This window comes from Leptonotus elevatus, chromosome 1 (genome assembly GCF_054856555.1).
Source record: "Leptonotus elevatus isolate MCC_2025b chromosome 1, RoL_Lele_1.0, whole genome shotgun sequence".
Taxonomy (NCBI): Eukaryota; Metazoa; Chordata; class Actinopteri; order Syngnathiformes; family Syngnathidae; genus Leptonotus; species Leptonotus elevatus.
In genome coordinates, this window is record NC_141239.1 from 29,022,044 (window position 1) to 29,090,393 (window position 68,350).

Genomic DNA, 68,350 nt, shown 5'->3' on the forward strand with positions numbered 1-68,350 from the left:
CAGGCACAGCCCACCACCATCAAAACCTCCTTCCAACCGGGAGCTAACAGAGACTCTTACAGCATTTTAGCTAATTGTGCATAAAATTTAACTAATTTTAGGATTTACAAACTAAGTACGAAATAAAAGACAAATAATCTTAAAACAATATTAATAATCTTAGAAATTCTGCTCTTGCATAGTATATCATTTTCATACAAGATCAATAAGACTTTATGGCCTGATATAAGAGTTTAAATCTAGATTAGATAGCTGATTTTTGCAGTGTGAGGGACATCATGGTCCGGGGTCGCTTTGCTAAATCAAGACCTAGGCGCGATGCTATTACTGACTGACAAATTGTTTTCCAAATGATTAATAACCGAGACATTTTGCAATGGGTGACAACCACCCAAAGGACACGTCAACAACCAAATCCACCTTCTGAAGTGGCCCCATCAGAGCCCTGAGCTCAACCCCATTGAGATGACATCACAACATTAATGATGATTGGCTTATTTTTGAATGTCTTGAAACAAACTTATAACACAATACTGTATATTGAGAGAGAGAGCGCAAGGGCAAAAGATAAGGCAAAAATATTGTCCAGATTAACAGTGAGTGTACCGATCACTTGTGTTTACTATAAAGAAATCCCGTTTTTTTCAATAATCATACTCAAAAATGTCCTTTATAAAATGAACGAATGAACGAAGAAACCCCCCCGAAATGAATTGTCTTACGTCAGCCAGGAAGAGTTTTGATTTTAACTTTAATTTTTAAATGAAAACTGTCGATTATATAAAGAAGAAAAACAATTGGTCATTTGTTATATTGTCATATTTTTATTGTTTAATAAAACATTTGCTTCGGGTACCTGGGATGAACGTGCAAAAAAAAAATTGCACCTCAAATTAAGTTATTGTTTCACAAATTGCTCTGCAAGGAAAACAATTTATTTTGGGCCTTGAATCGTCCAAGTCAAATTTAGTATCAAACAAAAAAGTGTGTTGCCTTCTAGTGGCCAACTATGGAATTACACGCAAAATAAACGGGAGGCAGAACATGTTATGAACTGTACAAAATAAATAAATGAGGCTCACTGCACAGTGAACATTTTCGGGTGTTGAGTGAAGAAATAAATTAACAAACGTGTTTTGTGTGACAGGGTCTTCCAGGAAAATTCCGGAAACAGTTTCAACAGTTTGAAAGCATCACTGTAAGTTTTTTTTTTTTTTATGATAAAAGAAAAACCCATGTGTTTATTGAAAAATCCCATTTTTGCTATTTTGAAATGTGGATGTTTTTGTCGACATCAGGATCCTTCCAGAAACCACAAGTCGTACAGAGACCTGATCACCGGTCTCACGCCGCCGCTCATCCCCTTCACACCTCTGCTGCTCAAAGGCACGCGCGCACACATGCATGCACACATCAACACACATCAATTCTAAGCAACTTTTTTTTTTTTTTGTGGCAGATTTGACTTTTCTTCACGAGAGTTGTAAAACTTTTCACGGCCAACTCGTCAACTTTGACAAAATGGTATGCACCGGCCCTCGAGGACCAGGATTCAGGAGGCCTGGGCTACAGTATGCAAATAAAGTTTTCATTGATTGATTGATTGATTGATTGATGCCTTTGCACAGCACAAAGTGGCTGAAATGGTGCGAAGCATCCGCAGATACCGCAGTGGACAATTGGGTAACGTGCCAGCACACACACGCACACACCCACACACACGTGCACAGTACACGCACACAAAAAGCTAACGATGTGCTTGTTCCTTCTGGTAGTCATGGATACGGAGACGTCGCCATCCCATTTGCAGACGAAAGCATATGTGAGGCAGCTGCACGTCATCGACAACCAGAACCTGCTCTTCGACTTGTCCTGCAAACTGGAGCCCAGAGACGCGTAGACGCCATTCCCCATCAAACTCCACCAAAAAAAAATAAAAAAACACGTGAGGAGGACACGTGAGTGGGGACGTGCCAAGAAGACACGTTAAAAGACGATGACGGGCCCACATCCTCATCTTCTTTCTCTTCAGCCAATCAGGACAAGCTTGGCTGCCATCATGTTTCTTTCCTGTCCAACGTTTGCATTTTGGCCCCGCCCACAAACAGCTAATGACAGTCCTCACTTCATTACCTTAGTTCCTTCCTCACTTCTTTTATATACTTCCAGCAAATCTTTAATTGCTTTCCTTACTTCCCTTCTTCCTTTCCTTTCATCCTTACTTCCTTTTTTCACTTGTTTCCTTTCTTCAGTTCCTTTCCTCCATCTTCACCTCTTTTCCCCGCTTCCTTTTGTTCACTTCCTTCCTCACTTTTCTCCATTTCCTGTTTTTCTTACTCCCTTTCCATCACTTCCTTTCTCCTCACATCTTTACTTCATTTTCTTTCCTTTTCTTTCTTCCTTTCACATCCGAATCTCACGTCATCCTTTCCTAAATCCCTTTCTTCACTTCCTAATCTCACTTCTACTTTTTCGCTTTCTTTATTTTCCTTACCTCCTCTCCACTTGAATTCCTCCCTTCTTCAACTCCTTTCCTCGTTTCCTTCCTTGGCTTCCGTGTGACGTGACCGGACGCCTCCACCCAGGAAAAACGTTTCGACTATTTTCCGGCGAAGCACTTTGATGACCCTCAGGGCTGCGAGGTTTTGTTTACTTCTTCTTCTATTGTCGTGTGATGACTTCATCCTTATTATGATTAATATTGCTCTCATGATCATAATTATTATTATTATTATTATTATTACGATTGTTGTTGTTGGTGTTGTTTTTCAGTTGTTGTGCACAACAATCTTTTTGACAAACTGTTTGATCTACTGACAAAGCATAGCAATCTGTTTTCAGATCCAAAGTCCCAAATTGAGGTTGAAGCTGGACTTTTACTTTGAAGGACTAGAAGGCTCGAAGGTTACGACTTCTGGGAATAGGCGAGTCGTCCTCGGATGCTTTTATTAGCAACGTGACAAGATTTCCCCAAAATGACGGGTTCCAGAGAAATTGAGCTTTTGCGTGTGTGGGGGATGGGGCGGGCAGGTCTTTGGGGCCACATTCATCTCAATGTGATCTTAAATGGGCCCCACAGACCGGCTAACAGTATTTGTCAACTAATAAGCTAGAAATGACTTGTGTTTTCATATTTATTTAGTGTTATCTTGTTGAAAATCGTATGAGCAATCTAAAAATGCTTCAGAAATATTCAAACAATATCAGAGTTTTCATTTACACGAAGATCAAAGTGGATCCGATCCATACATTGGATGGATTTGTATAAAAAACACTTACGATCTAGAAATCATTTTAAATTTGCATAAATGTCCACATCCATCTGGAAATGTTGACAAGCTCAATTGATTTATCACATCGTACAAACTCAAGTAGTAACTGTACTCGACAATTTAGTATTTAAAGTTCAGTATCACGTTATCGCCTAAATTTCACCTTTTAATTTGAAAAATGATCCCGATGAAATGTGATTGACATTATGATGTGATAAATTGCACCTTTTAACACAGTCACTTTTTACATGGTAAGTTATCACGTTAGTGCGATACATTTAAATTGTAACTGAACTGGTACGTTTTATGTTTTAATGTCATAAATGATACATTAGAACGGGATTCCGTTCAACTTTTCCCGTTATAACGTTAAACTTATGTCAAAACGTGAAATGGATCACATTAAAACATTCAATTGATCTTGTTGTAGCATGACCTTTTTTCTGGTACGGCAGCAATAGTTTTTCGTATAATGTAATAATTGCTCACCATATCTCCTGGTTTGTCTGGCTACTCGGAGAAGGCCCTTCTCCAATTGGCAGGCAGGTTTCAGTTCTAAATATCCACCAATAAGCTTGAGCAGGCTGAAATTCCAAGGGCTTTTCCGAGTGGAAGAGTCATAAGTACGGTGATGTTTCAACAGCCCTTGCCCTGAAGTCGTGGTGAGAAGAGCAGTAGAATGACTCGCGCACGTCAATTCAACAATCGGAATTGTAATTGATGTGGAATATTGTTGAGGCGTTTGAAGTGCTCATTCCATATTTCTAAGAAAATTCCACGAAGACGGCGACTTGTCACGTTGCTATTTTTATCACTCAGGCGGGGACGTTTGTGTAAATAGCCGCAGTGTAAATAAACAAAATCAACGCAAAATCTATTTTACGTAAAAACGTCCAGCTTGTTTTTGTCGTTGACCTTGTGTCGATTCGACACAGCAGGGAGCTAGCTAGCCACATTAACATAGAGGTCGGCCATGTTGTTTCAAGACAATAGCGGGCTACCTAACAAGCTAGTCCACTAACAAAGGACGTCGGAACATCTCGGAAGAATTTGAGGGAAGTTGACGCTTGACTTTGAAAGTGGGATATTTTTCAAACTGGATTCTTTGTAATGTGATTTTTCTGCACTTTAAAATCTTGTCATGTTCATTCCTGCAGCTGCAAAAATAAAAGCTGACGTGACGCCCACGGCGTCGTACGAGTGTTCTTTACGTCTACATCAGGGGTTTCCAAACTTTTTCATTTGAGGGCCACAAGGATGCAAGGGCCACATATGTTATGACGAGGAATTGTGTTTAGTCCCAATTTTTTTTTACAAATAATTTATTTGTGCTTTTGCATATCTAGAGGAATGCTATAATATATAAACCAATTTATCTGTAAGAGTGGCACCATTTTTTTCGACAACCTCCTTCCTTACTTTGACATCTCCAAACATTTTTTTATTATTATTATTTCAACTGTGTCAAATGCCATTTTTAGCATATGTCGTGGGCCACTAAAAAAATTGATGGTGGGCCGCAAATGGCCCTGGGGCCGTAGTTTGGATACCACCGGTCTACATGGGCACAAATCTAAATACGCAAAAAAAAAAAAAATAGTTCACACACAAGTATATACCGTATCTGTGTATGTATATACATATGTGCACATTGCATTTGTCTTGAGTGAAAGAATACATTATTATGTTTAGGTGATAATGTATGTGGTGCATACAACGTTTGAAATGGGAAACTAAAAATAGACAAGTGAACTGTGTGCATCACATGTTTTTCCATTTAGAACTCATTAGGCTTGGAGCTTATTTTTTATTGGGGGCAAAGTCAGCAGTGTCACCCAATCCCACTAATTAAGCTTCGCTGGCTGTTCGCATGAAGACCAATCAAGTCAAGTCAGCGGTGTTTTGTTTCCTGTCATCGGGACTCTCGTCCAATCAGAACGCTTGGTCCACTGACCCCTCCCAACCTCGTGGACCCCCCCTCGGCCTTTAAAAGTTTTTGCCCGCTGCCGGTCGTCCTCGCTGAGCTCTCCAACGCCACCTCGACCCCCACCCAACTGCCGTCTGACTGCCAACCTTCTTCAAGGTAACGCCGCATTTTAACGCCTCTTTTTCATTTTTTTGTGTCTTGATACATGACCTTTGAGTTTTATGCCTTCTCCTTGCTAACAGCATCCTAAACTTTGTAATGTTTGTAATTGACCGGTGTCATTTGTTCTTCATATTGGTGTGAATAGTCGGGGCGGGGTTAAGTGTCTGATCATGCCAGCTGTCACTTCTCTCCCTCGTCACATGTTCCACAAGCAGCTGACGCTAAAGTTAGCATCAAGGAGGGCAAATCTTGTGCTGGTGTGATGTAATAATATGCAGCGTGGGGGATGTTCTGATATCATGTGTCAGTCTAAAATCTAGTAGTGTCTTTTGAAATTTGTTTTAACCAACTTTTTCAGTTATTACATTCGAGCTCATTGGCTGTCGAGGAATGGGTGGACAAGTATGCCAACACAACATTGGCATTTTTCCACAACACTCTTCACTTTCCATATCAAAACACCCATGTTGGTTAGATATGAGCCCCACTTGGGCTGCCCAGCTGCCACCAGATTAAAACCCTGAATGTCAGAACTTTGAGGCGGATTTGCTGAAAATTTGGAAAACATGATGATGATGATGACGACGACGTGTGCCTGCGGCCCAAAACAGATATGGAGCGAACATTCATCGCAGTGAAGCCGGACGGCGTCCAGCGAGGCCTGTGTGGCGAGATCATCAAGCGCTTCGAGCAGAGAGGCTTCAGACTGGTCGCCAGCAAGTTGATGCAGGTAAGCGGGGCTGCAAATGCATGAAATTCCGCCGCCCTTGAACATTTCATTATCATTGCAACATGTTTGTGTGGCAGGCATCCGAGGACCACATGAAGACTCACTACGCCGACTTGAAGGACACGCCCTTCTATGCTGGACTGTGCAAGTACATGGCGTCCGGCCCTGTCCTCGCCATGGTAACCTACAGAGTCGGCGTCACGTGAGCGGGTGCTCTGTCGTAAATGGCGCCAAAATAATGGCAGTGTCGTGCACAGGTGTGGGAGGGGCGGAGCATCGTCAAGTTGGCACGGATGATGCTTGGAGAAACCAACCCGGCCGAGTCCAAACCCGGAAGCATCCGAGGAGACTTGTGCATCGACATTGGCAGGTGAGTGCTTGGTGGCCATAAAGCACACCATTAGTGAGTAATATCCATACGAACACTGCTAATGATTCACCATCTATATCAGTGACTAGCATATGTGCTAATGACAATGCTATCGACTGGGTGATTAGTATCCATGCTATAAACGCTGCTAATGATTGGTCAGCTGGCGCAGTGACTAGCATCCTTGCTAATGACTCATTCGGATCAATGGGTAGCATCCATGCTAAGGACAATGCTGACTGACTTGCCATTCAGATGAGGCACCAGCATACATTTTTACCACACTAACGGCTCTTTATCCAGATTGGTGACTATTGACTAACGAGTGGTCATAGGGCTGGGTAACTAGCGTCTGTGCTAACGCGGCAAATGACTAGTTATCAGGTTTCGCATTTAGCATTCATGCTAACACTGCTAATGACTGTTTGTCCAGATCGGAGACTAACACCCCTAATGATGGGTCATCTGGCTGAGTGACTATATTCATGCTAACCATACTGCTAATGGGTTGACATCTGGCTCAGTGACTAGCATCCATGCTAATTTATTTTATTTCTGTCCAGGAATGTGATCCACGGCAGCGACACGGTGGAAAACGCCAAGCGTGAGATCGATTTGTGGTTCAAGGCTGTAGAAATGGTCAACTACACCCCCTGTGCGCAGGCCTGGCTCTACGAGTGAAACGCATGCACACCACACTCAATGGTGATGAAAAGCAGTCTTTAATAAAGCCTCATGTAATTGGACTACACTGACTTTTAATGTGTGTGCGCGAGCAAGTGAGAAAACACTGGACATAAATTAACTTAATCATTTTTTGCCAGCAACTTATCGCACACATTTGCAGTTTAACTTCTTTATTTTTTATTTTTGTTTTTTTAACCATTTTTCAAATGTAAAAAAAAGTCCCCCGTGGAAACTTTTAGCTTTCCTTACTCTTCTATGAAAGCAGACTTTTATTTATTTATTTTTTTCATGCAAAACGATATATGTAGGGAAACTGAACAACATTGTCTTTAAATCAAATGCTAGCCATGTAGTCACTGCCAAAACAAAAAGGGCGTCAGGACAGTGAAGACAACCAAAAGCGCAACACGTGAAGTTTTATTTGGGATTCATGTATTGTTATAAAACTGATTAAGTCAAAGTCATCATGATTGACAAAGTTACTTTTCAACTTGGAAAAATAGAGAAGTTTCATTGCGCTGAGTGGCCCACTTTGTTTCACAATGTATTAATGAAGCTAATTTCACCCTTAGCAGTGTTACCTCTACATTACTTTAGCAGCAAATCTTAGCTACCACTCCAGGAGGGAAGGGGAGTGCAGCACGATTACGCAGGGGCACGCCGGGTGAATAGAGAAGACTACCAGAAAGTATTAGTTTTGTGAACCAGTGGTCCATTTTCGCTAGTTTTAAATACCGTCGAGCGCCTAGTACAGTTTGCACGGTGAGGAACGAGAATAGTAATTGCTGCTCTGTTGACACGCACTTGACATGTTATTCATTACCACCCCTTTGAAACACTACTTAACACTGTATTTAAAAAAAATCTCACTATTCCCTCTGATAGTCATATTGTATTTGATCAGAAATCAAAATTACAATATAAAGTGCTCGCTTACAAGATACAGTTTTTTTTTTTTAAACAAGTATGAGAATATAAATAGTTGAAATGGACAAAACTACAAAAGAGGGACCAATATATATTTAACCAGTTGTCAGAAGCATTTCAGAGTTTAGACACCTCCCGCCGATGGTCTGGATCGCGCGGGTGTGGGGGTGCGAGTGTTGGAACGCGGCCATCAAACGAGCAGCTGTGTGGAAGTCGGAAATCCGTGGCATCTACCCCATTCTGAATGCACCAGATTGTGTCGGGGTCGCCTACCGATGGCGTCACACTACAGGATTGGCTGGAGATTATTAGTTTGCAGTTGTTCAATAAAGATATTTGGGAGAAAAAAATCCGGTGGACATCAAAACATTGGAAAGAAAAAATTAAAGATTTCATTAAAATAAAATGTATGTACTAAAATTGTCAAAACGTAAATAAACCTAAGAATATAAAAGCAGGATACTTGAAGATTTAGGAATACAATTATTTAGAATAAAAAAAAATAGATTGTAGCGCTGTCGATCTTGCCAATGACGTCAGTACAGCAGCAGCGTTGGTTTCTTTTTGAGCAGTTCACAAATCACAATACATCACAAAAATAGTTTGAATGATAATAGGACCACATTAGCAATTTAAACTGACAATATTTGTCATATCTCAGGCAATTTGTGTATTTATCATTTAATCAATTTTATTATTTATTCAATATATTTTGCTTTTGTATTCTTAGGTTTATTTACGTTTTTACAATTTCAGCCCGTACATTTTATTTAAACTACCTCTTTAATATTTTCTTTCCAATGTTTGTCGTCAATTGGATCATTTCTAGCCAATCCTGTAGCGTGACGTGCTCGTTAGGCGACCCCGATACGATCTGGCAGGCCGATCACATCTGGTACCGACACCGGTGCACACACTAGGTTCTCCGACTGGGGCCAGTGCATCTGCCAGTGCGTCGGGCAGTAGGAGATGGAAACGTTACTGGCAAGATGCGAAGGGTTGTGGCCTTATGCGGGGATAGAAATGTCATTCACCATTCGTGTACCGTGAATAATTCTCAAGTTGGATAAGTCATTAACTTTTTGGGGGGAAGTTTGCGGTTTAGTGGCGCTAGGTCTGGGGCTTTTCTTAAGGTGGAGGTTGTTTTTACGTTCGCACGATACCTGTTTAATGTGGTATTTTGTAAAGATGGGCTGTAATATCGCATTTCCCACTCGTGTACAAGTCCATTGTGGGTTGTGGGTTGGACACAAAGGTTACTCATCAATAAACAAAAGTTCTGTCATAACAAATCCAACAAGCAGTAGTTGACAAAACGTTGCTGCCCAAAATTGTGGAACAAGCGCACCTGTAGCAGTCAAGTGAACACGTTCACAAGGCTGCGCGCTCACGAGATCACGTGATGAACACAATCGATTGGCCACCGGGTGGCACCATTGCTCGCAATTCGGTTCAAGCAAAATATGGCCTCCAACACTCCTAGATGTACAGTACAGTTGACGTGTTATGCTTTCATTTCACTGTTGATGGTTCAGACAAGTCAAAGATAGATAAAAACAATTCATGAAGTATCGGGAATATATTACGTCAGCAGCACCCCACCTCTCTGACCATTCATTTTGATCATGCAGGAATATACGTCAACAGCCACCACATTCCAATTTCTTCCACCACTTTGACACCCTGTGCACACATACATATAGCCTACTGTACATGCACACATTTGAACAGGTTCTTGTACGCGCACGCAATACACAAGTAAATACACAAACATGCGCGCCAGGTTTGCCGGTTGAATTGCGGCAGTCATTTAAACACAATGATGCTCTTGCACTCGGCTAATTCTCATTGTTGCGACTTCACCGCAATACGCTAACCCACTCACACACAAACCGCAAACACGCGTATGTGTGGGTGTGTGTTTCCTAAAATGACTGAAGCAGGTTTGCGCGCACACAGCGTCGCCAGAACAACGGCACACCTTGATCACCGCACATTCCTCAAAACAAGTTTGATCCTGATTCAGGAGAGTGTGGGGCGGGGTCACCTAGCACGACTCGCCTGTCAATCACATGACCCACAAGTCCGTTCATACACGAACAATAAAATATTTATGGCTTTATGTTTTATAATAAGTCATGTTTGGGTTGCCAGAGGAAGAACAAAGATTCAAACACACAATCATTTTCTCACACACTCACACAAACCGCACAAGACAACATGTTGCAAGGCCCGTTATGTAAAAATACATAATATATATATAATATATATATACACACAAACACCCCCCACCCACACACACACACACATGTATATACATACATACATATATATATATATATATATATATATATTAGGGATGTTAGAAAAAATCGATTTGGCAATATATCGCGATATTACAGCGCGCAATTCTCGAATCGATTCAATATGCAGCTGAATCGATTTTTAAACCAATTTTTTTATGGGAATATTCAACAAAACTTAGGGTTATGATTCAGACATTAAGCATGGAAGAATGTGATATTAATGGAACATTAAGCCTTAATATTTTATTTCAGTGCTGTTCAAACATGAAACAGACTGCAACTTGTTTGTTAAATGCAGTGGCTCAGTTATAAGCCTGAATTTTCAGATAAATAAATACATTTTCATAGAAATCTTACAGTGGCCCTGCGATTGGCTGGCAACCAGTTCAGGGTGTACCCCGCCTACTGCCCGAAGCCAGCTGGGATAGGCTCCAGCAACCCCTGCGACCCTTGTGAGGACAAGCGGTACAGAAAATGGATGGATGGATGGATCTTACAGTGTACATGTACAAGTTTACTGATTAGTATTCTCTAAATTTGAGTTAAAAAAATCGCAATAATCAATTTATAGATTTGTATCGGGATTAATCGGTATCAAATCGAATCGTGATACGAATCGAATCGCCAGGTACTAGGCAATTCACACCCCTAATATATATATATATATATATATATATATACTTTAAATACTTCAAATAACATATATAAACACACACACATATATATATATATATATATATATGTGTGTGTGTGTTTATATATGTTATTTGAAGTATTTAAAGTTGATTTCTTAATGTTTATGTTAATTTTGTTTTTTTTCAAAAGGAACTGGTTGAGTGCAAGGGGGAGAGGCTGGAAGTGTCAATCAACATGACTCGTCAAGCAAAAAAGATTGATGATGTGTTTACGCTTGATTCTGAAACGGCACATCAAACGTGAAAACACATCAAAGTTCTTGTCTAGGTGGTGACCAAGAAAAGTCCAAAGAAAGTTACAACTTGAAAGTAAAAAAGGGAAGAAAAAAAATACTTAAGTAAAATAAGTTCCAAGTGAATCCACTTAAGTGTAATAGGAATGTCCCAAATGAGAAGAATAAAGATAAAGAGAATAACGTTTGAAAATGTACAATGTAAAAAAAAAAAAGTTAGATGAATGTACAGTTTCGCAGCCTCGCTATTTCGCTGATTTTATGGGTGCAATTTTGCATGCATTTTTTTTCTACAGTAATGTACCTATTTTATAAAAACAATTATAAATGTTTGAACATTGAGAATGTTTAAGCAAGAGAGAAACGTGAGAAAATGTAACTGCCTCGGTGAGAAAAGTGTGGTGAGGGGTTTTTAGAGCCTGAAAACATTTATAATAAATGTAAAACATAAAGCTAACTACTTCGCGGATTTCATTTATTGCAGGTTTTTTCTTTCTTTTTTTTACCTAACCCCTGCGGAAAACGACAGAACACTATACAAAAAAGGCCAGAGAAAAGGTGACTGACAGGTTACCTAGAAATTGTCACACCTACATGAAGAATTCATGTAGGTGTGTGCATGCATTTGTAAGTGTGAATATGCACATGAATGTGTACGTGTGTGTGCGTGGGTATGTGAGTGTTTATATGCGCAGGTATGTGCTGTACTGTACTGTGCGTGTGTGTATGTGTGTGTTTATGTACACAGTGCATGTATGTTCAGGTCCCGAAATAAATCTTGGGACATGGACACAATTGTCTTCTTTTTGGCTTCAAACACAACCACAATATATTTGACATGAAAGAAACAAGATCTGAGTCTGTTTCCATCCAAATAAGGTGCACCAATGACAACAGTTTGAACACGGGTCTCCCATTTTTGAAGGGAGCGAAAGAGTGGGACAAATGGCTGCCCAGCTGTTTAATGGCCAGGTGTGTGTTCTTCCTTCATGATCCCATTTACAAGGGAGGAGTTAAAAGGTCTTGAGTTCATTTCAAATGTGTCATTTTGCATTTGGAAATTGTCAATATGAGATCCAAAGAGTGAAGCAAGCCATCGTTAGGCTGAAGCATAAAACAAGTCAAGCAAACAAGCTGCAGACTGTTTGTCTGGACAATCTAGCAAAACTCTAGCCAATCTTGTAGCAAAATGATTAGGTTGACCAAATCAACGCTTTGGAACGCACCTACCAGTGAGCTTGCTCAGCAACACCAAAAGATCCGGAAGAGCACGGACGACGACGGAAAAATTCTCCATGGTAAAGAAAAAAGCCCTTCACAACAGCTGGCTAGATTAAAAAGGGTTTTCAAGTGGTGGCCAAATACAACAAGAAAAGCAAAAGTGAATACAGAGGGTTCACCACAAGATGAGAACATGGCGAGCCCCTTCAAAACAGGAAGGCCAGATTAGAGCTTGCCAAATATTATGGAACAACACCCTATGGACACATCGAAAGGAAGAGGAAAGGAACTGCTCATGATCCCATGTGTGCCATGGACACGAATTTGGGCTGAAATTTGGATTTCTTGATGATGTAACTGGATGATGTGATTGAAATGTCCTTAAAAATCAATCTGAAAGCCTGCAGTTAAAGCACATCTTGAAAGCAGATCCAGAACAATACAATTGTGCTTATTATCCTGCATGTGCCGGGCATGAAGGGGCATGTTTAAGTGAGACATGCTTCAAATTCCAGTGGTGGTCTAAAGCACCTTAGGGTGGGCAGACCCTCTCTCACTCAGAGCAGGATAAAAGGAGGCTTCCGTTCCTTGCGGCCCATCCAGATTCGCCGTCTGCTAGCCATGGCATCTCTCGCTCGCTCTCTTGCCTTCTCAACTGGAAGCCGTATCAGCGCCCGGCGGGCCCCCAGCGTGTATGCTGGGGCCGGGGGCCGAGGGGTCCGCATCTCCAGCGTGGCCGCCCCTGCGTATTTCTCCTCTGCTGGTGCAGCCTTTGATTTGGCGGACGCCCTGGACGTGCCCGTCAACGAGAAGGGGGCCATGCAGAACCTGAATGGTCGCTTGGCGACCTATCTGGAGAAGGTGCGCAAACTGGAGGCGGCCAATGGAGATCTGGAGCTGAAGATCAGCAACTTCCTCGAGGACGCCAGCACGCCGGAGAACCGAGACTGGAGCGCCTACAACGGGCCAATCAGAGACCTTCAGGAGCAGGTTAGCGTGTCACACGCGCAAATTGTGGTCAGCCGCCACCATTTTGATCCACTGAAAAACCAGACGCGACACCGAGGTGGTGGGAAGAAACCAAGTAGAAATACTTTGAAAAATATTTGTACTTTCTTCCACTGACAAAATAGGCCCATTACTTTTATGAATTACCCCAGATGACAACTTTACTTGAGTGAAGAGTGTGAGTGCTTTTGCTATCTCTGACAAATATTTTGTAATCCTTTTTGTAAATATCGTACTTTAGATCCTCGACGCCGCTCGCACCAACGCATCTCTTCAACTGGACATCGATAACGCCAAATTGGCGGCGGACGACTTCAAGCTTAAGTGAGTCCAACATGTCAATCATCTCAATTCCATTCAACGAACCATTTCAGTATTTACACCGCATTTGTTGTTGCTTGAGGTACAACAACGAGTTGGCTATGCGCCAGGCAGTGGACGCCGATCTGGTGGGCCTGAAGCGGATTCTGGATGAGTTGTCGCTGAGTCGTTCCGACTTGGAGATGCAGGTGGAGGGTCTGAAAGAGAAACTGATCCACCTGAAGATGAACCACGAGGAGGTGCGACCAGCCTCAGCAAAGTATTGAAGGCAAAACAGGAAGTCCTTGAAGTCAACATAGGAAGTCTAGTTTGTAGGCAGACGCAAAAAGACCTGACATTCATTTAGGACAGGCTTCCTCACTCCTGGTCCTTGAGGGCCGGAGTCCTGCAGGTTTTTGGATGTTTCCGTCCTCCAACACTGCTGATTCATATAATCAGCTTATCAGCAAGCTCTGCATAAGAATGATAACGATCCTGGTCTTTAGAATCAGCAGTGTTGGAGGACCGAAACATCTAAAACCTGCAGGACTCCCGAGGACCAGGAGTGTGGAAGCCTGATTTAGGGCTACAAAAGAAATCCTTCTGATAGGCATTGAAGTCTACACAGAAAGTCCTTCTAACCGCGTCTGTCGCCCACAGGACCTCGCCGACATGCAGTCGCAGATGAACGGTCAGGTCAACGTGGAGTTGAACGCAGCCCCTCAGCAGGATCTCTCCACCGTCTTGGCTGAAATCCGACAACATTACGAGAATGCCGTCTCCAAGAATCGCACAGACCTGGACAAATGGTTCCAGGCCAAGGTGAGTGTGAAATCTCTTCACTGGCTTGCTCAAAGCCAAAATGTCTACATTTACAAGACATTTACTTGAGGGAAGCCATGGACAAGTGGTTAAGATTGCCACATCAAGGCACAGAACGTGGTCAGCTTCATCAGGGGTGGGCAGGTCGAGCTGGAGAGGGTACATCAATGGACCCTTGACCCCAACCATCCTACTGACTCAAGGCAGTGGTGTCCTTGAGCAAGTCACCGATATCCTGAACGTCTGCTTGAGTGTGTTTGCGTTCACTTTAGATGGCTTAAATGTAGAAGACAAATATGATGAATGCATGTATTGATGACAGCAAAGATAATTCTTCTTCTTCTACTACTAAACCCATCCAACATCCAGACAACTGAGCTCAACAAGGAAGTTACGACAAGCACAGAGACCCTCCAGACGTCCAAAAGTGAGATGACCGAAGTGCGAAGAACTCTCCAGGATCTGCAAATTCAACTGCAGGCGGAGCTCAGTCAGGTGACTTTCAGCAGACTTCGTGTTCATCTCATCTTTTTTGCTTCTAATTTTGCTCCGATTGGTTGTGCTGTCAGAAAGCGGCTTTGGAGGGAACGCTCGCCGAGACACAATCTCGATACGCCGCCATGTTGCTAGGCTATCAAAGACAGGTGGAAGCCTTGGAGGAGCAACTGGCTCAGCTCAGGGCTGAAGTGGAGAAACAGAGGGTCCAGTTTGATGAGCTTCTGGACATCAAGACCCGGCTGGAGCTGGAGATTGCAGAGTACCGCCGCCTGATCGATGGCGAGATGATGAGGTGGGAGGAGCAATGGTCACACAAAGATGCCAAAATACAAAATAAGTTCATTTTCTCACGTGAATCATCTTTGTCATGTGACTTCCGGCAGTTTATCAGAAGCCAGCTGCGTCCACAGTCTGATCACCATTGCCAAGAATACCTCAGACAACGAAGATGACAGCTCTGAATCTGAATGATATGTCACCACTGTGTATCACAATAAAAAAAAAAAGTGACAAACTGATGTGATTTTTTTGGGGGGGCTCAACACAAACATTTATATTGATCGTTTAACATTTATGTAACCTGGAACAACAAATAACCAGATTATTGTAATGATTTCACAGTGGAGCTGATGGGAAAGTTGCTGGTGCTGGTCATTCCAGGCATCTTGACTCATTACTTGTACTTGTTAGACCAGCAAAACCAGTCAAAATTTTGGAGTCAAACAGCTTGGGGGCACCTCACAAGTGAAGTGGAGGTAGTAGCTGTCACCTAGGGCATGAGGTGCGAACATACCAGCGCTTCTGGACGACATCTGGGCGTTTTCTAGGCCTCGAGATACTGCAATCCATCTAGGATGTTGTTCATTCCAGCAGCAGGGTGTGGCCCCGCCCGCCTGCCCCACACCACCATCAATTGTTTAAAAGGCGCTATGCTCCCAGCAGGTCTTCAGTCTCTTTAATCTCTTCAACATGGCCTCAGTCTCCAGCCGCAGCTACATCTCATCGTCCCGCATTAGCAGCTTGGGCGCCGGCGGCATGAGTGCCGGCAGCATGTATGGCAGCGGAGGAAGTTCCGGGGTCCACATCTCCAAAGTCAGTTTTGGAGGTGGCAGCGTGTACGGCGGCGCAGGCGGTTCCGGGGTCCGCATCTCCAATGTCAGCTCGTCAATGGCCGGCATAGGCGGCTTCAACTTGGCCAACGGCATCGACATCTCTGCCAACGAGAAGTTCACCATGCAGAACCTGAACGACAGGCTGGCAAACTATCTGGACAAGGTGCGCAAGCTGGAGGCGGCCAACGTAGACCTGGAGCTGAAGATCAGGAACTTCCTGGCAAGCAAAACCGGTCCGCAGGATCACGACTGGACCGCCTTTTACGTGCGAATCAGAGATCTGCAGGAAGGGGTGAGGTCAACTTAGCACGACAGCTAATGCTTTTTTTCTATAGAGTCAACTCAGAACAAAAATCCTGTATTTTGATAAGGCTGTCTACTCTTTGAATCTTTGTGTTTATTGCCAGTGCATATTTGATCTAACTACAGTGAAACTAAACAATCTCACCACTTAATTTACCATCAGGAGACATATTATCCACTTAAACAAAAAATAAAAAATTCCTAGTATTCTTTATAAAATGTCAGAGCCTTGCTTTGGTATAAAGAAGTCATTGATCAAGAATAACTTCACCCCCCCCCCCCACCCCACACCCCCACGCACACACTTTCAAGACAGCCCTGTTCAAAGCAGGCAGTATAGGGGGTCTTTCCTTTCTCAGCTGGAATTTTATTTTGATGAAAAAACATTTGTCATTGCCTGTCATCACTCAGATCAAAAATGGCGCCCGTGCCAATGCTGCCTTGGTTCTTGCCATCGACAATGCCAAGCTGGCCTCAGACGACTTCCGCATCAAGTGAGTGATGCCTCAAAAGGCCTGAAGAAATTCTGGTCCAAAATGTTGAAAATGCAGAGTCCAGTCTTTTCAGATGACGATGATGTAGATGAGTGACAATCAACCAACATCTGATCCAAAATCTGAGAACGCTATGATGATGTCCAGGTACGAGCACGAGTTGGGTATGCGCCAGGCGGTGGAGGCCGATGCGGCTGGTCTGAAGCGGGTTCTGGATGAACTGACAATGAGTCGCGCTGACTTGGAGATGCAGGTGGAGGGTCTGAAGGAGGAACTCATCTACATGAAGAGGAACCATGATGAGGTGAAAGCAGCCTCAGTAGATAATTGAAGGCTGTGCAGGAAGTCCCTGTAACATTCATTGAAGGCTACACAGGAAGTTCTTCCAATCACCTCTGCCGCCCATAGGACCTCATCGCCCTGCGGTCCCAGATGACAGGACAGATCAACGTGGAGTTAGATGTCGCCCCTCAGCAGGATCTCTCCACCGTCTTGGCTGGAATCCGAGATTATTACGAAAATCTTGCTGCCAAAAACCACAGAGACTTGGACAACTGGTTCCAGGCCAAGGTGAGTGTGAAAGCTCTTGACTGGCTAGCTGAAAGAAAGCATGTCTACATGGACTAAACTGAGCCTCTGTCCAGATGGCCGAGCTCAACAAGGAAGTGACCGTAAACCTGCAGACGACCAAGAGCGAGCTGAGCGAATTGCGAAGAACTCTCCAGAGCCTGCAGATCCAACTGCAGGCGGAGCTTAGCCAGGTGAACCCTCAGTAGGGCATGTCACAAAAACATTGGACAAACCAGGAATGCTTAAATTTTTTTACCACAAGCGCTAATTCTGAACACATGAATAATTACAGTAGTCATTATTTGAAATTAATATTAGAGTAGGAAACTCAATATCAAACATTTAAATCTTTACACGAACAATTCTGTCCAGACGTGGCATTTTTTTAAGTCCTTGCCAAAGGTGTTACTGTCAGTCTCCAACCTCAACTCATAGGGAAACCAATTCCGGAGTCTGGCTCCTTTAGATGCAGAACAGGACTACTTCCCACCAAAAAAAAAGTCCTAAACATTGGAATTGTGACAATATAACAGTCTCCCCTGACAGGGCCTCATTTGGCTACGGTTCGAGTCTAGTGATCCGATCTGAGGGTAATGACAGAATTCATCAGACATTGAAAAAAAAAAACTGTTTGATGACACAAAAATTTAGAAGGATTACCTTGAACGTTTGTTTGTACAATGAGATGACAGATTTCATTGCAGTCGACCATCTGGTCCATTTTTTCTTTGTCTAACTTTGCTCCAATTGGTTGGGCTGCCAGAAAGCGGTTCTGGAGGCAACGCTGGCAGAGACACAAGCTCGCTACAGCAGCATGTTGCAAGGCTACCAGAGGCAGGTGGTGATCTTGGAAGAGCAGCTGGGGCAGCTCAGAGCTGACATAGAGAACCAGAAGACCCTGTTCGCTGAGCTTCTGGACATCAAGACTCGGCTGGAAATCGAGATCGCAGAGTACCGCCGCCTGATGGACGGAGAAGGCGCCAGGTGACCAACTTGCGAAACCACTGTGAAATCCCAACCGAGAGGCGAACTGAAATCCTGCTTTCTTCTTGTATTGTGCAGCAGCACCAGCAGCAGCAAGAACTCTCGGGTCGTCATCGTGCAGGAGGTCCACAGCAGAAGCAGCAGATAAGGAGCAGGAAGAGCGTCGACACAACACTTCCTCTTTAAGACCCCTCCTTCAATAAAGGAAGTCTGACGCCATCGGTGGCTTTCATTGACCTCACACCTTCTGTACATCATACACTCACCATCCATCCATCTGTTCATTCATTTTTTAGTGCTTCTTCTGTCAGGGTCAAACAAAGGTGGGTGTGACGTTAGCAAGGGGGGGTCATCAGTTAATTCAATGACAGACACAAATAAACAACACTGGACAAGTGAGAGTCTTCCATGAGGCTAAGCTAAGTTTCATGGAGAACCTGCAAAGTCCACATGGAGAGATTCAAATGCAGAACTTTTGACTGTGGCACACATGTGATGACCACCATCCACCCAAAATACAAACTAAAAGAGAAAGCCATCAAGCCATTTGCCCTACCTCTAATGTCGTGGTGGCGGGGTTTGGACCGAGGAGGGGGATGGGTGTGGATCTGGTTCCACACTTTACCCCTGAAGCGGGGGAGATGGTACTGAAGTCAGGCCAGACTCCTGAGAGGAGGGAGAGCATGTTCAGCGGGTCTTTTGAAAGGGCAGGTATAAAACGGGTTGGGCAGTTGTTAGGTTTTGAAGGTGGGGTTGATGTGGAGTCGATCAGGGGTAAGTTTAGAGGGGCGGGTCTTAGGTTTAGGAACGAAGTGGTGAGGAAGGTTAGTGAAATACGGGCTTGTATTTTGAGAAGGTGGGGCACACTCTGTGAGAGTGCACCGCCTGTTCAGGATGCATATGAGGGAGGGATTGAAGGTGAGTCACCCCTTAATTTCGTTTGGGTTAAGGGGGAGGGGTTGATGGGATTGGCAGAGACACCGACTCGTGTTCTATATCGTTTGCTGTTGACCCAGGTAGTTAGGCGCCCCACTGCCGAACATAGGTGGTCACAAGTATTCCCTGAGCAAGATACTGCATCCATTTGGGCTCATATTTATAATTGGTATACCCCACCCCAGGTTGGTAATTTTGCCTTTAAATTGCGACATCGACTCGTTTTTACATGTTGTATGTTGCACAGTATTCAGCCCGACAGGTTTAGTCGAGACTGTCCAGTGTGCGGAGGAGTTCCAGAAGATTTGCTCCACCTCACGTTCTGGTGTCCGGTGGTGCGGTGCTTCTGGACCCGGCTGCAGGACCTCCTCGTCAGAAGATTGGGATTGAGACTCCCATCGCCGGCGGTTGATGTGGAGGACATGGACGAGCCCTGGTTTCTGCTTTTCGGGTCCATCTGTCGGGATGTCCAGAGGGCTGATTCGGCTGGCGGGATCAACTGGGAGGCTCTTCATCTCTGCCTGTCCTTCGGGAGATATGCTGTTTACCTGGTGCGCAACATACACCTCTTTGACGCCAGGACTGCTGACCACTGGGCTGTCTTTGTGGGACTTTTGGCAGCCCATATCCGCCATCTCCATGCTGTCAGGGAGCACGAGTTCGTGAACACTTTTATTCAAAGTAATGATTTATTTTCTTTTGATGCATCTGGACTCCCCCAGCTGAACATTTGAGGACTTCCCGCCCTCTGGTGGTTTGCCCTCGAGCCTCTGCAAATTTCTCCTGTCATTATTATGACATTGGTTTTGGTTACTTTGATGTTTCTTTTCATTTGTGCCTAGTTGTTGGTGGTATGGTTTTTGTGGTTTTGTAATTAGTGTGTTATTTCTGTGTTGGATTTTATATATAAAAAAAAAAAAAAAAGAACGCCCGATCTCGGAAGCTAAGCAGGGTCGGGCCTGGTTAGTACTTGGATAGGAGACCGCCTGGGAATACCAGGTGCTGTAAGCTTTTTTTTGCACCTCCATCGCAAAAGTAAACTTTCACAAAAGACCTCAAGTACACTAGCTACTTGCTAGCAGACAGCCGCACGCTAAACTGACAGGATGAGAGCTGAACATGTAGTCAAAATGTTTTTTACGTTCCAAGTTTAGATGAGTGTAAACTTTAAAAGAGTCAACTGTGTGCTTTTTCACGGCTTACGGCCATACTACCCTGAAAACGCTCAGGTGTTGTTGATTGGTCACAGCTGTGCTGATTGTGCCTGTTTGTGTCAGTGGGGCTGTGTGCTCCTTATTATGTGGTTTGGTGTTCTTTCTTTGTTGTTTTTTGAATTTATTTTGATTATTTTTGTGTTAGTTTTCAGTTTTTACTCCTCCCAGCTTTCTTGGCTGTGTCCTCCCTTACCTCTAATGTCGTAGTGGCGGGGGCTGGACCGGGGAGGGGGATGGGTGTGGATCTGGTTCCACACCTTACCCCTGAAGCAGGGGAGATGGTGCTGAAGTCAGGCCAGACTCCTAAGTCTCAGCGCTCGAGGGCGGGCAGCAGGGGTCAGGCGACGAATAGGCAGCCACTGTCTAGGAGTAGTGACAGGTCCAGATCACTGACCGGGAGGGTTGGGTCGAAACGTGTCGATGAGCTCTGTGAGTCCCAGCTTGGTAGTGATCGGCGGTCAGGGCTGCAGGGTGAAAGTCCCCTTTCATGCGGCGCTGCCACTGAGTCTGAGTCTGCCACTGTTGATGCCACAACTGTTCCTATGGGCCTTATTCCCCAAGGGAATGAGGTTGCTCCGTCGAAGATGAATAGGAAGTGTAAACGGTAGCCTGGTGTCAGGATGATGGGTCAGCTCCTTGTTTTTTCTGCTTCCTTTTTTTTATATTTTTTTAGAGCTCAGTATTGTTCATTCGGTATGTATGTGGGTGAGCATGTGTATGTGCGTGCGTGCGTGCGTGCGTGCGTGTGAGTGTGTGTGTATTCATTAGTTCACCAAAAACCTATTAAAAAATCCCATACCGTTCACCTAAACCGAACACTTCCAGCCAGAGTCGTGAGGCCGTCAGGAGACCCGAGGAAGATACCAAAGAAAAGCTTTTTCTGCTTCCTAATGACGCTCTTCCTTGTCTCCATTAACTCTTTGACCGCCATAAACGTTATAAAACGTTTAGCATAAACCTAGGGAAGGGCGCCGAGGACGTTAAAAGACGTCCCCTATGTTTTTTTTGTTTTTTTTTTAAACGGGTGCAGGAAAGCCTTGGGCAGCTGTGCTGAAAGTATCAGGCAGATCTGATTAGTAAAAGACTCGTTTTGGCCCCTAGAGGGCAGCGATGACTCTCTTTGCACAAGGTTGGATGGGCCGCCCCCCGTGGGCGTCAGTAGAAGACGTGAGGCGGAGCTAGAGTGTTGAGGAGACAATGGCTGATGAAGCCACAATGGCTGACCAAGCAACCGGTTGCAAGCAGCTCACGCTTGAGCATTTTTTTCAAAGACGGAAAGCATCAATCAATACTAAAAAGCGCATTGATGTCGACGATGATGATGACTCCGAGCTTGACGCCAAAGTTGGAAGCCTGACGCGACTGTTATGATCACGTAGTAAGCCTCACCGGCTAAGCGCGGCTAGCGCTGCTAAGGCCGGAAAACGCGCACAATAACCGACCGGACATTCGATCGGACAATGAAGAGTACCCCGAGTCCAATGCATATTCATCGGAGGAGCGGGTACAGTCTGATCACGGAGAAGACACTGTTTCTGGACTACGATGCCACCATGAATGGAGTGGATAAAATGGATCAGAACATCTCTTACAACCCGGTGTAGCAACTGAAGGACACGAGGAAGCGAGACGTAACGAAACCGTAGCATGATCCTGATATTAGACTTGATGGCAACACACACTGCAGTATATACTTGCTATTCCCCGGAAAAAACGGCCTGCAAGAAAGTGGAGCACGCGAAGAGGCAATCTGTTGTGCAAATGCTGTTGCGTCTCCTTGCACGCAAGAGAGTGTTACAAAAAGAAAAACTGTCGTTGAAACATCCTCATATTTGTAAATAGCACCACAGTTGCACACATTTGTAAATAGTTTGCCAAATTGTTGTCAAATTGTTACACTGTTGAATGTAAATAAACGTATTTTGCTATCAAAAAACACTTTTTCATTCTTGGTGGTGGTGTTTTATAGAAGTAAAGCACTATTTAGGTGTTTGTGGCATCATTCATGGACAAAAAGAAGTGTAAAATTCACTAGAATGCATGAAATAATATCGTTTCACTAAAGCTTGATTTCTCCGTATTTTGGTCCAAAACAGGCGAAATTGGGTCAAACTAACCATTTTCTATTGTTGATTACTAAAGAACGGAATAAGGTAGAAACAAACTTTTTTTTTTCTGATGAACGATAAAAGTCCAATCTTTCATTTGGTAGTACGTGTGTTTCCATAGTCCAAACAGAACATTTTCTGTGGACCTTGAAAGATCAGTCAAAATGCTTAAATCGGCTGGCACTGACGGCATCCCTTTTCTGAAAACGTCTGGCAGTCAAAGAGTTAATGCTCGCAGCTTGAGAAGTCTGTTTCACAACACCACCTGGGACGTGCTGTGTATCTAGGAGACGTGGTGGGAGGCGGAGCATCTTCGCATGGTGGAGGCTATGGCTGTTGGTTATTTGTACTGTGCTATGGGCTCTGTAAACTCCCGTGGTGTGGGCGTCCTAGTCAAGCCGGGTGTTTTCGGTGTGTCTTCTCTAGTGCATGAGGATCCACATGGCCGCTTTATTGTGATTGATTTTCAGCGTGGCTCCACTAAATTCTGCCTTATTAATATTTAGTTGAAACCAGGGTTGAAACATGTCAGCCAGGCGTCAATGACACCTGACCTAACCTCACAATAACCACTTTTTCTCAGAAAGTCTGCCTTGAAAATGATTTTTAATCACATCGGATAGTCGTCCTCCTCACTTTTACTACTACTGTAGTTACCACCAGTGACTAATCAATCTGAAGACAGAAAAATGCAGACGTCACTCTCAACCGAGGCGCACCTTAAATGCCATTTATTATTATTCTTTTTTAAGAAAATTAATTGAAATGGCCGACTGATTAGCACGTCTCCCTCCCAGTGCAGCGGTTGTGAGATTTAATCTGGGTTCCAGCCTTCCTGGGTGGAGTTTGCATCTTCTCATCGTGCCTCCATGGGTTTTCTCTCGGTACTCCGGTTTCCTCCCACATTCTGAAAAAACATGCACGGTAGGTTAACTGAAAACTCTGAATTGTCCCTAAGTGTGAATTATTTTTCGTCTGCGTGTGTCCCGCAATTGGCTGACAACCAGTTGGAGACAGCTGGGATAGGCTTCAGCACGCCCCGCGCCCCTCGTGAGGATAAACGGTACAGATAAATTCATGATAGATTCATTAAAATGACAAAATAAAAAATAAAAATAAAAACTAGAAACATTTCCGCGGAAATTTTGAATGGGCCTGCTGACTCTTTTAAATGAGCTGAACAGTTTAAAATTTAAACCATTGAAATCGCTCAAGAAATGTGGAAGTTAACCATAATCAACATCAAATAAAAGTATCTTACTGTCCCTTTAAGAACGCATACACATTTGATAAACTTGAGTAACTTGTTGGGAGACGTCACGCACCAACATTCCATAGATTTTATATGGGATAAGCACACCTCAAACAAAAGCCTCTCACAACTTAACGGTTGAAGATGCAGATTCCAGAAATGGCTCGTTAGAACGGCAAGGGTTTGGGGAACGCGAGCATGTTCTCAGTTTTTTCATCGGATGAAAAATGACCAAATGAGAGCAGGTTGAAAACTTATGATTGATCGAAAATGAAGAGGGAAAGGCGGATAACTAACATTGAAATGAGCTGAACAGTTTAAAATTCAAACCATTGAAATCGGTCAATAAATGTGGAAGTTAACCATAATCAACATCAAATAAAAGTATCTTACTGTCCCTTTAACTCTTTGACTGCCATAAACGTTATAAAACGTTTAGCATAAACCTAGGGAAGGGCGCCGAGGACGTTAAAAGACGTCCCCTATGTTTTTTTGTTTTTTTTTTCAAAAACGGGTGCAGGAAAGCCTTGGGCAGCTGTGCTGAAAGTATCAGGCATATCTGAATAGTAAAAGACTCGTTTTGGCCCCTAGAGGGCAGCGATGACTCTCTTTGCACAAGGTTGGATGGGCCGCCCACCGTGGGCGTCAGTAAAAGACGTGAGGCGGAGCTAGAGTGTTGAGGAGACAATGGCTGATCCAAGCCACAATGGCTTGACCAAGCAACCGGTTACAAGCAGCTCACGCTTGAGCATTTTTTTCAAAGACGGAAAGCATCAATCAATACTAAAAAGCGCATTGATGTCGACGATGATGATGACTCCGAGCTTGACGCCAAAGTTGGAAGCTTTGACGTGACTGTTATGATCACGTAGTAAGCCTCACCGGCTAAGCGCGGCTAGCGCGGCTAGCGCTGCTAAGGCCGGAAAACGCGCACAATAGCCGGCCGGGTACTTCTGCACAAGCGGACATTCGATCGGACGATGGAGAGTAGTCGAAAAGCATCGACCAATGCACATTGATGATGATGATGATGGTCACTCCCGAGGTTGACGCCGGAGTTGGAAGCATTGACGCGGCCGTTATTCTCTCGTCATAAAGCCTCACCGGCTAGCGCTGCTAACGCCGGAAAACGCGGAGCTGCACAAGCGGACATTCGATCGGACAATGAAGAGTACCCCGAGTCCAATGCATATTCATCGGAGGAGCGGGTACAGTCTGATCACGGAGAAGACACTGTTTCTGGACTACGATGCCACCATGAATGGAGTGGATAAAATGGATCAGAACATCTACCACTCGGTATAGCAACCGAAGGACATGAGGAAGCCACAACGTAACATCACCGTAACGTAACCGTAGCATGATCCTGATATTAGACTTTATGGCAACACACACTGCAGCATATACTTGCTATTCCCCGGAAAAAACGGCCTGCAAGAAAGTGGAGCTTTTGCACGCGAAGAGGCAATCTGTTGTGCAAATGCTGTTGCGTCTCTTTGCACGCAGGAGAGTGTTACAAAAAGAAAAACTGTCGTTGAAACATCCACATATTTGTAAATAGCACCACAGTTGCACACATTTGTAAATAGTTTGCCAAATTGTTGTCAAATTGTTACACTGTTGAATGTAAATAAACGTATTTTGCTATCAAAAAACACTTTTTCATTCTTGGTGGTAGTGTTTTATAGAAGTAAAGCACTATTTAGGTGTTTGTGGCATCATTCATGGACAAAAAGAAGTGTAAAATTCACTAGAATGCATGAAATAATATCGTTTCACTAAAAGCTTGATTTCTCCGTATTTTGGTCCAAAACAGCCGAAATTGGGTCAAACTAACCATTTTCTATTGTTGATTACTAAAGAACGGAATAAGGTAGAAACAAACTTTTTTTTCTGATGAAAGATGAAAGTCCAATCTTTCCTTTGGTAGTACGTGTGTTTCCATAGTCCAAACAGAACATTTTCTGTGGACCTTGAAAGATCAGTCAAAATGCTTAAATCGGCTGGCACTGACGGCATCCCTTTTCTGAAAACGTCTGGCAGTATGAAAATGTTTATGAATGTGCTCAGCATTCAACTGACAGATGTTTCAAACATTTTGGTATTCCTCAATTATTTACCAGATAAGAGTGAAAACCAGAAACAACTTGCAGTAACTTGTACTTGTTGTGCAGTTAAGTGTGTGGAATGAAACTTGTCAGGTTGAGCGTCATTCATAAACTTCAGCGTGATGATTGACAAATGAGCACTTAATGACAGCTTACACAACACTCAATGATGTGCAGTTACGAAGGTGAAAAGTTAGCTTTGAGACGATGCCGTTGGCTAATGAAGACAAAAAGTTGAGAAGATGAAGTAAATACGTTACGTTAAACAAAAATGTGATCGCTGATGTTGTGGTTCATTTGCTTGACTCCAGACAGTGAGTGTTCCATTCCCAATCGGTCAAAGTGCAAATTTGAAAAGATGTCCGTTTCTGTACTTTGCTGGCGACCTGTCCAGGGTGCAGTCTACCTGTCAGCTGGAATAGACTCCAGCTGCTTGCGACCAGGAATAGAATTACGCTATAGCAAATGGATGGGATTTAATGGTGAGCTCAATGCCAGATGACTTTGGTCAAGAGGCACCATAGACCAGTCGCCTATCAATATCAGGGGTAAGATAGTCAAACAATGAGCAGGTCACCAATCAACATCAATGATGGACCAGTTGACTTTGTTAATGTTGAAAGAACCCGGTGTTCAAACTCGATAATCAGCGCTTAACATTTGTCTGTGAAGAGGCAAACGTGCGATGTACGGAGATGGTGGACCTAAAACGGACAAGCTTAAGACCCAAAATCAAAGAAGATTTTGGTGCAAACCTTGCGGGACACCTCACAGCAGCACGAAGGCTCATAAATCAGAAGATGAATCTCCTGTCAGGGAGTCTGCAAATCAACCAGTCAAGATACGACAGTAAATCATCCCCGGGCAAAAGATCCTTGACAAAGACAAATAAATCAAGTGTCAAAAGTAGAATATAGCTAATGGACACAAATAAAGATAATATACAGAAAAAGTATTGTGCGTATGCACAGTGTTTAGTCCAAAAAAAGACTTCTTTGAGCTTCTGTGTTATTTGTACCTGTGTAAATCTTGCCCCATTGTCTTCACAAAATGAAAAAAGCTGAAGAGGCAGAAGATAAAAAAAGACAAAGACTTGGTTGGCAACCTTGTGGCATGCCACATGCATGAATCAGAAGACGAATGTTTTGTCAGCAAGCTTGCAAATCAACCCGTCAAGAAATTGCCGTACATCCTTTCCAGCCAGAGGCAAACCAAAGAGAATCTGAAAGAGAAATTAAGTTGCAGAGGAAGAACGCAAGAATGACTTCAATAATATCTGCACTATGTAAATAAGCTTAAAGACGATTTTATATTCAAGAAGCATAGAACAAAACAATTTTGTACATTATACGCAAAGGCAGGTTGTTTCAAGAATATTTCTACCAGTGTAAGTCACGTCCCATTATATTGACAAAGCTACCGCGTTCTATCAGACGACCTTTTTCTTCTGTGATCGGATCAAGTTGATCTTGTCTGACTTGATCATCCTCCAGTTTTCTCAGGAACTAACCCCCAAAAACAAACATACTCAACAGTCCAATCAGACATTGGACAGAATGAATAGAAGAACATAAACAGAAAACTAGAAAAATTCCCGCGGAAATTTTGAATGGGCCTGCTAACTCTTGCAACTCTTTTCAATGAGCTGAACAGTTTAAAATTTCAACCGTTGAAATCGCTCAAGAAATGCGGAAGTTATAATCAACTAAAAGTATTACTGCCCCTTCACAGCAGGCCCATAATAAACCCTTTTCTAGGGTGGATAGTAATATGTGCCTGCTTGCTCCGCTTAGCAGGCCCATAATAAACTATTGTACAACAGAAGTGAAACAGAAAGAAGAAAGTTGGAAACAGTCCAAGAATCCAAAGAGCAGCTCAGCTTTTTTCATGCTGCCATAAAAAAAGCAAAAGGTGGCGTATGTCCAGTTGGACCTGCTGGTTTTCATACCTTAGCAAAGTGAAAGTGGGTATCAAAGGTGACTACACCCAGCCACACACACACTCCTGCCCCTCTCTGGCCATCGCCACACCCGCATACCAGATTGACAGATTGACATATACACGGTTGTCAAAGCGACTCTTTAAAAGGCGGCGGCGCGCGGCGTCTCGTCACTCTCCACCGAGCATCACAACATCACCATGAACTCCTTTATCTCACGCTCCTCTGCCAGGTCAGTCCGGACCGGCTCCTCCATGGGCAGCAGCCAAATCATGTCCATGAGGGCCGGCAGCGTCTACGGCGGCGCCGGAGGTTCCGACGTGCGCATCTCCGTCGCCGTGAGAGGGTCTGATGCACTGATGGGCAACGAGAAGTTCACCATGCAGAACCTGAACGACCGGCTGTCGACCTACCTGGACCAGGTCCGCTCCCTGGAGAAGGTCAACGCCGAGCTGGAGTTGAGGATCCGGCAGTTCCTGGACAGCCGAGTTGATCCGGCCAGCCGGGACTACACCGCCTACTTCGCCACCATCGCTGACCTCAACGCCAAGGTGACGGCAAAATACTCCAATTGCTTATTCTACTACCTACATTTTTAAAAGTACAGCCTCTGAAGTATGTAGAATCCGATGTTTACATCTTTGTTGTTGCAGATCCAGAACACCACCAAGATGAATGGCGCGGTCCACCTGAGCATCGACAACGCCAGGCTGGCAGCAGAAGACTTCAAAATCAAGTGAGTCCACTTCCTGACCAGATCCGCCGCCGTCCTTGTCACCTGTCGTTCAGCCGTCTCTCTGCCGTCATGGTTGCCTGTTGCCATCATTGTCATCTGGTCCGCTGCCGCAGGTTCGAGAACGAGCTAATCATGCATCAATCGGTGGATGGCGACATCGCAGGTCTGCGTCGTGTTATGGATGATCTCACGCTGACCAGATCCGACCTGGAGATGCTGATTGAGGGGCTGAAGGAGGAGCTGATCTTCCTCAAGAAAAACCACCAGGAGGTCACCTGCATGCCCACGTCTTCTTCTGCATTTTCTTCACCTGCCTTTACTTGCCTTCTCCTCTTGTACATCTTCCTCTTCTGCATCTTCTCACTTTTGTTTTCTTCACCTGTTTCTACGTCATGCTTATTTACTGATATCGCTTTTTCACTCTAAGCGTGTGTGTATGTGTGTGTATAGGAGCTGTTGGCGTTGCGCGCTCAGATGAGCGGTCAGGTGCAAGTGGAGGTGGACGCGCCCCCTGGTCAGGACTTGTCAGCCATGATGGCCGAAATTCGAGAACAATACGAGAAAATCACGGCCAAGAACCACCGAGACCTGGAGGTTTGGTTCAACGCTAAGGTGCAGAGCGTTACTTCCAGTGTGTGTGTGTGTGTGTGTGTGTGTGTGTGCGTGCACCTACATCATGGTTTTGTATGTGTGTGTGTGTGTGTGTGTGTGTGTACAGATGGAGGGTCTCAACAAAGAAGTGCTGACGCACACGGTTAGCTTGCAGTCGTCCAGGTCAAAGATCACTGAAGTCAAACGCACGCTGCAGATGCTCCAGATAGATCAGCAGTCCATGTTGGGCATGGTAAACCGCTACACAACTACTACATAACTACTACACGAATACACAACACAAACAAGACAACGCTCACTCACACCCAGCGGTTTCTTTTGTAGCTAACAGTTCAAGATCAAAACATGAACGACGGAGTGATGAACAAAAATACGATTACATAGGTCAAAGCGCTTTGATCTATCCTGAAACTACTTCCCCTAAGTGTCACTTGCGGCGGTGACATTGGCTTCTTTCTTCTGAGCATTTGCGCTGTTCGTTTGTACAGAAAACCTCGCTGGAGGGATCGCTGACCGAGACGCAGAACCACTACTCCATGATGCTATCGGATTACCAGGCGCAGGTGAGCAACAATTAAGCAGCAGGCCAGAAGCAGAATCGCATGTAACGCATCCTCCCGTCCTGCAGGTGTCCTCGATGGAAGATCAGTTGATTCAGCTGCGAGCTGATTTGGAACGCCAACGTCAGGAATACCAAATGCTGCTGGACGTCAAGACACGTCTGGAGATGGAGATCGCAGAGTACCGCCGCCTGCTGGAGGGAGAGACCGTCAGCACGTGAGTCACGTCGGCCGGCGGCGACGTCGCCCGTCTGCCGCGCTCACGTCTGTCCTCTGATTGGTCCGCAGTGTTTCTGCCAACTCGTCATCCACGTCCTCGAGCAAGCGTGTGGTGACGATGGTACAGGAGGTGGTAGACGCCAGAGTGATCAGCTCGTCCTCCATGACCTCGTCCGCCTACATGTCTCGCTGATATCAACATGGCGATGCAGAAACTCAATAATAAAGAGCCTAAATGAAAATGTTGTTGTGTATGTCTCTACTTTGAAGTAGCAAAGCAATCCACATACTTCACAGTTGGAAGGAGGTTTTGATGGTAGCGTGCTGTGTCTGTTTTTGTTTATCATTAGTTTGTTTATTTGATGTTACTTAATACAGCAACCCTAGTGAGGATAAACAAAGCAGAAAAAATATGGATGCAATGATAGTCATCGATGAGAAAAAACTGGTCATGCTAATGATTCATAAAGTAATTCGACAGTAGACAAACATCAATACGCAGCACTTGAAGTCTCTGCAATTGTTCATATTTTCATAAAACCACTTCTATGACATTTGAGGAGCTCACAATCAGGGTTGGTGGGGTTACTTTTAAAATGTAATCCGTTACAGTTACAAGTTACCTGCTAAAAAATGTAGTTAGTAACGTAATCCAAGTACCATAATATTAAAGTAATGTAACTGGATTACTTTTGGATTACTCCAATATTGAGTATGCTCATGAAGATAAAATAAAAATAAATATCACCACAATATATATTCTATACAATGTGCCCCTGCTATATGCGGGTGATAGGGACCCGGGCAGCCTACAAATAACAAAAATCCTAGTGTAATTAAAAAGCATGTAGGCGATTGATTGATTGTTCAAAATGAATTTTTATCCCAGTCACAAGTTTAGCAGTGTATATGTTGTGCATGATGTTTAAATAGTGAATTGGTGGGAGGAAGATTTGTTTGGAAGGTGTAACTCACATCATGGTTGTAGGCTAGCAAGCTAGCTAGCAAGAAGCTACAGTGCGTAGCATGCCGCTGGATTCTCAGCTCAAATTTACGCTCCGAGTAAGTTCCAGTGAATACCGTCCTCCTACCGTCCGTGAAGCTTTTTCAAAATGCCCGCGTGTGGAGGACACGACTCGTCAGTTCGTTCGTTCCCACCTCCCCGACATGTAGCAACGGTCCCAGTCGCGCATGCACGCGCTCTCTCTCGCCCTCTCTCTCATCGTAGAAATTGTAATCCCTCTAAATAATCCCCATTTTAATAAATATACCTGTAATCTGATTATATGTTTTTTCCTGTAACTATAATGGAATACAGTTTAAAAAAAAAATTGTAATCTGATAACGTAACGGCGGTACATGCATTCCGTTACTCCCCAAGCCTGCTCACAATGTACAGTGACTGTTGAGCTAAATTTAGAACAGGCACAATTCTGGTGACCCCCTGTGTTAGCATGAGCCATAAATTCTGGTTAATTATTTAGCGGACATGCTAAGATTGTTTCCTTTTTCGAGTATTCTACGCTTTCATCATTACTGGGTGGCCTCTACAGAAGAGTAGCAACAACGCTCAACTTTTGTCATTTCTAGACATAAAGGCTTTGAGAGATACTTCTCTATGGACAAATCTGGACTTGTAGGCATTTCTGATATTTCCGCAATGCAACGTTTCCTACATGAGGAAATCAAATGGCCTATTTGAATTGATATAAACCAGGCAGATTGTTATAGTACTCAAATGACATTTCGAAAATCAAAATCATCCTCATAAATCAAATTACAACAATCCAAAGTCCAATGCTTTCAATGAGTGGAGACATTCCTTTCACCGAGTAATGCTGCTTTTCGAGGATAGTCGGAAGTCGGACATTTCCGAGTTCAAACCAGGAAATGTGTAGGGAACGCCCCCTTGACATTCCACTTACTAAGAGGGGGGTGGGGTGGGTTGAAGTACCCGTGTAATCATCAAAATTCAACAAAAATAAACATCTCAAAACGTTTTGAGTGGGGGAAAATGTAATTAAATAAAATTCTGATTTTTTTCTTTTTCATCAGTAAGAAAAAAGAAAAATATATCTTTAACTAACCAATAGAAGAAACAATTCAATCAATAAATGAAATTTAACATCAAAATCATACATTCTTAATCAAACTCAGGTGGTGCTGGTGGTACCTGCAGAGATTGGCCGTCGCCTGAATCAGTTTAGCTCTTGAACAAGTCTTTACATGCAGGCTCCTATTTTGTGAAATTAAATGTTTACAGTGTCCAATTAAAACATGTAATTATTTGCGCCATATTAGCTTAAGTATACTGTTTGTTCAGCAACTGTTGTGATGAATCACATTTGATGAGCAACTCATGCAAAGGTTCACAAACCTTTTCACGCAATCGTGCACGCAGCTCAAGGGCGCCCCCTGCTTGTCAAATGTGTATTTGCAAGGATGGAAGATCAGCGCAAAATGAAGAGGGCGGGGCCAGAAACAGATGCGGATGCAGCTGTTGAGAAGTACAACTGAAGACGGGACTTCGTTGGCAAGAGTTGAAGTAACACATTACTCCTGATAAGGAGTAACTCAAGGTAACCGTTTAGATGACTGGTGCAAATACAAAAACAACTTTTTAAATTTGATTGGCAGTACAAGAAATGGGTTTGTTTTAATAAAAGGCATGTAATCATAAAAGACTGGTACAAAACGTGTGTGTGTGTCATATGAAGATAAAAACATCGAAGATGAAGACAAAGAGATGATTAACCTGTAATCATTTGTCAGGCTAAATAGAAAAGAAAAAAAATACAAAGTTCATTCATTACTTTTTGACAAAGGAGAACGCTCCAATCTGCCAGTAGGGGTTGCCGTCTCACCCTCTCTCACACGCGCGCGCGCACACACACACACACGCACACACACAAGGAATGTGACGTAAAAAGTCAAAGCCAAGTTAGAAAAGGTTGGAATGATGTCATCATAACGATGTCATCAGTGTAAACAAGCCTCTTTCGATTGGAAACGGAAACTTCCAACCGACAATCTTTCCAGACAAAAGTCCACTGCATGTACAAGTTGATATATAAGAAGTGTGTGTATACATATATATATATAGATGTGTATAAATATAAAGTAAAAAAAAAAAAAAAAAAAGTACAGCACAGACAAACATGTAACAAAGTGTGACCGCAAGCTAATGTTTGCCAGCACCGAGCTCGTCACATGATTGGTCAGTTGCTTGGTAACATCTGTGGAAAGCCATTTGAGCGTTATTGCCATTATCAGGGATATCCATGCACTAATACACCCTTTGTCCTCACTAGTAAGACTATTTAGCGCACTAGGAGAATGACTGTCTTACTAGTAACAGTTTTTCCACTACTGACGCCACTTTTGTTCCGGTCCACTAGTACAAACTTAAGCTCTTATAAAGTATTTGGAGGTGCAACAATTAATCGTTGATCAGATTGTCCACTATTTTAATTGATTGTTTAGACCTTGTTTACATTGTCCACATCATTGGAATTTCATTTGAGAAATATTGACTGATTTCTGTGGCCTCCCACAAAAGCATCAGAATGAAATGAAAGGCATTTGGTTCGATTCTATTCAGTCCCAATCACCCACATGGCAAAGAATGTACTAGTTCATGCACCTAGTGCTGGATATCCAGGATAAGCACACAAATTGAACTATAGGCACAACGTGATCACAAGTGAACGAATGCACGAGCAGATGCAAATTCGGGTCAGTCGACACATTAAGATGCGATACAAGTTGGGTTAATACATGAACATTTCTCTTCTTTGCCGATTCGCTGGAGTAGAAAATTTCCAACTGAATCCACAGAATTACACAACAGTTAATCGGCGTCAAGAATATACTGTGCCAGTCAAGATGATAATGGGGGAGAAATTGTCACTGTGTTTGGGCACTTGGAATGTTTTGATAACTCCTGCTCCCCCAGTACCTCGCTGGTAAAAAACAAACAAACACTATATTGTGTTGTTTTTAAAGTACCATTTAGGGGAAGAAAAAAAAAAAAGGGGGATGCACAGTGTTATTTATAATTACTTTGCCTTTTTGGAAAACAGACAGTGTTTAAAAGTGTTTTAAATGTTCAAAATAAAAATTATTCAATTTTATTTTAGCAAAAGCAATCCTAATCAGTATTTTTATTTATGTATTTATTTATTTTATCAGAGTTGTTGCCATGGCACCATTTCAGTAATGGTACCTACCAAAGTAATTTATGTTGTTGTAGCAAAGTCAGAATTTCGGTACAACGTAAGAAAAGAGCAGGCCTGGAAAACGGTGAGCGAGGAAGTCGGTCTATCTGGTAAGTGCAATTTATGACCAACGGTCACAATCTATCGAGGGAAGCCCCTCCCTCTTCTCCGGTTACGTGTGGCAGCAACAAAGTGAATTCACGCTCGCCACAGAGCTCACGCGGGGCGTACGTTTATAGCGTATCTGTAAGGAAAAATAACGCTCAAATGGCTTTCCTCAGACACGTCCATCACACATACGCTCACAAAAAAAAAGCCGTAGAAGCAACAATCAGAAAGGCGCCAAAAGGTAACAAAGAGGTGGCTACGTGTAAAAAAATAAAATAAAATAGGAGGGCAGTCAGTCCGTTGGTCCGCCAATCTGGTCTCCGTCGGCGTCGGCACGCTCCCGCTTGTGGATCTGCTGGTGTGCCCTGAGGTGTCCCGACTGGCTGAAGGTTTTGCCGCAGCGCGGGCAGGCATGCGGCCGCTCGCCCGTGTGCACGTGCTGGTGCGCCTTGAGGTGTCCGAGGCGGCCGAAGCTCTTGCCGCACTGCGCGCAGCCGAAGGGCCGCTCGCCCGAGTGGATCTTCTCGTGGGTCTTGAGCACGGCGCTGTTACTGAAAGTCTTGCTGCAGTGAGAGCAGGCGAAAGGTTTGACCTGTCCAGGGACGGCGCTGGGGTCGTGCACCAGGAGGTGGTTGCGGTACGCCGACTCCTTGCTGAAGCTCTTGCCGCAGTGCTGGCAGCAGAAGGGCCGCTCGCCCGTGTGGCTCAGCCGGTGCGCCTTGAGCTCCTTGGCCTGGCCGAAGGTCTTGGCGCAGGTGTGGCAGGCGAAGGGCCGCTCGCCCGTGTGCAGACGCTGGTGGGCGCGCAGGTCGTCGGCCTTGGTGAACCCTTTGGGGCAGTGGGCGCACACGTAGGGCTTCTGGCCCGTGTGGATGAGCTGGTGGCGTTTGAGATTGCCGGCCTGGCCGAAGCTCTTGCCGCACTGCGTGCACGAGTACGGGCGCTCGCCCGTGTGGATGCGCTGGTGCGTCTTCAGGTTGCCCAGCGTGCTGAAGTTTTTGCCGCACTGCGTGCACGAGAAGGGTTTCTCGCCCTGCATGTTGCGCTGCTTCCTCACCGTGGGGCCTTTGGCCGCCGCCTTGCCTTCGTTGGCCGCCGCCTGATAGGGGAAGTCGGCTTCGGGCTTGGCCATCCCGTCCAGCAGCAGCAGCGAGTCGGGTCGCAGCTTGTTAAGCTCGCTGCGCAGCTCGGCCATGTGGATGGACTCCAGAGCGTTGTGCGGTGGCTGCAGCGCCATCGCCGGGTCCGAGTCGCACGGCTCCGCCGCGTAGTAACACTGCAGGTCCACGTGGTGGTCTGACTTGATGTAGTCCAGGGTGTCGCTCACCTGCCGCAAAAATGCCCACGTTCATCAAACAAGCAGCAGAACGACGCACTCCACAACATGTCAGGCACACGAAAGCCGACTTGATTTTTCAAGTTAACTCTCGTTAATGTTCTCTACGGACGGCACGGAAGACTGACATTTTAGCCTTCAACTACACGCATGGCATTCACATGATTAACTACAGCGCCTCTATGGTCACATTTAAATATTACGCGAGTGAGCGAAGTCAAACGGCCCACGCCATTCTTTAATCCTGGCCACTCTGCGTTTACATTATAGTCTTGTAATATTTGTTTTCAGGCATTTAGCAATTTTGTAATTTCCTAAAATGTGTTCACTAAAATATATTCGCAATTTCCGAACCAATGATTTCCTTTAATAATTGATGTATTTAAAATAGCTAAAATACACCATTTTACATTGTTATATTAATTTTAACGACAATATTAATTCAAATGTAATCAATAAATAGTAGTTGGGTGTTGTACTGCTTGTCACATTGTAAATCCACTTGTTCACTCAAGTGGTAGTGTGTCTAAAGCTCGCTTGGAACTCAAATTTAGCCTTGCAACACAAAGGAAAAAAATGACCATAAAATGTCTCCAAAAAAAAAACTAGTAAATTGGGACGTTTCTAAGTCATGGTACCACTTTAAAGAGAGAGACTGGAGGAGTCACAGAAGTGGATGTCCTTCGAAATGATTTGAACTCAACACAAAACAAAATAAAATAATTACAATAAAAAAATTAATTTAAAAAAATCTAATCAAAAACGTCTCATAACTCAAAAAATGTATTTAAGTAGGGCACTTGCCGTTCAGATACTTGCAGCGGTGATATAAAAAAATAATATTGAAGCATTAAAGCAACACTAAGGACATTTCAGTTTTTGTTGATTATGGCGGCACTATATGGATAAAAGCAGTATTGTTATATCTGAAGGAAGACCACATTTCCTATGAGGACAAGCGCATTGCGTCGTTTTATAGCTCGTGCCAGGCCAATGTTGATCCTTGACTGTCCTTTTATCTGGGTAGCTTGCCTTTTCCGTTTTCGTTTTCCTCAGACAAAACTTTTCAGTTGTTTTGCAGCTTCTGCTGGGAGAACAGTAATCGTGCATCAACATTCAAATTGACTTACGTCTTTGTAACAAACAGGGAAAGGGAGAAGTGATGTATGCTATGAAGCAGTCAGCACATTTGTTTTTTGTGTGTGGCAGTGTTACTACCATCCTCCTCAAAGTTGCTTAGTGCTAGTAACAATGATACAGACCCCTTCAGGCCATGACAAAGGTACCATTCGACTAGTTTTAAGTTTGGTTGAAAAGTTCTTTAGTGCTACTTTAAACAGTTGGAAGTGCGTTCCAAAATGCAACCTGACAACCTGACATTCCACGGCAAACTTTTGGAGTAGAGTGCTGCGAGATGTGCAGATTGGTACCTGAGAGATGTAGTCAAACACATAGCTGGTCTCGTAGTGCGACTTGTAGTCCATGTCGTCGGTATGGCGGAAGGGGTCCAGGTGGTGGTCCAGGTCGGCACGGTGATGCTCCGCCTTGATGTAGTCCAGCCCACTGATCTCCATCTTGATCTGCTCGCGACCCAGCTCGGCGGTGGACAGCGGCTGGATCTCGGACAGATCCACCGTGCGGATGGGCTCCAGGTCATCCAGGTCCTCGGGCTCGCTCTTGACGCACGGAAGCATGACCAGCGGCTCGGCCACCTCAGCCGCCAGCGAGCTAAGCGTGGGCGTGGGCCCGTCCGAGGAGAGGAGGGCCAGCGAGGGCGGGCCGTCCGGCTCCAAAGGGGCCGGAGGGGAGCCGCCCTCCGAGGCCAGGCTCAGACTCAGACACTCGGCCTCCAAGTCTGTCATGGTTAGGGGCGGAGCTCCGTCGACACGCCCCGCCCCCAAGATCTCCGCTCCAGACGCCACTTGCGAAGGGGGGAGCCGAGATGACGGCCGTTGAGAAGAGCCCAGTCGATGGCGAATGGGATGAACTGAGGCCGATGTCAGCACCCGCGCCGTACCTGTAGCGGCCTGCACAGACAACACAGACGCTTAGCAGCTAATTCTAATTCTTTAGATTGCAATTCAATTCCATTTTCAAGGGTGTGAATTGATTCGATGCAATATTATTTTAAATGCTTTGATGACGACTCAGTAAGAAGAAATACACGTGTAGCGGTTGAGTTTTTAAAGATTTTTAAACCCATGTGAACTGGACTGTACAGTAGCACCCAAGCACTTTTTACGATGTCTCACATCTATATGTGATGATAGCCGAGTGGTTAGCATGGCATATTCTCCTGTTAAATTACTCATCTTCCTTTCGTGATAACGACATTTGTCACAAATGTAGCCTACTCTCTGCCACAGAGGCTGCAATCATTAGTGACATTGAGGAGCGACTCTGCACTGTGCGTAGCTGCGCTAGCTAACTAGCCGCACCTAGAATCAAGAAAGACGAAAGCCTACCGCCAAGCATTCCCACTGAGTAGGATCAAGAAAATGTTAACCGTGGCTGCGCCGTTTGTGCTGGCAGCAGCTCTGTCTTCAGGCATAAATGAAACAATTTTTACACAGAGGCAGATGCGATGAAAGCATCAACAAGCATGGATGCGAGTCCAAATTCATGTCTACCAAATATAATGCGCAAAAATGTGTTGTCCTTTTTTACTTATGGATTTTGTACTGCTCATTCAGGTCAGCTATGTGATGGCCCCACAATGCGCTATATTGGACCTTGATATGGCTCATGTTATATATTGATTATCATGCTCGCTATATAAATTAAGTACCAATTACATCAACTAGAATTTTGACATGTTTAGCATGGAGACACACAAGGCTATTTTTACAAACTGATAATCACGTTTACAAGCATGGCTCACGACATGAGATTTTGCACATGGATTAATCGTGGCTAATGCAGTATATTGAATAGCTGCTCACATTGTACATTGATGGCATGTCTGTTAGCTTGGCATATGTTATCAGCATGGGAATTTACTTGTTCAGGTGAACTGAAAGCACTATTACAGTTAATGCTTGTCGCATAATTAGGTGGTTTGGGTATTTTTTGTTTATGTTGTTATTGTTATACAAGCCACTGACTGCACACTTTTCTGATAATTAACACATTATGTGTTAGTAACAGCAAACCCATTCAATAAACAACTTTACACCTCCATCCCCGTCTCTCAATGTGGGGGTGAAATGGAAAAACTTGTGCCAAGTTTGTGTTCTGACTCTAAAGAAGAGTCAAGTGCTTCTTGGGCTTCGTCGCGGGTTGTCGTCGCGTCGCCGCCACGCGAATCCGCCGAGCGAGTGCAGGAATGCGGCCTACATGGAGCAGCAGAACATGGTGTCTCCGCTCCAACTAACTCGTACCGTGTCACACTTTTGGACACTTTTATGACACGCTTGGAGACGTTTAACTCGAGCAGAGAAAATGGAGGGAGAGAAGACGCAGAAAGTTGCTTTTAGCGAAAATAAAGAGAGCGGAAAGTGGCAAGGCTAGCAACTCAGCTAGCCAGTGGCCATCTTGTTTGTCGGCGGATGCTAAGCTACGATAAGCTAAGGTTAGCATGGTGGAGAAAGTGAGCAAGAGCGGGAAGAAGAGCGCCGAGGAAGGGCCCCCCACCCCCACGCCAGCGCCCCCGCTTCTCTTCTTGTCGCGTAGCATTAACCACGCCGAGTGGGCGCAGCGGGGGGCAGCTGACAGCTGCGGCCAAAGCGCGTCAGATGACGGCGGCGGTGAAATGGATGCGAGAGGAGGGAAGGAGGAGGAGGAGGCCTGATTGCCGGCGCCCGGCCGGCTTGGCGGGCCTAGTGGTGGACGGCCTGTTCGCTTCGGCGGCTGGTTACCTGCGGGAGTTCCGCGTCATGGCTGCTTCGGCTTCGCTGCCCGCGACTTGTGGCCAACAGCGGCGGACCCGCCACGTCCACCTCGGCCTCTCCTCCCCTCCAACAGTGGAGAATTCCTCCCGCCTCCTCCTCTCACCTCCGCCTCCTTTCTCCTCCTTTCCGCCTGGCCTCCGTCCAGCGAGGCGGGTAACCATGGTAACCACCATTTTCAACACCGGATAAATGTGCTCATAAGGTAACTTGGCAATGGGAGGGAGAGAGGGGGGAGTTTTTATATATATATATTATTTTTTTTGTTAGCATTTTTTTAATTGTATTTTTTTGTTTTGTTTGTATTGTATTTTTTATATTGCTTGATTGTATTGTTTTTCCATATTGTTTAATTTACATTTTTAATAAATGTCAATTTTTTTATATTTGTACTTTTTAAATACAAATGTATTATTATTTTTAATGTATCATTATTATTAATTATTAGTGAACCTATCGATAATGTTCACAAACGTGAACGAGCGGTGTTTCCCATCAGGGTTTTATGCTGCCAATTCGGATCATGTTTGTGGTCAGTCAATACAGAGTCCAATCACATGGATTTTTTAATTTTAGATCTACCCTCTAAAGGTCATTTTAAACTATTATCATTCCCATTATTTTTGCCGAAAACGCCTTTTAAAAAAAGTGCACCCAAAGTAAATTTGAAGCTGTTGTCAAACTTTTTGAGTACCATCAAAGACATAGGTGTCCGGTCCTGGAGGGCTGCAGTCCTGCAAGTTTTGGATGTTTCCGTTCTCCAACACAGCTGATATATGATCAGCTCATCAGCAAGCTCTGCATAAGCCTGATAATGATCCTGCTGATTGGAATCAGCTTGTGTTGGAAGAGGGAAACCTCCAAAACTTGCAGGACTGCGGCCCTGGTGGACCGGAGTTTGACACCTATGATCTAAGAAAATACTCTCCAGCCTTTGATAGTATGCTTATGCCCCCCCATGGGGACTAATCTCCTTTCTCCTTACACACACTCTGACAATGAGAGCGCCACTGCCAACTACTGAAGTGGATGTGCAATTGCACTTTATTCCCTCCCCCACAATTTGAGGACTGAAGGTTGTTTTTAATTAGTGAATTGTTTTAATAGAATGTTTTTTTGTATTAAATTTAAAATGTAGTCATTCTGTGTATGTACCAGTAATACAGTATTTTAGCTATGTGAAGTACTTTATAAGTCCTAAGTGCCACATAAATGATCACTACTTGCAAACTGCTGTCTGAGTGCCCCTCCAAGGCAATCGTTGCTCACATTCAAAACAAATAGCTGTTAGCTTCCTAAGTTTAGCTTCATAAGTATGCGAGAGCTGCTTGTTTATCAACATTTATTGATCGATGTCCTTGATCAACACTAAAACATTGAAAAGTTCACATCAATGACCACCATTCAAATACAAAAGTGTATCAAAAGTATTGCATCCAATGACAACATTTCAGCAACGTTACAAAACATACACACTATTGATCCCATTCGTGTGTGTGCGCTCGTGTACATGAAGAGTATAGCTTCTTCTTCCCTTTAGCATCAACACGACTGCTTCAAGTCAACAAAAGCTTGTGCATCAAAACATGGAGTCTGAAAATGTTCTTATTTCAAGAATGAAAGAGTTCCGATAAACAGTCCACTTTTTTAAAATAAGGAAACAATTATTGGGGGGGGGGGGGACCAATCATGTAAAAACGTCTATTAAGATCCAGTCCCAATGGTTTTTCCAGACCACGCCCACTGTCAAGATGTACAATTTGACAACTTCTTCTTTTCGGCTTTTCCCTTTAAGGGTCGCCACAGCGAATCAGTTGCCTCCATCTAACCCCATCCTCTGCTCTCACACCAACTACGTCATATAAAAATCCATAATGGAGCTATCAACTGTATGAATACAGCAAGAATGGTGAGGAATTAGAACAAGGAGACCACACATGACAGACATCCAGTTGGACAGGAGAGCATGATGACTTTTTGGAGCTTTTCACCATTGCATCACAACATAGAAAAAAATATCTCAAGTGTTCTCATAGTAAACAAAGCCTTTCATCTCATTTGACCAAGGCAGTGCCATTGCAAAAAAAGACAAATAGAAGCTCCAATTAAGATTTTAGCTTTCGTCTTTTGAATGTGTGAAGTGTCAGGCCAAAGAAAGGTGTCACGGACATAATTTACATTATAACAGGAAATTGATGTGATGGAATTTCTGACGTTGTTGACATGATGAATGAGGGACTGGCTAATTAAATTTGTATTTCGCTGAATAATGGCAATGTTCTCTTTTGATGCTAGAATGGATGGTGCGCTGCGGAGCTACGAGCAGGCTAGCCAGTTTAGATTAACTCCCCATCGACAATCCAAGCAAACATTTTTGACATACTGTACACACACCCATCCCCACGGGCGGGCCATAGGGGGCCATGCCCTCCCCACTTTAGGCACGGATCTATAAAAATGCTTTTTAATAAAAATTTTACTTTGCAACAGCCTATCATGCCGCACAGTAGGTTCGAGGCCTGTCTTTGTGTGCATGTGTTGGCGATGTATATCTCATTTTTACGCTTGCTTTTGAATACAATGCTAAGGCCAGCAAACCAAAAACCCTGTTTCATGATCGCCATGAGACGTCAGCTTGATGACAGCCAATGACAAACATCCGAGGGTGAGAGCAACAAGGGCAGAGACGCGAAGGGAATTTAGGTGGAAGTTAAGGGTTGAGCAAAGCACAATTCGACAGATGTAGTGGCAAAAAAATAAATCATCAGCCATTATTTGGAGGTATTTTAAAAAAAAATAATAATAGACTGAACCAAAGCAAGGTATTGCGCTTGTTGTGCTCACTTAGCGAAAATACATACTCTCGCCATCTTTTTGTACAGCTGTTTACGACATCCAGGTAGCATCTTAAACCACAGGTTCTGATGGATTCATGTTTTTTTTTAAAGAACTAGTAAAAAAAAAAAAAAAAAACTTTTAGGATATAGTCTATCGAGGCCCCGTTTACATGGAAACGCGTTTCAGTGCAACCGCAAAAGGTGTTATTGTTCAGATGACCGATTTACTTTCCTAAAAAAACAGAAAAAAAACATAGATCAACTAACAACATATTCTTCTCTTCTGGTACTGTACCAGAAGCCTTTAAAATTGTTATTAAGGGCTATAGCTTCTATACAAAATTTGTTTAGCGTTTTTGTGTTATCAATTAAACTTCACTTATTTTTGGTGACTTCCAGTGGCAGCGTTATAGCACCCTCATCAGGCCTGGCATTTAAACTGCAGCGTTTCAGCATCTTCATGGCATCACTTGAATGAGTTAATTTTGTGTGTGTATATATATATATATATATATATATATATATATATATATATATATATATATATACACTCATTCACTCCCAGCCATTTTCCCTGAAGCAACCCCCAGGCTGTTTTACTGTATTTTGACTGATTTTGCAAGGCCCACAGAATATTGTGTTCTATTGCTATAAAAACATGGAACCTACCAAAAGAAATTAGATTCGGTTCATCAGGGGGAAAAAGTACATCCGTTTCCATTTTGCAGCAATTAGCATTAGAATATAGCTAAGTTTCATCATTATTCACAAATCTGTTTAAAACACTGGGGAAAATAGCCTTTTGCAACATGGCCCTGGTTGATTTCTTATACTCTGCTGCCACCTGCTGGCTGTTTTTGTAATAACTACCATTGCTTCATGCATTCTCTTCAGTTCAGAGGCTGCATCAAAGCCTTCTGTATGCTCTAGCCTAGCATAAAAAACATTTTAAGAAAATGTATAAAGAAGTCTTTGGTCATATTTAAAATATAACATTTTTGGGAGTAAATTAGTAAAGTGCGTAGAATTAAGTCCCATCTAGTGGTGAACTAATGCAACAACCTAAGTTGGAAGCACATGCATTTGAAGCACGCACACTACAATGCCTTAGAGAGACCACACTTCACAAGCCTACCACCAATTGCTACCAATTATTATTTGGAGTGAACCTGGCAAGTGAGCAGAAGCAAGCGGGAGTGACGAGCAAGAGTAGCTTGCAAGAATTAGCTGGAGCGGCTAACAAGCGTGGCTAGCGGAAGAAGCTAGCGAGAGCAAAGCAGAGGGAGAAAGCGGCGGGAGCCCGAATCACGGGACTCAGCGATGAACACCTGCAGGCCGCAGCTGTGGAAGGTAAGCAGCGCTTGATCCATTGGGTCTGACACTATCAGAAATATGGCGCCTAAACATGTAGGCCTCATTAAGGTACACATGTAATTTAATTAGCGATTACTTGACCTACAATTATATTTGAAAAAATTATGTTGATGGGATAGAACATATTTTTTTGCATATTGCTGAAATTACTAGTGGGTTTTAAAATGAATTAATTATTAGCTCACCACTAGATGGCACTAAATCCTACACACGGTCTCAGTGTTTATGGGAAGCAATTTCAAAACCAACAAGATCGCCGAGGTTTCCATGTGGACGGGGGCCACAGTTGAGATCAATCACTTTTCTTTTAGTGGGAAGTTTCCCCACCCTCCTTGCCCATTGTTTTGAAACACTATGAAAAGGTCTCTTGAGGTTCTGAAAACGCAAAGAGAAATCAAAATAAAAGCAAGGAAATTCACATTGATGACCGGCCATCACACATTTGTTCTCGTCAATGCTTCACATGCTCGAGGAACACCCGCCGTCGCCTCGAAACGCGACTCCATGCAAACAAACGAGTGGTGACCGGTCGGATGAGGTAACAAAAGGTATGTGTGTCGAAAGCAGTCAAAGACTACGATCAAATGAGGTATGTGGATGTGAGAGGTGGAACGTCAGGACACAGGAAATGTTCACAAGTGAAACATGAGGAAAAACATGACAACAATCCTGAGAGACGAGCCAATGCCCGGAATGTCCCAAATACGGCGGTCAGTGAGCTGAGCTCCTCTGCGACCTTTCGATAAGATCATCTTCATTAAAATGTCGTCCGTCTTCATGTTGTTCAAAACTGGTGGGGGTCACATGACCGAGAAGGGTCATTTCCCGTGCATTAGCAGGAAACAGAAAATGGTCCGGTGTCACTTGTGGTCCCGCCTTGTTGCCATCAACTTTTGACATGTATGACGGTGAACCTCCACTAGACTTTTGTTTTAAAGCAATACTTTAGAAAAAAAATCCCTACAATTTTAAAGGGAGTCAGGAATGAGTGAATGCAGTCAAATGCCTCGAGATACAAGTGTAACTACTCCTTGCCCACAATGTAACTCAAAACACTCATATTTCCCTAAAGTGTCGTTTAATAACTTTCGGTGTGTTTTAATGAGTTTAAACGTGCTTTGTGTTGGGTAAAACGCTGAAAAGTACAAACAAGTGGGGCCTGTCTAGTGTTCACCTATCGCGGGTGGTTGTGGAACGTATCGCGCGTAGTCTTCCTTTTGGCACGTTTCACATTTATCACAAAGAACTGCCGCAAGTGTGTGCGTGTGTGGACATCTGTACCAATGAGCGCTGATGGGTTCCCGGGGCGCAGCGGGAAGGGCTCACGACTGGTGTTTGGCCTGCAGGTGGCTGCGGAGGCGGCCGGCCGAGGAGAAGCTCTTGCCGCAGCGCGAACACTGGGACGGCGAGACGCCGATGGCGGCCTCGGCGTGAGTCTGGCGATGAGCTTTGAGCAGCAACACGCGACTGAACCTGCGGCCGCAGTCCTCGCACTCGGACCAAACCTTACGCCGCTTCTTCTGCGCACATACAGGAAGTGCAAACTATGTTTACATCATCTTTCATCGTGTAATTGCCAATTGAAAATGGAAAGAACAAACGATCGAAGGAAGCCGCTCAAAAATGTCACCATTGCTTTATCTTAAAGCTCGTCTAACTGGTCATAGCAAGTACCTTCCTCCCTTTCTTCCCCTCCTCTTCATCATCATCGTCATCTTCCTCATCCTGGTCGTCGTCATCCTCTTCCTCGTCCTGCTGCTGTTTGGCGTCCTGGCCAGCGGGCGTCACCGTGGTGGCCTGCGGCTTCTTGTGGGCGCCGCCCGCGTGGTCGTCCGGGAGCTGTGACGCCGTCAGTAGGCGCTGCAACATAGAGGCTGACGAGCTGACGCCCCAATTTCCTGTTCGAGGGAAGCAACACGGGTGAGTCCACAGACAAAATGCCGTCCTCATTGGACATGGTCAAGTAAGATGAGAAAATGTATTGCGTTTGACACTGCAGGGCGTGATGCCCAATTTGGATTTTTGGTTAAAACCATCTTTTTATGTACCGTTCACATTACATAAACAAATGCGACATCTAATGTGAACGCAACACACCTGTGATGCGACTCGCATGCGCAAAGAGCACACGTCGAGTGACGTACACCCACAACCACGTCACTTTGCAGTGTTCACGGAAGTAACCCAATTCGCAACGTTTTACTGCCAGCCAAGTCGCCATTGAGAAGTTGACCGAAGATGACGTTGCGTCATCGCCGTTCGTGATGAACCGTCTGCAAGGCTGAATTTCTACTATCGCCACACATGTCAACTTCATGTTTCAAGTGTGATTAAATTAAAGACAAATAAAAATGTAACAGTTCCTCAAAACAGCTTTGTATATATTCACAGACGTGTCAGTAGTCTCCCTTCCAAGCATTCTCTCCCGCCCGCGCAGAGCGCATATCAGGCTTTTGATGACGTATGAATCGGATGCGTGCGGATGAGCGTTCGCAGTGCAGACGCATCGCATGCATATCTGATTTATATCCACATACGAAAGAGGCCCAGGTCGGGTCTGAAAAAAAAGAAGGAATTGTACCGTTCACACTGCATGAAAAAATCAGATACTTGTGAAAAAAAATTGGAATTGAGCTGCAGTGTGAACGCAGCCATAGTTGCTATTTTCTAATAAATAAATTGAACTCTCGCTATACAGACAGAGGTTTGTTCATCTTTTCTCTTTTCATCCCCCACTGTTCTGCATATTTTGACGTGATTATTTTTTAACGAGATATTACAGTGTACAGGCATGTCCTAATTAAAAGGGACACATTTTTAGCATAGTAGCATATTGTGCCGTAAAAGCAAAGCAAAAAGAAAAGTTTTTAACAAAGCACCAGTTAATAAGAATTGTTCTCAGATCGCAAAGAGATTATGTACACGATCCTAAATTTGAGTAATTGTATTCATTTTTACAATGCAAAGTTTGTGTTTAAATTCTCAAATGGATTTGATCCTTCACCTTTCTGGACGTACTGTAGATCAAGAGACGACACAGCTGTGGCGGATCAACAAGAACAGCTTCAGCATTAGAAACGACATCATTCCTTTCATTTTGCAAAACATTAGCTCGGACAAAAAAAAAAAAAAAGACCAGTGAAATCCTGCTTATTTCAGCAAAAGAGCGGCTCTTGTGTTGGGCTAACACGAAGGGCCGTACATTTTTTTTGTGTTTTGTCAAGGTTGCAGTTTTAATAGTAAGTAAGTAAGATTTATTTCTATAGTGCTTTTCCCAGACAGAAGTCACAAAGCGCTTCACAAAAAGAGGACAGCCTAGTACAAAACAATATAAAAAACAATGCCATAAAACAAAAACATACTGTATATATAGACAAACGTGTCAAATATATGCATATACAGCATAAATATAAGAGCAGTGAGGGAACCAAACCCCCAACAGAATAAAATACAATAAAATGCTACAAAAATCTATTAGTTCTAGAAAGACTGATTAAAAAAAGAAAGTTTTTAAAGTTTTTAAAAAAAGTCTCTACACAATCCAAGGGAACACAGAGGGAAAGGGAGTTCATTCCAGAGACGTGGTCGCAAACAGGTCTTGCCGCCAAGAGACATGTTCAAAATTTCTTGGCAGCAAAAAATTGAAACTTCCCAACATACGCACACCCTCGCAGCACTCAGTGTTACTTTCATAATCAAGTAATCTCTTAACAATTAATCGATGATCAAAGAATCTGTCAATTAATTTGCTAATCTATTAGTTGTCGATCAATAGAATAATTGTTGCACCTCAACGCCGGTGTTGTAATTTTTTTGTTACATTGTCACGGTTTTACGTGCTTGTGTGATGAGGGTCAGCATCCTCCTTTGTAGGCTCCAAAGAGTGAGGTCAGGCAGGGCAAATTGGCATCCGTTACACTATTACTGTATCAATAAATGGCTAAATAAAGATAAATAACTGAAATTTCCCCTTTCAGTTGTTCTCCATAGGAGTGAAGTCAGTATGAAAGGGTTAAAAATATTCTGGTGCGTGATCCTTCCTCAAACATCAGCTGTCTCACTCACCTGAAGGACTCAGCAGAGGCGCAGGTGGAGGTGGAGGCGCGGCGTCCTGGTCGGGGGAGAGGACATCCATGTCCTCCAGAGGTGTCCAACGGGGATCCTGCAAGGGTGACGACTCCACGGTCAGGGCCATAACGGGAGGCGGTACCGGAGTGGGGCCTTCGCTTGAGCCACCTCCTCCCGCCGAACCTTTCAGCTTCCAGATGTCTCCGCACCACTCGTGCCCCAACGCCACCGTGTCTGCCTTGTCCTCTGTTCCGTGCACTCTGCCGCCACCGCCCGCCTTCTCGGCCTCGGCCGGCTTGGAGTCTTCAGGGGCGTCCTCGGAGCCGCCGAGTGAGCCCGTGTCGTCTTGGGCACTCCAGCGCGCGCCGGCCTGCCGGCGGTTCAGCCGGGCCTGCAGCGTCTGCCGCTCGCACTCCTTCTGCGTGATCTCCAGCAGGAGGTCATCGAAGGACGCTTCCACCATCTTTTTCAGCTGACACAGGGAAGAATGCAGGACGCGCTCCATCACGCACTTCAGCTGCTCTGAGGGGCCGCAACGCAAAAAACACTGGTCAGGGTTTTTTCGTCAGAAAAAAATGCTAAGCAAATGGGGAGGCCAAGGGGGTGGTAGCGGGATGAACGACATGCGCCATATTTATAAACACGGGCAGATGATGATCGACAACCGAATTCTATTAGTAAAAAAAGGGGGAGACATTGTTACTGTTCTTTGCAGATGCAAATATGATTGTGACTGGTTTATCCCAAGCGTGTATCCACCCAAGATTAACTATTCGAGTGGAGGTCCTGCTCCTTTTAGGATCCAGCTGGTATGCTCATTTTCATGCATCACTACTTACTGAGGCACTACAAGACTTCCACATGAGATACATCGGCGGTCCCTTGATTTCAATTAGCTCGTGGAACCCCCTCAATTCTCGATCCTCACAAATCAACGTGTCTTTAAGACAACAGAGATGCTCCTTAATTTGCAACAATTTAGGGAAGAAATTCAGGCGGCCAAACAAAATGCATCCTTCGATCATATGATCTCAAAACGGTGGACCCCAGCGAAGTTTTACTTCTCCATGTTTAAGGTCATGTTGTACATTTGATTCTTAGCAGGAATTTAAGTTGCTAAACGTAAACAAAACAATATGACAACCAAATGTGTTTTTCTAAACTCGTTCGTAGCCAGTGCACCAGCAGATGGGCTTTCAATGACAAAGTTGCCAAATAAACAAAAAATAGTTTTGACGGTTGAACTGGAATGAATGGCTAGTAAGAAGTCACCAAAACAAGTCCACTTATGACCTTTGACATGTGTTGACATAACAATGGCACGAGCCCCGTCCCCTGCCACGTTCATGCCACACACCCTCACCCACTGAGCACGTGATCTTTCGCATCTTTTGGATATTTTTGTAGTCATGAGATGCGTATTTAGCTAATTTTTGAGTGTACAATAGCACCCCCAAAATTTAGAGTAGATACAGATATATTTCACTATGTTATTTTTAAGAAGCTAGAAACTTATAGCTATAATATATATGAACCACACAGTTTAAAAGTAATATTTAAACAACAAAAATACAATACACCCCCCCCATTTGATTGAAAATGGTTTCATCCAACTCGACCTCTCCCATCTCTGCTTTTGCTTACAAGCAAGCGATGCAGAGTCATCCTCCTCAGTCCATTCACGGGGTATGTCTGTCGAGAGTAGTGAAATGAAGTGTTCCTTACTTACACCAGGATATGTGAAAAGTTTTTTACCTTCTACCACTCAACACCAACACATTATTTTCATTACTAGTCTGCTTATTTGCTCCTCAATCATGTTGCTACTTCTTAATGAGGGAAACTTAACGTGTGTGTGTGTGTGGTGTGCACGTGCTTGCGCCTGCACAGATAAAAGTAGCCTCATGGAGTAAGTCATGGACATAAGATTGTTTTTCAACAAACATAAGCTCCATTTTGAAGTATTTGTAAAAAGGCAGAGACAAACTAGTGCTTAAGTCAATTGGTTTTGTTAATATGTTTTGTATATGTCTGCACTTCACCCATACACAGACTTGTACATGCATTATTAATATTATTCTGTAGATTCCAGCGCATTTCTTTTTTGATGTATATGTTATGCATATTTTTCTATAACATTAATACAGACAAGCAATATACAGTAAACAAAAAATCTGTATTAAGTTAATGTCTGTAAATATGTTATGGTTTCATTTAAAAGAAAATTTCAAAAACAAGTCCAAGGTCCATTTTTGTTCATTCTCACTGTAAACTGTGGGGAGCTGGTTTACACCAAAAACAAGCATACTGTCAATGCGTATGTTGAGGAGCTGTTGTATCAAAAAGAGTACCCTTCCCAAGAAATTAGGGTTGGGATATGTTTATAGCACCCCTAAACCTCTTACCCTAGGATCGCCTTTGGTCATTATTATTATTTTCCATAGCAATCATCCGACAATCATTCCCACCCTAACCCACCCCCCGTGACGTGTGCATGTTAGATTGCGTAACGGGCTAGCTGGCGTGTTGTGCTGTGTTGTTGTAAAGGCCGCCTGCTCGCCTACCCACGACTCTGCCCCTCTGCTCCAAGCGGCGGGTGTCGGTGGGTCCGCGGTTGGCTACGCGTGGATCGGCCGGCTGCTCGGGTTTTGTCCTGCCCCCGTCCGGGCCGTTGTCACCGGCCGCCGCCTCCTGGTGTTCCTCAGTGCCCCCCTCGCCATGCCCGCGGCGGCTCTCCCACGCCTGCAGGCGCAGCCGAAGCCGACGGTTCTCCTGCTCCTGGACGGCGGCCTCGAGGAGCAGTGCGTTGAGGCTGGAGCCCACCGTCGAGCTGATCTCGTGAACGGCCAACTGGACCACCTGCTCCAGGACGGACTCGAGCTGGCCCTGGAAGAACGGAATGTACACGGCTCCGTTCATGTTAGAGGCTCATGCTGAGGGCGGCGGAGGAAGCCGCCGCCGCCGCAGCCGCCTGGCCGAGGTGAGGGTGGGTCGCGTGCGGACGGGGCCGGCTTGCTTGCTGGCTGCGGCCGCCTGGAAGCTGTCGTTGATCGGCGTCCTCTGCCGCGGCGCTCCCGCCTCTCCAGCGTTCCCTCCAGAGCTACCGTAATGATTTGAGTGGAGGCGCGCCGCCTTTCCCGCCCACATGTGTGGACGCCATTTTAATGTCGGATGGCGGTTAGGTCCTCACAAAGCACAAAGCACAAAGCGCGCCCTCCTGGCACCCGAGCAGCTCGGATCATCAAGTTGAGTTCGTGCACAACGAACGCTAAGCTAAATTCCAGTTCGGCTTATGCTGCATCCTCCCTCACCCAACCCCCCCCCACTCCCCAAATGCGCAATACACAACCGCCCCCAATGCTCGTTTTCTACGTCCTTTACGGTACTTTTGATCAATCGACGTCATGACGCCACACGTCCATTTTTTTTCCTTCACAGAGCTTTATTGACACAAGACTTACATTTCTTTTGTTTGCTTTTGTAAAACTTTACCTGGAAGTGTGACTCGTTAATTTTATGGCTGCCCCATTGGTGTTACATTCTGGATGGAACTTTTGCAAAACAAAATATAAGATTACATTTTATGGAAAAAAATAAACAATTACAACTCTCTTTGTGGCATAAGATGTCCTAACCTTTATATTCTGTTGGAAAAGTTTCACATTCATAAATCTAAATTTCTCAAATCAACCACATTACTGAAATAATTTTTAATTGAAGTCGATAGTTACTTCAGATCTCTTAAAACATAAATCATAAATTTAGTTTGGTATTTTATATTTGTTCAGAAATGTTTAACAAATAAGTCTCATGTGTTTCTTTCTATAATGGGAACTATTTTTTTTTAATATGTTGTTTTCGTTTGTCTGCTTCGTTTTGTCATTTAAATGTCATTCATTGTCAATTATACTTTTTCCACTTTGTTGTGAATTATATAACTAATGACGTGTAAGCTATGGAAACAGGAATGAATTAAATTTGTAAATATTTGTAAATTAAAAAAGCTTTATTGACAAGATCATTGTTTGAAGCTTGACAGCATTTTGGATTTTCCCTTGACTTTTTATTTAAATGACAGTACAACACCACATACATAACAACATATCAGATGGTTTTATGTATTATTTAGCACAGTGAAGTGATCCTCAAAAATTATACTCACATGCAGACATATACGAAAGCGTTATTGCTGCCACACCAGAAAAAAAACCCCATCTGTCTCATGTTGGGCTATAACACAATGTCCTGTTTTAATGTGATAACTTTCCAAATTTAGTGCGAAGCCGAAGCAAAGCATAACGTGATAACTTTTAAATAAAGTTTGACTTTGTCATTTGGCAAAGCAAAACGAAACCTTTCCTTCCAGACTTCAGGTCAGGTGACTGCTTGAAGCTACTACTGCTTGTAGGTAGGCTATGTGTGTCTTATTTTCAAATCTGAAATTTTCTGAAACATTTAAGGTAACAAACTAATGCGAGGGTTTCAAATTAGGGTTTAAAACTAGGGCTAGGGTTTCATATTAAGGTAAAAAATTAGGGCTAGGGTTCAAATTAGGGTTTTAAACTAGGGCTAGCGTTGTAAGTTAGGGTTTAAAACTAGGGCCAGCGTTGTAAATTAGGGTTTTAAACTAGGGCTAGGGTTTCAAATTAGGGTTACAAACTATGGCCAGGGTTTCATATTAGGGTTTAAAAGTAGGGTTAGGGTTTCAAATTAGGATTTAAAACTAGGGCTAGGGATTCATATTAAGGTAACAAACGAGGGCCAGCGTTGTAAATTAGGATTTCAAACGAGGGCGAGGGTTTCATATTAGGGTTTAAAAGTAGGGTTTCAAATTAGGATTTAAAACTAGGGCTAGGGTTTCATATTAAGGTAACAAACTAGGGCTAGGGTCTCAAATTAGGGTTTAAAATTAGGGCTAGGGTTTCAAATAAGGGTTTCAAACTCGGGCTAGGGTTTCAAATTAGGGTTTCAAATTAGGGTTTCAAACTCGGGCTAAGGTTTCAAATTAGGGGTTCAAACTAGGACTAGGGTTTCATATTAAAGTAACAAACTAGGGCTAGCGATTCAAATTAGGGTTTCAAACTAGGGTAAGGGTTCCAAATTAGGGTTTAAACAAGGGCTCGGGTCCCAAATTAGGGTTTCAAACTCGGGCGAGGGTTTCATATTAGGGTTTTAAACTAGGGCTAGGGTTTCAAATAAGGGTTTTCTAACTAGGACTAGGGTTTCAAATTAGGGTTTTAAACTAGAGCTAGGGTTTCAAATTAGGGTTTTAAACTAGGGCTAGGGTTTCAAATAAGCGTTTCAAACTAGGGCTAGGGTTTCATATAAGGGTTTAAAACTAGGGCTAGGGTTTCAAATGAGGGTTTCAAACTAGGGTTAGGGTTCCAAATTAGGGTTTCAAACAAGGGCTAGGGTCTCAAATTAGGGTTTCAAACTAGGGCTAGGGTTTCAAATTAGGGTTTCAAACTAGGGCTAGGGTTTCAAATTAAGGTTTTAAACTTGGGCTTGGGTTTCATATTAGGGTTTAAAACTAGGGCTAGGGTTTCAAATAAGGGTTTACAACTAGGGCTAGGGTTTCAAATTAGGGTTTCAAACTAGGGCTAGGGTTTCAAATTAGGGTTTCAAACTAGAGATAGGGTTTCAAATTAGGGTTTAAAACTAGGGCTAGGGTTTCAAATTAGGGTTTTAAACTAGGGCTAGGGTTTCAAATTAGGGTTTCAAACTAGGGTTAGGGTTTCATATTAGAGTTTCAAACTAGGGCTAAGGTTTAAAATTAGGGTTTAAAACTAGGGCTAGGGTTTCAAATGAGGGTTTCAAACTAGGGTTAGGGTTCCAAATAAGGGTTTCAAACTAGGGCTAGGGTTTCATATTAGGGTTTAAAACTAGGGCTAGGGTTTCATATAAGGGTTTCCAACTCGGACTAGGGTTTCAAATTAGGGGTTTAAACTAGGGCTAAGGTTTCAAATTAGGGTTTTAAACTAGGGCTAAGGTTTCATATTAGGGTTTAAAAGTAGGGTTAGGGTTTCAAATTAGGATTTAAAACTAGGGCTAAGGTTTCATATTAGGGTTTAAAACTAGGGCTAGGGTTTCAAATAAGGGTTTAAAACTTGGGCGAGGGTTTCAAATTAGGGTTTTAAACTAGGGCAAGGGTTTCATATTAGGGTTTCAAACTAGAGATAGGGTTTCAAATTAGGGTTTAAAACTAGGGCTAGGGTTTCAAATTAGGGTTTAAACTAGGGCTAGGGTTTCAAATTAGGGTTTCAAACTAGGGTTAGGGTTTCATATTAGAGTTTCAAACTAGGGCTAAGGTTTAAAATTAGGGTTTAAAACTAGGGCTAGGGTTTCAAATGAGGGTTTCAAACTAGGGTTAGGGTTCCAAATTGGGATTTCAAACTAGGGCTAGGGTTTCATATTAGGGTTTAAAACTAGGGCTAGGGTTTCATATAAGGGTTTCCAACTCGGACTAGGGTTTCAAATTAGGGGTTTAAACTAGGGCTAAGGTTTCAAATTAGGGTTTTAAACTAGGGCTAAGGTTTCATATTAGGGTTTAAAAGTAGGGTTAGGGTTTCAAATTAGGATTTAAAACTAGGGCTAGGGTTTCAAATAAGGGTTTAAAACTAGGGCTAGGGTCTCAAATTAGGGTTTAAAACTAGGGCTAGGGTCTCAAATTAGGGTTTCAAACTCGAGCTAGGGTTTCAAATTAGGGTTTCAAATTAGGGTTTCAAACTAGGGCTAAGCTTTAAAATTAGGGTTTCAAACTCGGGCTAGGGTTTCAAATTAGGGTTTCAAATTAGGGTTTCAAACTCGGGCTAAGGTTTCAAATTAGGGGTTCAAACTAGGACTAGGGTTTCATATTAAGGTAACAAACTGGGGCTAGCGATTCAAATTAGGGTTTCAAACTAGGGTAAGGGTTCCAAATTAGGGTTTCAAACAAGGGCTCGGGTCCCAAATTAGGGTTTCAAACTCGGGCGAGGGTTTCATATTAGGGTTTTAAACTAGGGCTAGGGTTTCAAATAAGGGTTTTCTAACTAGGACTAGGGTTTCAAATTAGGGTTTTAAACTAGGGCTAGGGTTTCAAATTAGGGTTTTAAACTAGGGCTAGGGTTTCAAATAAGCGTTTCAAACTAAGGCTAGGGTTTCATATAAGGGTTTAAAACTAGGGCTAGGGTTTCAAATTAGGGTTTCAAACTAGGGTTAGGGTTCCAAATTAGGGTTTCAAACCAGGGCTAGGGTCTCAAATTAGGGTTTCAAACTAGGGCTAGGGTTTCAAATTAGGGTTTCAAACTAGGGCTAGGGTTTCAAATTAAGGTTTTAAACTTGGGCTTGGGTTTCATATTAGGGTTTAAAACTAGGGCTAGGGTTTCAAATAAGGGTTTAAAACTAGGGCTAGGGTTTCAAATTAGGGTTTAAAACTAGGGCTAGGGTTTCAAATTAGGGTTTCAAACTAGGGTTAGGGTTTCATATTAGGGTTTAAAACTAGGGCTAAGGTTTAAAATTAGGATTTCAAACTAGGGCTAGGGTTTCAAATTAGGGTTTCAAACTAGAGATAGGGTTTCAAATTAGGGTTTAAAACTAGGGCTAGGGTTTCAAATTAGGGTTTTAAACTAGGGCTAGGGTTTCAAATTAGGGTTTCAAACTAGGGTTAGGGTTTCATAATAGAGTTTCAAACTAGGGCTAATGTTTAAAATTAGGGTTTAAAACTAGGGCTAGGGTTTCAAATGAGGGTTTAAAACTAGGGTTAGGGTTCCAAATTAGGGTTTCAAACTAGGGCTAGGGTTTCATATTAGGGTTTAAAACTAGGGCTAGGGTTTCATATAAGGGTTTCCAACTCGGACTAGGGTTTCAAATTAGGAGTTTAAACTAGGGCTAAGGTTTCAAATTAGGGTTTTAAACTAGGGCTAAGGTTTCATATTAGGGTTTAAAAGTAGGGTTAGGGTTTCAAATTAGGATTTAAAACTAGGACTAGGGTTTCAAATAAGGGTTTAAAACTAGGGCTAGGGTCTCAAATTAGGGTTTAAAACTAGGACTAGGGTTTCAAATAAGGGTTTAAAACTAGGGCTAGGGTCTCAAATTAGGGTTTAAAACTAAGGCTAGGGTTTCATATTAGGGTTTCAAACTAGGGCTACGGTTTAAAATTAGGGTTTCAAAATAGGGCTAGGGTTACAAATTAGGGTTTAAAACTAGGGCTAGAGTTTCATATTAAATTAACAAACTCGGGCTAGGGTTTAAAATTAGGGTTTCAAACTAGGGTAAGGGTTCCAAAATTGGGTTTCAAACAAGGGCTAAGGTCTCAAATTAGGGTTTCAAACTAGGGCTAGGGTCTCAAATTAGGGTTTCAAACAAGGGCTAGGGTTTCATATTAGGGTTTAAAACTAGGGCTAGGGTTTCAAATTAGGGTTTTAAACTAGGGCTCGGGTTTCATATTAGAGTTTGAAACTAGGGCTAGGGTTTCAAATGAGGGTTTAAAACTAGGGCAAGAGTCTCAAATTAGGGTTTCAAACGAGGGCTAGGGTTTCAAACAAGGGCTAAGGTTTAAAATTAGGGTTTCAAAATAGGGCTAGGGTTTTAAATTAGGGTTTCAAACTAGGGCTAAGGTTTCAAATTATGGTTTCAAACTCGGACTAGGGTTTCATATTAAGGTAACAGACTAGGGCTAGGGTTTCAAATTAGGGTTTCAAACTAGGGCTAGGGTTTCAAATTAGGTTTTAAAACTAAGGCTCGGGTTTCAAATATGGGTTTAAAACTAGGACTAGGGTTTCAAATAAGGGTTTAAAACTAGGGCTAGGGTCTCAAATTAGGGTTTAAAACTAAGGCTAGGGTTTCATATTAGGGTTTCAAACTAGGGCTACGGTTTAAAATTAGGGTTTCAAAATAGGGCTAGGGTTTCAAATTAGGGTTTAAAACTAGGGCTAGAGTTTCATATTAAATTAACAAACTCGGGCTAGGGTTTAAAATGAGGGTTTCAAACTAGGGTAAGGGTTCCAAAATTGGGTTTCAAACAAGGGCTAAGGTCTCAAATTAGGGTTTCAAACTAGGGCTAGGGTCTCAAATTAGGGTTTCAAACAAGGGCTAGGGTTTCATATTAGGGTTTAAAACTAGGGCTAGGGTTTCAAATTAGGGTTTTAAACTAGGGCTCGGGTTTCATATTAGAGTTTGAAACTAGGGCTAGGGTTTCAAATGAGGGTTTAAAACTAGGGCAAGAGTCTCAAATTAGGGTTTCAAACGAGGGCTAGGGTTTCAAACAAGGGCTAAGGTTTAAAATTAGGGTTTCAAAATAGGGCTAGGGTTTTAAATTAGGGTTTCAAACTAGGGCTAAGGTTTCAAATTATGGTTTCAAACTCGGACTAGGGTTTCATATTAAGGTAACAGACTAGGGCTAGGGTTTCAAATTAGGGTTTCAAACTAGGGCTAGGGTTTCAAATTAGGTTTTAAAACTAAGGCTCGGGTTTCAAATATGGGTTTTAAACTAGGGCTAGGGTTTCAAATTAGGGTTTTAAACAAGGGCTAAGGTTTCAAATTTGGGTTTAAAACTAGGGCTAGGGTTTCAAATTAGGGTTTTAATCTAGGGCTAGGGTTTTAAATTAGGGTTTCAAACTAGGGTTAGGGTTTCATATTAGGGTTTAAAACTAGGGCTAGGGTTTCATATAAGGGTTTCCAACTCGGACTGGGGTTTCAAATTAGGGGTTTAAACTAGGGCTAAGGTTTCATATTAGGGTTTAAAAGTAGGGTTAGGGTTTCAAATTAGGATAAAAACTAGGGCTAGGGTTTCAAATAAGGGTTTAAAACTAGGGCTAGGGTCTCAAATTAGGGTTTAAAACTAGGGCTAGGGTCTCAAATTAGGGTTTCAAACTCGGGCTAGGGTTTCAAATTAGGGTTTCAAATTAGGGTTTCAAACTAGGGCTAAGCTTTAAAATTAGGGTTTCAAACTCGGGCTAGGGTTTCAAATTAGGGTTTCAAATTAGGGTTTCAAACTCGGGCTAAGGTTTCAAATTAGGGGTTCAAACTAGGACTAGGGTTTCATATTAAGGTAACAAACTGGGGCTAGCGATTCAAATTAGGGTTTCAAACTAGGGTAAGGGTTCCAAATTAGGGTTTCAAACAAGGGCTCGGGTCCCAAATTAGGGTTTCAAACTCGGGCGAGGGTTTCATATTAGGGTTTTAAACTAGGGCTAGGGTTTCAAATAAGGGTTTTCTAACTAGGACTAGGGTTTCAAATTAGGGTTATAAACTAGGGCTAGGGTTTCAAATTAGGGTTTTAAACTAGGGCTAGGGTTTCAAATAAGCGTTTCAAACTAAGGCTAGGGTTTCATATAAGGGTTTAAAACTAGGGCTAGGGTTTCAAATGAGGATTTCAAACTAGGGTTAGGGTTCCAAATTAGGGTTTCAAACCAGGGCTACGGTCTCAAATTAGGGTTTCAAACTAGGGCTAGGGTTTCAAATTAGGGTTTCAAACTAGGGCTAGGGTTTCAAATTAAGGTTTTAAACTTGGGCTTGGGTTTCATATTAGGGTTTAAAACTAGGGCTAGGGTTTCAAATAAGGGTTTAAAACTAGGGCTAGGGTTTCAAATTAGGGTTTAAAACTAGGGCTAGGGTTTCAAATTAGGGTTTCAAACTAGGGTTAGGGTTTCATATTAGGGTTTAAAACTAGGGCTAAGGTTTAAAATTAGGGTTTCAAACTAGGGCTAGGGTTTCAAATTAGGGTTTCAAACTAGAGATAGGGTTTCAAATTAGGGTTTAAAACTAGGGCTAGGGTTTCAAATTAGGGTTTTAAACTAGGGCTAGGGTTTCAAATTAGGGTTTCAAACTAGGGTTAGGGTTTCATAATAGAGTTTCAAACTAGGGCTAATGTTTAAAATTAGGGTTTAAAACTAGGGCTAGGGTTTCAAATGAGGGTTTAAAACTAGGGTTAGGGTTCCAAATTAGGGTTTCAAACTAGAGCTAGGGTTTCATATAAGGTTTTCCAACTCGGACTAGGGTTTCAAATTAGGAGTTTAAACTAGGGCTAAGGTTTCAAATTAGGGTTTTTAAACTAGGGCTAAGGTTTCATATTAGGGTTTAAAAGTAGGGTTAGGGTTTCAAATTAGGATTTAAAACTAGGACTAGGCTTTCAAATAAGGGTTTAAAACTAGGGCTAGGGTCTCAAATTAGGGTTTAAAACTAGGACTAGGGTTTCAAATAAGGGTTTAAAACTAGGGCTAGGGTCTCAAATTAGGGTTTAAAACTAGGGCTAGGGTTTCATATTAGGGTTTTAAACTAGGGCTAGGGTTTCAAATAAGGGTTTTCTAACTAGGACTAGGGTTTCAAATTAGGGTTTTAAACTAGGGCTAGGGTTTCAAATTAGGGTTTTAAACTAGGGCTAGGGTTTCAAATAAGCGTTTCAAACTAGGGCTAGGGTTTCATATAAGGGTTTAAAACTAGGGCTAGGGTTTCAAATTAGGGTTTCAAACTAGGGTTAGGGTTCCAAATTAGGGTTTCAAACCAGGGCTAGGGTCTCAAATTAGGGTTTCAAACTAGGGCTAGGGTTTCAAATTAGGGTTTCAAACTAGGGCTAGGGTTTCAAATTAAGGTTTTAAACTTGGGCTTGGGTTTCATATTAGGGTTTAAAACTAGGGCTAGGGTTTCATATAAGGGTTTCCAACTCGGACTAGGGTTTCAAATTAGGGGTTTAAACTAGGGCTAAGGTTTCATATTAGGGTTTAAAAGTAGGGTTAGGGTTTCAAATTAGGATTTAAAACTAGGGCTAGGGTTTCAAATAAGGGTTTAAAACTAGGGCTAGGGTCTCAAATTAGGGTTTAAAACTAGGGCTAGGGTCTCAAATTAGGGTTTCAAACTCGGGCTAGGGTTTCAAATTAGGGTTTCAAACTAGGGCTAAGCTTTAAAATTAGGGTTTCAAACTCGGGCTAGGGTTTCAAATTAGGGTTTCAAATTAGGGTTTCAAACTCGGGCTAAGGTTTCAAATTAGGGGTTCAAACTAGGACTAGGGTTTCATATTAAGGTAACAAACTGGGGCTAGCGATTCAAATTAGGGTTTCAAACTAGGGTAAGGGTTCCAAATTAGGGTTTCAAACAAGGGCTCGGGTCCCAAATTAGGGTTTCAAACTCGGGCGAGGGTTTCATATTAGGGTTTTAAACAAGGGCTAGGGTTTCAAATAAGGGTTTTCTAACTAGGACTAGGGTTTCAAATTAGGGTTTTAAACTAGGGCTAGGGTTTCAAATTAGGGTTTTAAACTAGGGCTAGGGTTTCAAATAAGCGTTTCAAACTAAGGCTAGGGTTTCATATAAGGGTTTAAAACTAGGGCTAGGGTTTCAAATTAGGATTTCAAACTAGGGCTAGGGTTTCAAATTAGGGTTTCAAACTAGGGCTAGGGTTTCAAATTAAGGTTTTAAACTTGGGCTTGGGTTTCATATTAGGGTTTAAAACTAGGGCTAGGGTTTCAAATAAGGGTTTAAAACTAGGGCTAGGGTTTCAAATTAGGGTTTAAAACTAGGGCTAGGGTTTCAAATTAGGGTTTCAAACTAGGGTTAGGGTTTCATATTAGGGTTTAAAACTAGGGCTAAGGTTTAAAATTAGGGTTTCAAACTAGGGCTAGGGTTTCAAATTAGGGTTTCAAACTAGAGATAGGGTTTCAAATTAGGGTTTTAAACTAGGGCTAGGGTTTCAAATTAGGGTTTCAAACTAGGGTTAGGGTTTCATAATAGAGTTTCAAACTAGGGCTAATGTTTAAAATTAGGGTTTAAAACTAGGGCTAGGGTTTCAAATGAGGGTTTAAAACTAGGGTTAGGGTTCCAAATTAGGGTTTCAAACTAGAGCTAGGGTTTCATATAAGGTTTTCCAACTCGGACTAGGGTTTCAAATTAGGAGTTTAAACTAGGGCTAAGGTTTCAAATTAGGGTTTTAAACTAGGGCTAAGGTTTCATATTAGGGTTTAAAAGTAGGGTTAGGGTTTCAAATTAGGATTTAAAACTAGGACTAGGGTTTCAAATAAGTGTTTAAAACTAGGGCTAGGGTCTCAAATTAGGGTTTAAAACTAGGACTAGGGTTTCAAATAAGGGTTTAAAACTAGGGCTAGGGTCTCAAATTAGGGTTTAAAACTAGGGCTAGGGTTTCATATTAGGGTTTTAAACTAGGGCTAGGGTTTCAAATAAGGGTTTTCTAACTAGGACTAGGGTTTCAAATTAGGGTTTTAAACTAGGGCTAGGGTTTCAAATTAGGGTTTTAAACTAGGGCTAGGGTTTCAAATAAGCGTTTCAAACTAGGGCTAGGGTTTCATATAAGGGTTTAAAACTAGGGCTAGGGTTTCAAATTAGGGTTTCAAACTAGGGTTAGGGTTCCAAATTAGGGTTTCAAACCAGGGCTAGGGTCTCAAATTAGGGTTTCAAACTAGGGCTAGGGTTTCAAATTAGGGTTTCAAACTAGGGCTAGGGTTTCAAATTAAGGTTTTAAACTTGGGCTTGGGTTTCATATTAGGGTTTAAAACTAGGGCTAGGGTTTCAAATAAGGGTTTAAAACTAGGGCTAGGGTTTCAAATTAGGGTTTAAAACTAGGGCTAGGGTCTCAAATTAGGGTTTAAAACTAGGGCTAGGGTCTCAAATTAGGGTTTCAAACTCGGGCTAGGGTTTCAAATTAGGGTTTCAAATTAGGGTTTCAAACTAGGGCTAAGCTTTAAAATTAGGGTTTCAAACTCGGGCTAGGGTTTCAAATTAGGGTTTCAAATTAGGGTTTCAAACTCGGGCTAAGGTTTCAAATTAGGGGTTCAAACTAGGACTAGGGTTTCATATTAAGGTAACAAACTGGGGCTAGCGATTCAAATTAGGGTTTCAAACTAGGGTAAGGGTTCCAAATTAGGGTTTCAAACAAGGGCTCGGGTCCCAAATTAGGGTTTCAAACTCGGGCGAGGGTTTCATATTAGGGTTTTAAACTAGGGCTAGGGTTTCAAATAAGGGTTTTCTAACTAGGACTAGGGTTTCAAATTAGGGTTTCAAACTAGGGCTAGGGTTTCAAATTAGGGTTTTAAACTAGGGCTAGGGTTTCAAATAAGAGTTTCAAACTAAGGCTAGGGTTTCATATAAGGGTTTAAAACTAGGGCTAGGGTTTCAAATTAGGATTTCAAACTAGGGTTAGGGTTCCAAATTAGGGTTTCAAACCAGGGCTACGGTCTCAAATTAGGGTTTCAAACTAGGGCTAGGGTTTCAAATTAGGGTTTCAAACTAGGGCTAGGGTTTCAAATTAAGGTTTTAAACTTGGGCTTGGGTTTCATATTAGGGTTTAAAACTAGGGCTAGGGTTTCAAATAAGGGTTTAAAACTAGGGCTAGGGTTTCAAATTAGGGTTTAAAACTAGGGCTAGGGTTTCAAATTAGGGTTTCAAACTAGGGTTAGGGTTTCATATTAGGGTTTAAAACTAGGGCTAAGGTTTAAAATTAGGGTTTCAAACTAGGGCTAGGGTTTCAAATTAGGGTTTCAAATTAGAGATAGGGTTTCAAATTAGGGTTTAAAACTAGGGCTAGGGTTTCAAATTAGGGTTTTAAACTAGGGCTAGGGTTTCAAATTAGGGTTTCAAACTAGGGTTAGGGTTTCATAATAGAGTTTCAAACTAGGGCTAATGTTTAAAATTAGGGTTTAAAACTAGGGCTAGGGTTTCAAATGAGGGTTTAAAACTAGGGTTAGGGTTCCAAATTAGGGTTTCAAACTAGAGCTAGGGTTTCATATAAGGTTTTCCAACTCGGACTAGGGTTTCAAATTAGGAGTTTAAACTAGGGCTAAGGTTTCAAATTAGGGTTTTAAACTAGGGCTAAGGTTTCATATTAGGGTTTAAAAGAAGGGTTAGGGTTTCAAATTAGGATTTAAAACTAGGACTAGGGTTTCAAATAAGGGTTTAAAACTAGGGCTAGGGTCTCAAATTAGGGTTTAAAACTAGGACTAGGGTTTCAAATAAGGGTTTAAAACTAGGGCTAGGGTCTCAAATTAGGGTTTAAAACTAGGGCTAGGGTTTCATATTAGGGTTTTAAACTAGGGCTAGGGTTTCAAACAAGGGTTTTCTAACTAGGACTAGGGTTTCAAATTAGGGTTTTAAACTAGGGCTAGGGTTTCAAATTAGGGTTTTAAACTAGGGCTAGGGTTTCAAATAAGCGTTTCAAACTAGGGCTAGGGTTTCATATAAGGGTTTAAAACTAGGGCTAGGGTTTCAAATTAGGGTTTCAAACTAGGGTTAGGGTTCCAAATTAGGGTTTCAAACCAGGGCTAGGGTCTCAAATTAGGGTTTCAAACTAGGGCTAGGGTTTCAAATAAGGGTTTAAAACTAGGGCAAGAGTCTCAAATTAGGGTTTCAAACGAGGGCTAGGGTTTCAAACAAGGGCTAAGGTTTAAAATTAGGTTTTCAAAATAGGGCTAGGGTTTTAAATTAGGGTTTCAAACTAGGGCTAAGGTTTCAAATTATGGTTTCAAACTCGGACTAGGGTTTCATATTAAGGTAACAGACTAGGGCTAGGGTTTCAAATTAGGGTTTAAACTAGGGCTAGGGTTTCAAATTAGGTTTTAAAACTAAGGCTCGGGTTTCAAATATGGGTTTTAAACTAGGGCTAGGGTTTCAAATTAGGGTTTTAAACAAGGGCTAAGGTTTCAAATTTGGGTTTAAAACTAGGGTTAGGGTTTCAAATTAGGGTTTTAATCTAGGGCTAGGGTTTTAAATTAGGGTTTCAAACTAGGGTTAGGGTTTCTTATTAGGGTTTAAAACTAGAACTAAGGTTTAAAATTAGGGTTTCAAACTCGGGCTACGGTTTCAAATTAGGGTTTCAAACTAGGGTTAGGGTTTCAAATAAGGGTTTCAAACTAGGGCTAAGGTTTAAAATGAGGGTTTCAAACGAGGGCTAGGGTTTCATATTAGGGTTTCTAACTAGGGCTAAGGTTTCAAATTAGGGGTTCAAACTAGGACTAGGGTTTCATATTAAGGTAACAAACTAGGGCTAGGGTTTCAAATTAGGGTTTAAAAGTAGGGTAAGGGTTTCAAATTAGGGTTTAAAACTTGGGCTAGGGTTTCATATTAGGATTTAAAACTAGGGCTAGGGTTTCAAATAAGGGTTTCAAACTAGGACTAGGGTTTCATATTAAGGTAACAAACTAGGGCTAGGGTTTCAAATTAGGGTTTCAAACTAGGGTTAGGGATTCAAATTAGGGTTTCAAACAAGGGCTAGGGTCTCAAATTAGGGTTTCAAACTAGAGCTAGGGTTTCAAATTAGGGTTTCAAACTAGGGCTAGGGTTTCAAATTAGGCTTTAAAACTTGGGCTAGGGTTTCAAATTAGGGTTTTAAACTAGGGCTAGGTTTTCTTATTAAAGTAACAAACTAGGGCTAAGGTTTCAAATTAGAGTTTCAAACTAGGGTTAGGGTTCCAAATAAGGGTTTTCAAACTAGGGCTAGGGTTTCAAATTAGGGTTTTAAACTAGGGCGAGGGTTTAAAATTAGGGGTTTAAAATAGGGCTAGGGTTTCAAATAAGCGTTTCAAACTCGGGCTAGGGTTTCATAGAGGGTTTTAAACTAGGGCTAGGGTTTCAAATAAGGGTTTAAAACTAGGGCTAGGGTTTCAAATTAGGGTTTAAAATTAGGGCTAGGGTTTCATATAAGGGTTTAAAATTTGGGCTAAGTTTTCAAATTAGGGTTTTAAACTAGGGGTAGGGTTCCAAATTAGGATTTCAAACTAGGGCTAGGGTTTCATATTAGGGTTTAAAAGTAGGGTTAGGGTTTCAAATTAGGGTTTAAAACTTGGGATTGGGTTTCATATTAGGATTTAAAACTTGGGCTAGGGTTTCAAATTAGGGTTTTAAACTAGGGCTCGGGTTTCATATTAGGGTTTAAAACGAGGGCTAGGGTTTCAAATAAGGGTTTAAAACTCGGGCGAGGGTCTCAAATTAGGGTTTCAAACTCAGGCTAGGGTTTCAAACAAGGGCTAAGGTTTAAAATTAGGGTTTTCAAACTAGGGCTAGGGTTTCAAACTAGGGCTAGGGTTTCATAATAGGGTTTAAAACTAGGGCTAGGGTTTCAAATAAGGGTTTAAAACTCGGGCGAGGGTCTCAAATTAGAGTTTCAAACTCAGGCTAGGGTTTCAAACAAGGGCTAAGGTTTAAAATTAGGGTTTCCAACTCGGACTAGGGTTTCAAATTAGGGGTTTAAACTAGGGCTAAGGTTTCAAATTAGGGTTTTAAACTAGGGCTAAGGTTTCATATTAGGGTTTAAAAGTAGGGTTAGGGTTTCAAATTAGGATTTAAAACTAGGGCTAGGGTTTCAAATAAGGGTTTAAAACTAGGGCTAAGGTCTCAAATTAGGGTTTAAAACTAGGGCTAGGGTTTCAAACTAGGGCTACGGTTTAAAATTAGGGTTTCAAACTAGGGTAAGGGTTCCAAAATTGGGTTTCAAACAAGGGCTAAGGTCTCAAATTAGGGTTTCAAACTAGGGCTAGGGTCTCAAATTAGGGTTTCAAACAAGGGCTAGGGTTTCATATTAGGGTTTAAAACTAGGGCTAGGGTTTCAAATTAGGGTTTTAAACTAGGGCTCGGGTTTCATATTAGAGTTTAAAACTAGGGCTAGGGTTTCAAATTAGGGTTTCAAACTAGGGTTAGAGTTCCAAATTAGGGTTTAAAACTAGGGCAAGAGTCTCAAATTAGGGTTTCAAACGAAGGCTAGGGTTTCAAACAAGGGCTAAGGTTTAAAATTAGGGTTTCAAACTAGGGCTAAGGTTTCAAATTATGGTTTCAAACTCGGACTACGGTTTCATATTAAGGTAACAAACTAGGGCTAGGGTTTCAAATTAGGGTTTCAGACTAGGGCTAGGGGTTTCATATTAGGGTTTTAAACTAGGGCTAGGGTTTCAAATAAGGGTTTTAAACTAGGGCTAGGGTTTCAAATTAGGGTTTCAAACTAGGGTTAGAGTTCCAAATTAGGGTTTAAAACTAGGGCTAGGGTTTCATATCAAGGTAAAAAAACTAGGGCTAGGGTTTCAAATAAGGGTTTAAAACTTGGGCGAGGGTTTCAAATTAGGGTTTTAAACTAGGGCAAGGGTTTCATATTAGGGTTTAAAACTAGGGCTAGGGTCTCAAATTAAAGTTTCAAACTAGGGCTAAGGTTTAAAATGAGGGTTTCAAACTAGGGCTCGGGTTTCAAATTAGGGTTTCAAACTCGGGCTAGGGTTTCATATTAGGGTTTCTAACTAGGGCTAAGGTTTAAAATTAGGGTTTCAAACTAGGGCTAGGTTTTCAAATTAGGGTTTCAAACTAGGGCGAGGGTTCCATATTAGAGTTTTAAACTAGGGCTAGGGTTTCAAATAAGGGTTTTCAAACTAGGGCTAGGGTTTCATATTAAGGTAACAAACTAGGGCTAGGGTTTCAAATTAGGGTTTCAAACTAGGGCTAGGGTTTCATATTAGGGTTTTAAACTAGGGCTAGGGTTTCATATAAGGGTTTAAAACTACGGCTAAGGTTTCAAATTAGGGTTTAAAACTAGGGCTAGGGTCTCAAATTAGGGTTTCAAACTAGGGCTAAGGTTTCATATTAAAGTAACAAACTAGGGCTAGGGTTTCAAATTAGGGTTTTAAAACTAGGGCTAGGGTTTCATATTAAAGTAACAAACTAGGGCTAGGGTTTCAAATTAGGGTTTTAAACTAGGGCTAGGGTTTCAAATTAGGTTTTAAAACTAGGGCTAGGGTTTCATATTAAAGTAACAAACTAGGGCTAGGGTTTCAAATTAGGGTTTCAAACTATGGTTAGGGTTCCAAATTAGGGTTTCAAACAAGGGCTAGGGTCTCAAATTAGGGTTTTAAACTAGGGCTAAGGTTTCATATAAGTGTTTAAAACTACGGCTAAGGTTTCAAATTAGGATTTAAAACTAGGGCTAGGGTCTCAAATTAGGGTTTCAAACTAGGGCTAGGGTTTCATATTAGGGTTTTAAACTAGGGCTAGGGTTTTAAATTAGGGTTTAAAACTAGGGCTAGGGTTTCATATTAAAGTAACAAACTAGGGCTAGGGTTTCAAACTAGGGTTAGGGTTCCAAATTAGGGTTTCAAACAAGGGCTAGGGTCTCAAATTAGGGTTAAAAACTAGGGCTAAGGTTTCAAATTAGGGTTTTAAACTAGGGAGAGGGTTTCAAATTAGGGTTTTAAATTAGGGCTAGGGTTTTATATAAGGGTTTAAAACTACGGCTAAGGTTTCAAATTAGGGTTTAAAACTAGGGCTAGGGTCTCAAATTAGGGTTTTAAACTAGGGCTAGGGTTTCATGTTAGGGTTTTAAACTAGGGCTAGGGTTTCAAATTAGGGTTTAAAACTAGGGCTAGGGTTTCATATTAAAGTAACAAACTAGGGCTAGGGTTTCAAATTAGGATTTCAAACTAGGGTTAGGGTTCCAAATTAGGGTTTCAAAAAAGGGCTAGGGTCTCAAATTAGGGTTTCAAACTAGGGCTAGGGTTTCATATTAGGGTTTCCAACTAGGGCTAAGGTTTAAAATTAGGGTTTAAAACTAGGGCTAGGGTTTCAAATTAAGGTTTCAAACTAGGGTTAGGGTTTCATATTAGGGTTTAAAACTAGGGCTAAGGTTTAAAATTAGGGTTTCAAACTAGGGTTAGGGTTTCATATTAGGGATTTAAACTAGGGCTAGGATTTCAAATAAGGGTTTCAAACTAGGGCTAGGGTCTCAAATTAGGGTTTAAAACTAGGGCTAGGGTTTCATATTAGGGTTTCAAACTAGGGCTAAGGTTTAAAATTAGGGTTTCAAAATAGGGCTAGGGTTTCAAATTAGGGTTTAAAACTAGGGCTAGAGTTTCATATTAAATTAACAAACTCGGGCTAGGGTTTAAAATTAGGGTTTCAAACTAGGGTAAGGGTTCCAAAATTGGGTTTCAAACAAGGGCTAGGGTCTCAAATTAGGGTTTCAAACTAGGGCTAGGGTCTCAAATTAGAGTTTCAAACAAGGGCTAGGGTTTTAAATTAGGCTTTAAAACTTGGGCTAGGTTTCAAATTAGGGTTTTAAACTAGGGCTAGGGTTTCATATTAGGGTTTAAAACTAGGGCTAGGGTTTCAAATTAGGGTTTTAAACTAGGGCTCGGGTTTCATATTAGAGTTTAAAACTAGGGCTCGGGTTTCAAATAAGGGTTTAAAACTAGGGCTAAGGTTTCAAATTAGGGTTTCAAACTCGGACTAGGGTTTCATATTAAGGTAACAAACTAGGGCTAGGGTTTCA

At 42.6% G+C, this 68,350-nt stretch overlaps 7 protein-coding genes across 7 annotated transcripts in view; 5 read left to right on the forward strand and 2 right to left on the reverse strand.

Moving 5' to 3' along the window:
- rapgefl1 (Rap guanine nucleotide exchange factor (GEF)-like 1) overlaps positions 1–4,459 on the forward strand; it is an 18,672-nt gene extending 14,213 nt beyond the window's left edge. Inside the window, exons 12-16 of the mRNA XM_086089830.1 lie at positions 1,148–1,198; positions 1,299–1,386; positions 1,460–1,524; positions 1,629–1,683; positions 1,776–4,459. Of these exons, the coding sequence (XP_085945956.1) occupies positions 1,148–1,198; positions 1,299–1,386; positions 1,460–1,524; positions 1,629–1,683; positions 1,776–1,900 (384 nt within the window). The 3' untranslated portion in view covers positions 1,901–4,459. The remainder of the gene's footprint in view (positions 1–1,147; positions 1,199–1,298; positions 1,387–1,459; positions 1,525–1,628; positions 1,684–1,775) is intronic.
- A 785-nt stretch (positions 4,460–5,244) lies between these two features.
- Positions 5,245–7,207, forward strand: LOC147181543 (nucleoside diphosphate kinase A-like). The gene is made up of 5 exons (XM_086089842.1): positions 5,245–5,355; positions 5,973–6,091; positions 6,169–6,270; positions 6,349–6,461; positions 7,025–7,207. Exons 2-5 carry the CDS (start codon positions 5,975–5,977, stop codon positions 7,140–7,142), a joined length of 450 nt encoding a protein of 149 aa, XP_085945968.1. The 5' UTR covers positions 5,245–5,355; positions 5,973–5,974; the 3' UTR covers positions 7,143–7,207.
- Positions 7,208–13,097: 5,890 nt separating this feature from the next.
- Positions 13,098–15,658, forward strand: LOC147181544 (keratin, type I cytoskeletal 50 kDa-like). Its single transcript, XM_086072569.1, has 7 exons — positions 13,098–13,520; positions 13,780–13,862; positions 13,942–14,098; positions 14,499–14,660; positions 15,030–15,155; positions 15,230–15,450; positions 15,542–15,658. Exons 1-7 carry the CDS (start codon positions 13,152–13,154, stop codon positions 15,627–15,629), a joined length of 1,206 nt encoding a protein of 401 aa, XP_085928695.1. The 5' UTR covers positions 13,098–13,151; the 3' UTR covers positions 15,630–15,658.
- Positions 15,659–15,939: 281 nt separating this feature from the next.
- LOC147181545 (keratin, type I cytoskeletal 13-like) lies at positions 15,940–18,840 on the forward strand. The gene is made up of 7 exons (XM_086089888.1): positions 15,940–16,562; positions 16,985–17,067; positions 17,215–17,371; positions 17,476–17,637; positions 17,712–17,828; positions 18,401–18,621; positions 18,700–18,840. Exons 1-7 carry the CDS (start codon positions 16,128–16,130, stop codon positions 18,767–18,769), a joined length of 1,245 nt encoding a protein of 414 aa, XP_085946014.1. The 5' UTR covers positions 15,940–16,127; the 3' UTR covers positions 18,770–18,840.
- A 9,468-nt stretch (positions 18,841–28,308) lies between these two features.
- Positions 28,309–30,547, forward strand: LOC147181546 (keratin, type I cytoskeletal 50 kDa-like). The gene is made up of 8 exons (XM_086089899.1): positions 28,309–28,729; positions 28,832–28,914; positions 29,028–29,184; positions 29,365–29,526; positions 29,633–29,758; positions 30,015–30,089; positions 30,155–30,303; positions 30,375–30,547. The coding sequence occupies exons 1-8, from the start codon at positions 28,379–28,381 to the stop codon at positions 30,496–30,498; spliced, it is 1,227 nt and encodes a 408-aa protein (XP_085946025.1). The 5' UTR covers positions 28,309–28,378; the 3' UTR covers positions 30,499–30,547.
- Positions 30,548–32,817: 2,270 nt separating this feature from the next.
- LOC147181547 (uncharacterized) lies at positions 32,818–39,983 on the reverse strand. Its single transcript, XM_086089864.1, has 3 exons — positions 39,824–39,983; positions 37,397–37,993; positions 32,818–35,957 (listed from the first exon to the last, which is right to left on the reverse strand). The coding sequence occupies exons 2-3, from the start codon at positions 37,826–37,828 to the stop codon at positions 34,923–34,925; spliced, it is 1,467 nt and encodes a 488-aa protein (XP_085945990.1). The 5' UTR covers positions 37,829–37,993; positions 39,824–39,983; the 3' UTR covers positions 32,818–34,922.
- A 1,195-nt stretch (positions 39,984–41,178) lies between these two features.
- LOC147181548 (uncharacterized) lies at positions 41,179–51,432 on the reverse strand. The gene is made up of 4 exons (XM_086089876.1): positions 50,697–51,432; positions 48,130–48,654; positions 45,739–45,962; positions 41,179–45,584 (listed from the first exon to the last, which is right to left on the reverse strand). The coding sequence occupies exons 1-4, from the start codon at positions 51,049–51,051 to the stop codon at positions 45,387–45,389; spliced, it is 1,302 nt and encodes a 433-aa protein (XP_085946002.1). The 5' UTR covers positions 51,052–51,432; the 3' UTR covers positions 41,179–45,386.
- Positions 51,433–68,350: the final 16,918 nt, after the last annotated feature.

What these genes read in the sequence shown, in the direction of transcription:
- LOC147181543 (XM_086089842.1), top strand. Translation starts at nt 5,975, where the DNA reads ATGGAGCGAACATTCATCGCAGTGAAGCCGGACGGCGTCCAGCGAGGC. An exon ending in TCGCCAGCAAGTTGATGCAG is followed by an intron (nt 6,092 to 6,168) that starts GTAAGCGGGGCT and finishes TTTGTGTGGCAG; the next exon opens with GCATCCGAGGACCACATGAA. An exon ending in TTGTGCATCGACATTGGCAG is followed by an intron (nt 6,462 to 7,024) that starts GTGAGTGCTTGG and finishes ATTTCTGTCCAG; the next exon opens with GAATGTGATCCACGGCAGCG.
- LOC147181544 (XM_086072569.1), top strand. Translation starts at nt 13,152, where the DNA reads ATGGCATCTCTCGCTCGCTCTCTTGCCTTCTCAACTGGAAGCCGTATC. An exon ending in TGAAGATGAACCACGAGGAG is followed by an intron (nt 14,099 to 14,498) that starts GTGCGACCAGCC and finishes TGTCGCCCACAG; the next exon opens with GACCTCGCCGACATGCAGTC. An exon ending in ATCGATGGCGAGATGATGAG is followed by an intron (nt 15,451 to 15,541) that starts GTGGGAGGAGCA and finishes GACTTCCGGCAG; the next exon opens with TTTATCAGAAGCCAGCTGCG.
- LOC147181545 (XM_086089888.1), top strand. Translation starts at nt 16,128, where the DNA reads ATGGCCTCAGTCTCCAGCCGCAGCTACATCTCATCGTCCCGCATTAGC. An exon ending in TGCAGGCGGAGCTTAGCCAG is followed by an intron (nt 17,829 to 18,400) that starts GTGAACCCTCAG and finishes TTGGGCTGCCAG; the next exon opens with AAAGCGGTTCTGGAGGCAAC. An exon ending in ATGGACGGAGAAGGCGCCAG is followed by an intron (nt 18,622 to 18,699) that starts GTGACCAACTTG and finishes TGTATTGTGCAG; the next exon opens with CAGCACCAGCAGCAGCAAGA.
- LOC147181546 (XM_086089899.1), top strand. Translation starts at nt 28,379, where the DNA reads ATGAACTCCTTTATCTCACGCTCCTCTGCCAGGTCAGTCCGGACCGGC. An exon ending in TCGCTGACCTCAACGCCAAG is followed by an intron (nt 28,730 to 28,831) that starts GTGACGGCAAAA and finishes TTGTTGTTGCAG; the next exon opens with ATCCAGAACACCACCAAGAT. An exon ending in AGCAGTCCATGTTGGGCATG is followed by an intron (nt 29,759 to 30,014) that starts GTAAACCGCTAC and finishes TCGTTTGTACAG; the next exon opens with AAAACCTCGCTGGAGGGATC.
- LOC147181547 (XM_086089864.1), bottom strand. Translation starts at nt 37,828, where the DNA reads ATGACAGACTTGGAGGCCGAGTGTCTGAGTCTGAGCCTGGCCTCGGAG. An exon ending in TGTTTGACTACATCTCTCAG is followed by an intron (nt 35,958 to 37,396) that starts GTACCAATCTGC and finishes TTTTTGCGGCAG; the next exon opens with GTGAGCGACACCCTGGACTA.
- LOC147181548 (XM_086089876.1), bottom strand. Translation starts at nt 51,051, where the DNA reads ATGAACGGAGCCGTGTACATTCCGTTCTTCCAGGGCCAGCTCGAGTCC. An exon ending in GCAGAGGGGCAGAGTCGTGG is followed by an intron (nt 48,655 to 50,696) that starts GTAGGCGAGCAG and finishes GCGGCCCCTCAG; the next exon opens with AGCAGCTGAAGTGCGTGATG. An exon ending in GCCTCTGCTGAGTCCTTCAG is followed by an intron (nt 45,963 to 48,129) that starts GTGAGTGAGACA and finishes TCCCTCGAACAG; the next exon opens with GAAATTGGGGCGTCAGCTCG.